This window comes from Sinohyriopsis cumingii, chromosome 17 (genome assembly GCF_028554795.1).
Source record: "Sinohyriopsis cumingii isolate HCF-2022 chromosome 17, ASM2855479v2, whole genome shotgun sequence".
Taxonomy (NCBI): domain Eukaryota; kingdom Metazoa; phylum Mollusca; class Bivalvia; order Unionida; family Unionidae; genus Sinohyriopsis; species Sinohyriopsis cumingii.
Window position 1 is genome coordinate 86,038,734 of NC_142977.1, and position 72,089 is coordinate 86,110,822.

Below are 72,089 nucleotides of genomic sequence, written 5' to 3' on the forward strand. Positions count from 1 at the left end.
CTAGCAAAACAGCAAAACACTATAACAGCACGAAGAAGAAAGAAAGAGGGTATCACAGAATGAAGAAGGAGTAAAGAAGAAAACGAACATCGACTTTCAAATTGCCAATTTATATGAGGTTCTTCCTTCGGCTATTGAAGACCTCTTTCGATAAAAGCTCTATACCTACAACCCTAACTCGATCCTTTGTATACCACCAACAAAATGAAAACCGAAAGTAAACACAGCGTGACCCAAACATGTGTAGGGTGCCTGACACCCAGCTGACTGTCAACATTTCGGAAAATCAAAAGTACACCATGTACACCAAATTCCAACTTTAATTAAAAATAGTAATGAAATTACACAACTCAAAGGATTAGGAAAATTACACGAGTGGCTTACACACCATTGGAATAGATTTCTGTCCACTAGTACAACTGGACTTGATTTGATTTTATGCGCTTTGTCGTTTCTGGGCATACAGCTTTCATGTGGCGTTACGCGTCCCGTGGGCCCCTTGTCTCCTTTCCTTGGCCGGACATATTCATGAATTAAAAAGTGCGACATTCGCACATAAAAGTGGGACTCTAGTGGCTCCATTCCTACTGTCCCGATCAATTGAAAATCTCGACCTTCGAGACTTAACCAGTCGCGAAAGCACTAGTTGCGTAGGCGACTTAAATACTTTAATTGATTGATTGATTGATTGTCGGAAAATATGTCTCGCTAACTGACGGCTTAATTATCAGCACTCCTTGAGTGCATATACGCCTGGGTGATGTGGTTCCAATTCCTTTCCCCAGGAACAATTAGCATCCTGCTGTGCAGGAATAAACCAGAGGCACATGCACTCCGTGCGAACGCCTCTATAATCCAAGTAATCAATCAATTCGCGTCATTCTACGGAATAACCAAAGAAGAATATGGAAAGCAACTATATGAATAAAATGTTGAAACTACAGGAACTGGTGCATACGATTGGCATGGTGGAAATATTGCTAGTGAGAACTGAAAATGGGGTCTATAGTCCGCACATTTTAAAAATGGAATTAAACAATTTAAAAAAGGCTAAGGAGCAACTGAGACAGATGATTAAAGAAGAAAAGGAGGATTAAGAGGACATAAAGAGGATGAAAAAGTGGAATAACAAAATAGAAAAGAGGTAAAATTAAAGGAAAAAAGAGGAAGAAGAGAAGGAAAAACAGGAGGAGGAAAAATGAGAAGAAGAGGAAGACAATAAGTGTAGGACATATAAAGAGAAGCTGATGGATGAATTGAGGAAATTAGAAGAAGAAAACGAAAGGCCCTTTTCAGGTCCACTCATATGCCTCGAAAAGATTTGATTTCTTGCCTAAAAAATTTTAAGTTTTTTTAGTCGGTTGTATAGTTGTTTCTGTCACAGATTGATGTTTATCCATCTATGTCTGTATGCTGTGCGTTTTGTGTTATGTATATGTCCCGCCAGTCCCGCTCCGTCAAGTGTTCTATGTTTTTTTCCCCGCTGTTTGGTCAAATTGAGGTCAGCCCCTTACTACATTGTTACGAATTTTTAGTACCGTGACCTCACCTCACCTGTTCCATTCCTATTGTCCCTTCCGTATACAGTCCCAATATTCCCCATGTTAAATTCCCATTGTCCGTAAACGTTCCGATGGGGGGGGGGGGGGCAGGTCTGAAAAATCCCACATTACTACTGACAGGGAATTCCTCCTTGCTTTCTGTTAATGTCTATTTGCCTTGTGATCTTGCGTAAAACTTTGGGATATCTGTAGATTTTTGGGGGCAAGATTAATTATATTGTTGAAAACGTTAATACTCTAAATGTTTATGTAATAGGAGCTTGGAATTCTAATACGCTCAAATCCACTCCATTTGGAGATGAACTTCGCCTATTTTGTGATGAATATGGTTATATCATACCGGACTTAAAGTTAATTGTAGACCACGGAACAAATTTTAATAACTCGCACAATCCATTCTCTTTGTTGGATCATTGTATCTCTACACAATCTGCTCATCCCATTATCCGTGATACGAGCATAATGCAAACCCATGTAGGGTCCGCCCATCAACCTACTTTAATGACTATCAACGCTGATCTACTTCCTAAGTTTGATTCTTGCCCCAGTGAATTTTTCATTTTGACATACATCAATTGGTCAGACCTTACTTCTGACGAAAAACTGAATTATGCTCAGACAACTATATTCTTATTAAACAAAATAAATATCCCACATTGTGTTGTGGTTTGTAATGTCAGTGGCTGTACTAATCAGGTATATATGAAACAGATTAATGGGTTATCCACAGACAAAGTATAAAAAGATTGAACAACATTTGGAAAAATCATTTTGAAGACTTACTCAATAGAGTTAAAAACAAATCGAATAACAAGTGTGTTCCTTCAGCACTGAGTACCACTTCTGCTCGTATTGAAGCAATTATAATCTCTAAGATCCAATGTGCAATAGCAAGACAAATGTCCAGGAAAAGATTTTTTATATGTGGAACAGTTTCCATTTTCAGAAACTTGACTTCGTGTCCTTATGATGATTTTATTTAATTTGAGTGTTTGTACATAACAGTGTTCCAGATGATTTTACGAAAGTTACAATTAGACCGCTACAGAAAAGCAAAATTGGTAACCTGGCGGACAAAAATACCCATAGACATGTGGCTTTTACGACAATTATTTTAAAAAAAAATATTTGAATGCAAATATGTGAAGTCACACTCTCTGGTAATTGGTTTTGTTTCAGAAAGCAACATTTAACAGATTTATGCCTCTATGCCTTCAAGGACACTGTCAACTATTGCATAGAACATGGCAACCCAGTGTTTGCATGTTTTTCAGACCTTAGTAATGCACTTGTTTCTTTAATGGTATTATAGTTTTCTTCGAAACAGCAACGAGGTCACTGGTAATTTTATACAACAGACTCAATCAACTATCCATTTTTTTGGGGGGGGGGGTCAAGCGGCGTTTACTTGTGTGATCGTAGCATATTTGTAACACGGGGTGTCTGGTCTTATGGAATACGGCCCGACAGTGTTAGTCTCCGCTACAAGTAATGGTCAGGGGAAAAAAGTTGAGACCTACTTGTTGGTCTAACACAAACACGCGTGCGCGCGACATAAGGCGAAGACTCGACAATGCAATTTCTCGAAAAAGAGCGCAGCAATTTGGAATTCCAACTTCTTGTACAAAATATTCTGAGAAAAGTCTTATTCCAAATTGTCTCCCGACACAGAATATTGATGTCGTTTTTCTTTAATTTTCCTGATCCAGACGAGTCTGACAAAGTTTCTTCGGGTAGTTTACCAAGCTGTAAAAACGTTACCCCAGAGGCAATTTTCTTTTGATAGAAAATCAAATTTCCCATGCTATCAAACACCAACCCCTTCCCCATAATCTTGCATTTTAGTTCTTCAGTGTGTGTTTAGCTTGATTGATTACTGCAGATTGCTCTTGTGTCGTACGGAACACCGTTTTACTATTTTTATTTATGCTGATAGTATCACGCTGTCATCGTCCACCCCATGATCCTTTTCACTGGCCACATTGTAGATACATGGGCACGAAGTGTTATTTTCAGGCAAAATCATGCCTTGTATAAATGGTGTTCCCATGATTTTCAGGACAAGCTGACACATGCACCAATGTGACAATGAAAATATCTTACTTACTGATGTAAACCCCTCACTAAATTAATTTTTTGGGAGCAATATCGATTCTAGTTAGCACAGTTTTAAGAGATTACCCAAATTGATGGTAGAGAATTACCTGAAAAGTTAAGGTGCATGCTTGGAGTCATCTTAAAATGGCTCATTTTAGATAAAGTGAAGGGGCTGCATTTTATGACAAACCAAACGGGCTGTATGAGTACACACAGGATTGAAAATGTTGCTTTCAGTTGCACCTCATTTTCAACCAAGGTTCAAAGCTATAAAAAAGAAACAAAATTTAAAATACTTTTTTACCATAGTGAATTTTTTATTACAGGTTTTAAACAGAAAAATAACATCATCTGATCAGTGTTACGAGACCAATCTGTTATTTTTGTAGTCACATGGGCGCATTCATATGTAACTTTCTAGACTGTTATTGGAGCTTGTTATGTAAGCATCAGTGTATCTCATTCCAAAAATGTGATTTTTAAAATAATACCTGATTGATATGTTTGACATTGGCATGTGTTCAGATTTTTCAGCAGTTCTTGTAAGTATGTGTCAGATCGAGGTTAAAATTTTGCTTCATTTGGAAAAACACTCCTTTTAGTTTTAAAGGCCTTGATTAAACTGGCAACATCCTCATAAGTCAAACTTTTGTTATAATTTAGGCAATTGATTACAAACTGCAACATAATTATTCTGGTCATTTTTTCAGCTGTTAAGAGACGTAATGTTGACGTAAACATGACCCATCATAGTCAATGATCTGCTACTGGTACATGCACTGTATTATAATCCTCATTAAATTCTAAGCAACCTATGAAATATCAAAGCTTTGGCTAATCAGATAATAAAGGCAGAAATTTAATTATTACATGGCCATAACATTTAGGCACTATCTAGGTATACCAAGACAGACTGAATTAACTCACATTTTCTTCTCATACTGGTGCAATTGGCAAGTTAAGTGTGAAATATGAAAATTGAGTTTTTGGGCTGTTGTATCATTTTGTGAGTGCTAAAGTTTACAGCAATAATCAGCAAGTCATTAGCATGTCTTGTCAAAGTACAAAATTTAACAACATGGACAATCTGATATTTAATATCAAGCTTGACTTTGCGTTGATTTCTTTACTATGAGATGAACTGTTAAACACTATAACTTAATAATGTGGACAGCCGTGTACCTACTAAAATATAGTGGTCTGGGGCACATCACATCCATTATATTGTCAAGGGGAAGTAGGCTGTCTTGTTTTTGATTGACCATTTTATCCATAAATATGGAAGTATTTTACTGATATTATCTTCATTTAGGTAAAATCTATTAATTTGTCAACTCTGATGAAATGCTGTGCTATTATTTGTTGTTGGACGACTGATGATAGACATTTGTATCACATATCTAGACTTTTCCCTAAAGCTTGTATGGTTGGCCCTAAATAGATTTTTGTTCAGTCAGGTGAGCCTGATTGTTTATGAAACTTACATTGTCCAAAAATATAAGCAGTAACATACACAATCTATAAGCTTTAACATACACAATCTATAAACTGTAACATACACAATCTGTAAGCTTTAACATACACAGTCTATAAGCTGTAACATACACAATCTATAAGCTTTAACATACACAATCTATAAGCTGTAACATACACAATCTAGAAGCTGTAACATACACAATCTAAAAGCTTTAACATACACAATTTATAAGCTTTAACATACACAATCTATAAACTGTAACATACACAATCTATAACTGTAACATACACAGTCTATAAGCTTTAACATACACAGTCTATAAGCTGTAACATACACAGTCTATAAGCTTTAACATACACAATCTATAAGCTGTAACATACAGTCTATAAGCTTTAACATACACAATCTATAAACTAACATACACAATCTATAAGCTTTAACATACACAATCTATAAGCTGTACAGTTTATAAGCTGTAACATACACAGTCTATAAGATTTAACATACACAATCTATAATCTGTAACATACACAGTCTATAAGCTTTAACATACACAATCGATATGCTTTAACAAACACAATCTATAAGCTTTGACATACAAATCTATAAACTGTAACATACACAATCTGTAAGCTGTAACATACACAATCTATAGGCTGTAATATACACAATCTATAAGCTTTAACATACACAGTCTATAAGGTGTAACATACACAGTCTATAAGCTTTAACATACACAATATATAAGCTGTAACATACCCAATATATAAGCTGTAACATACACAATCTATAAGCTTTAACATAATCTATAAGCTTTAACATACACAATCTATAAGCTGTAACATACACAGTCTATAAGCTGTAACATACACAATCAATATGCTTTAACAAACACAATCTATAAGCTTTAACATACAAATCTATAAACTGTAACATACACAATCTATAAACTTTAACATACACAATCTATAAGCTGTACAGTTTATAAGCTGTAAACATACACAGTCTATAAGCTTTAACATACACAATCTATAATCTGTAACATACACAGTCTATAAGCTTTAACATACACAATCGATATGCTTTAACAAACACAATCTATAAGCTTTGACATACAAATCTATAAACTGTAACATACACAATCTATAAGCTTTAACATACACAATCTATAAACTGTAACATACACAATCTATAAGCTTTAACATACACAATCGATATGCTTTAACATACACAATCTATAAGCTTTAACATACACAATCTATAAGCTTTAACATACACAGTCTATAAGCTTTAACATACACAGTCTACAAGCTGTAACATACACAATCTATAAGCTTTAACATACACAATCTATAAGCTGTAGCATACACAGTCTATAAGCTTTAACATACACAACCTATAAGCTTTAACATACACAATCTATAAGCTGTACAGTTTATAAGCTGTAACATACACAGTCTATAAGATTTAACATACACAATCTATAATCTGTAACATACACAGTGTATAAGCTTTAACATACGCAATCGATATGCTTTAACAAACACAATCTATAAGCTTTGACATACAGATCTATAAACTGTAACATACTCAATCTGTAAGCTGTAACATACACAATCTATAAGCTGTAACATACACAATCTATAAGCTTTAACATACACAATCTGTAAGCTGTAACATACACAATCTATAAGCTTTAACATACACAATATATAAGCTGTAACATACCCAATATATAAGCTGTAACATACACAATCTATAAGCTTTAACATAATCTATAAGCTTTAACATACACAATCTATAAGCTGTAACATACAGTCTATAAGCTGTAACATACACAATCAATATGCTTTAACAAACACAATCTATAAGCTTTAACATACAAATCTATAAACTGTAACATACACAATCTGTAAGCTTTAACATACACAATCTATAAGCTGTACAGTTTATAAGCTGTAAACATACACAGTCTATAAGCTTTAACATACACAATCTATAATCTGTAACGTACACAGTCTATAAGCTTTAACATACACAATATATAAGGTGTAACATACACAATATATAAGCTGTAACATACACAATCTATAAGCTTTAACATAATCTATAATCTTTAACATACATAATCTATAAGCTGTAACATACACAGTCTATAAGCTGTAACATACACAATCGATATGCTTTAACAAACACAATCTATAAGCTTTAACATACAAATCTATAAACTGTAACATACACAATCTATAAGCTTTAACATACACAATCTATAAGCTGTACAGTTTATAAGCTGTAATCTTTAATCTGTAACATACACAGTCTATAAGCTTTAACATACACAGTCAATATGCTTTAACAAACACAATCTATAAGCTTTGACATACAAATCTATAAACTGTAACATGCACAATTTATAAGCTTTAACATACACAGTCTATAAGCTGTAACATACACAATCTATAAGCTTTAACATACACAATCGATATGCTTTAACATGCACAATCTATAAGCTTTAACATACACAATCTATAAGCTTTAACATACACAGTCTATAAGCTTTAACATACACAGGCTATAAGCTGTAAGATACACAATCTATAAGGTTTAACATACACAATCTATAAGCTTTAACATACACAGTCTATAAGCTTTAACATACACAATCTATAAACTGTAACATACACAATCTATAAGCTTTAACATACACAATCTATAAGCTGTACAGTTTATAAGCTGTAACATACACAGTCTATTAGATTTAACATACACAATCTATAATCTGTAACATACACAGTCTATAAGCTTTAACATACACAATCGATATGCTTTAACAAACACAATCTATAAGCTTTGACATACAAATCTATAAACTGTAACATACACAATCTATAAGCTTTAACATACACAATCTATAAGCTGTAACATGCACAATTTATAAGCTTTAACTTACACAGTCTATAAGCTGTAACATACACAATCTATAAGCTTTAACATACACAATCTATAAGCTTTAACGTACACAATCTATAATCTGTAACATACACAATCTATAAGTTTTAACATACACAATCGATATGCTTTAACATACACGATCTATAAGCTTTAACATACAAAATCTATAAGCTGTAACATACACAATCTATAAACTGTAACATATGCAATCTATAAGCTTTAACATACACAGTCTATAAGCTGTAACATACACAATCTATAAGCTTTAACATGCACAATCTATAAGCTGTAACATACACAGTCTGTAAGCTTTAACATACACAATCTATAAGCTGTACAGTTTATAAGCTGTAACATACACAGTCTATAAGATTTAACATACACAATCTATAATCTGTAACATATACAGTCTATTAGCTTTAACATACACAATCGATATGCTTTAACAAACACAATATATAAGCTTTGACATACAAATCTATAAACTGTAACATACACAATCTATAAGCTTTAACATACACAATCTATAAGCTGTAACATGCACAATTTATAAGCTTTAACTTACACAGTCTATAAGCTGTAACATACACAATCTATAAGCTTTAACATACACAATCTATAAGCTTTAACATACACAATCTATAATCTGTAACATACACAATCTATAAGCTTTAACATACACAATCGATATGCTTTAACATACACAATCTATAAGCTTTAACATACACAATCTATAAGCTGTAACATACACAATCTATAAACTGTAACATATGCAATCTATAAGCTTTAACATACACTGTCTATAAGCTGTAACATACACAATCTATAAGCTTTAACATACACAATCTATAAGCTGTAACATACACAGTCTATAAGCTTTAACATACACAATCTATAAGCTTTAACACAATAGCGATTACTTTTGGTGCTACATCATTATGAGATTAATTCACTGTGCATCATCTATAAAAGTAAGGAAAAATTTGACCCTACCAATTTTTAAAATGCATTGGTTTGGTTTTTTGAAGATTCAGCAGTTGTGATTAATAGTTGGAAGAAAGAATATAAATGCTGTACAACTATTCTATCATTGGTATATTCATAATGATTTCTTCTTTTTTATTTCCTCAAGTTAAATCTGTGCATTTTATGCATGATTATGAGCATGAATAGCCGAAAGTTGAAAAAATTGAAGTTAATCTAGCACATGCCTGACTCTGACTTAGTGGCGGTAGGGAGGAAACCCCAACCATGACTTATTATTAAATATATCCCACTCAGTATTGTGTCAGATGCTAAAAGCTATTCTTTTGGAAGGAAAAATAATTAGTTTGAAATAAACCTTTTGTTTATTTTACAGCATTTTTTGTGTGCAAAGATGTATCTAAAGACATTGCATGTTTTACATTCATTCCAACCTTCTAAACACTAATGTCATAATACAGTGTTTTTGAGGAGATGCAGTCTATGACCTCACTGTATGACAATGGCTGGCGAAATAAAGCAGTAATCTTAGCATAGTCAGCTTCATTTGAAATTGTGATAGGGTCATTCACTTCACGTAGGTTGATTTCTATCCATCTCTAATTGATAGGGCCAGTGAAGTAGGTTGATTTCTATCCAACTCTAATTAATAGGGTGAGTAAAGTAGGTTGATTTTTATCCAACTCTAATTGATAGGGTGAGTGAAGTATGTTGATTTCTATCCAACTGTAATTGATAGAGTCAGTGAAGTAGGTTGATTTCTATCCAACTCTAATTAATAGGGTGAGTGAAGTAGGTTGATTTCTATCCAACTCTAATTAATAGGGTGGGTCATGTAGGTTGATTTCTATCCAACTCTAATTGATAGGGTGAGAGAAGTTAGATTGATTTTTATCCAACTCTAATTAATAGGGTCAGTGAAGTATGTTGATTTCTATCCAACTCTAATTGATAGGGTGAGTGAAGTATGTTGATTTCTATCCAACTCTAATTAATAGGGTGAGTGAAGTATGTTGATTTCTGTCCAACTCTAATTGATAGTGTCAGTGAAGTATGTTGATTTCTATCCAACTCTAATTAATAGGGTGAGTTAAGTATATTGATTTCTATCCAACTCTAATTGATAGTTCAATGAAGTAGATTGATTTCTATCCAACTCTAATTAATAGGGTGAGTAAAATAGGTTGATTTCTATCCAACTCGAATTGATAGGATAATTGAAGTATGTTGATTTCTATCCAACTCTAATTGATAGAGTCAGTGAAGTAGGTTGATTTCTATCCAACTCTAATTAATAGGGTGAGTGAAGTAGGTTGATTTCTATCCAACATACACAATTCTATCCAACTCTAATTGATAGGGTGAGTGAAGTAGGTTGATTTCTATCCAACTCTAATTAATAGGGTGAGTGAAGTATGTTGATTTCTATCCAACTCTAATTAATAGGGTGGGTCAAGTAGGTTGATTTTTATCCAACTCTAATTAATAGGGTGAGTGAAGTAGATTGATTTCTATCCAACTCTAATTGATAGGGTGAGTGAAGTAGGTTGATTTCTATCCAACTCTAATTGATAGGGTGAGTGAAGTAGGTTGATTTCTATCCAACTCTAATTAATAGGGTGAATGAAGTAGGTTGATCTCTATCCAACTCTAATTAATAGGGTGGGTCAAGTAGGTTGATTTTTATCCAACTCTAATTAATAGGGTGAGTGAAGTATGTTGATTTCTATCCAACTCTAATTAATAGGGTGAGTGAAGTAGGTTGATTTTTATCCAACTCTAATTAATAGGGTGAGTGAAGTAGATTGATTTTTATCCAACTCTAATTAATAGGGTCAGTGAAGTATGTTGATTTCTATCCAACTCTAATTGATAGGGTGAGTGAAGTATGTCGATTTCTATCCAACTCTAATTAATAGGGTGAGTGAAGTATGTTGATTTCTGTCCAACTCTAACTGATAGTGTCAATGAAGTATATTGATTTCTGTCCAACTCTAATTAATAGGGTGAGTTAAGTATGTTGATTTCTATCCAACTCTGATTGATAGTTCAGTGAAGTAGATTGATTTCTATCCAACTCTAATTAATAGGGTGAGTGAAGTAGATTGATTTTTATCCAACTCTAATTAGTAGGGTCAGTGAAGTAGGTTGATTTCTATCAACTTCAATTGATAGGGTGAGTGAAGTAGATTGATTTCTATCCAACTCTAATTAATAGGGTGAGTGAAATATGTTGATTTCTATCCAACTCTAATTGATAGGGTCAATGAAGTAGGTTGATTTCTATCCAACTCTAATTAATAGGGTGGGTGAAGTAGGTTGATTTCTATCCAGCTCTAATTAATAGGGTGAGTGAAGTTTGTTGATTTCTATCCAGCTCTAATTGATAGGATCAGTGAAGTAGGTTAATTTCTATCCACCTCTAATTGATGGGGTGAGTGAAGTAGGTTGATTTTTGTCCAACACTAATTTATAGGGTGAGTGAAGTAGGTTCATTTCTGTCCAACTCTAATTTATAGGGTCATTGAAGTAGGTTAATTTCTATCCAACTCTAATTGATGGGGTCATTGAAGTAGGTTCATTTCTATCCAATTCTAATTGATAACGTGAGTTAAGTTAAACTGCTTTCTGTCCAACTCTGATTGATAGGGTCATTGAAGTAGTTTGATTTCTATCAAACTCCAATCGATAGGGTGAGTGAAGTAGGTTCATTTCTATCCAGCTCTGATAGGATGAGTGAAGTAGGTTCATTTCTATCTAACACTGATTGATAGGGTGAATACACAAGGTTCATTTCTATTGATAGGGTGAATACACAAGGTTCATTTCTATTGATAGGGTGAATATGCTAGGTTCATTTCTATTGATAGAATGAATACTCACGGTTCTTTCCTATCAAACTCTAAGACAGTTTACCCATTAATAGTTGCATAATTACCAGATGTACTCACGTCGAATCGAATTACAAACAGCAAAGATCCTGACCTGCCGTATCATAATGAGCTGCAGTTTAGGGTCTATGTTGTTTGTTCCTAACAAACTGCACAGACCCAGAGCTGCCAGTGCATTATGCAACAGTAGATCTGGGTCTGTATTGTTTGCAATTGGTCTCTTATAAGTGAGCATATACAGTAGCAACATTTACTGCTATTGCAAAGGTTGTAATAATTTAAGGTTTTATCATTCAATAAAACATGATCATAAACATGCATTTATTTCTTGCAGAAAAGTTTGAGACAGAAAAATCAAGTTTAGCAAGCGAAGATGTGACAGTTGCTAAATGCAGAGAGATATTTCCATCATTGAAAGAAAAGGTTTTCACCATACTTATCCTTATCCTTACCAGAGATTTTCAAACTCTCATTGACTTACTCTTAAATTTCACTGTTAAACATTACCTATCTATGCAGTTCAGAAGTGTAAAAATGATGCCATCAGATGCGGTCATCATTAAAAAGAAAGTAAAATCTATAAATGATGTTGTTCATTCTTCAAAACCAATCAACAGAATTTAAAAAGATTTCATGCAAAAACGTCCTGGCGTGTAGACCTTGCAGGTTTCCACATTTAATAATGATACTTCATCAGATACAGCAACCAATACTAAAAATCTTAAAAACAAATTTTCTATACCCACCCCTGAACAGAATGTGACAAATTTTCATTGGCCTTATGCATTCTGAATTGACAAACATTTAAATATGTCTAAATGATGCTGAACTGCTATCAGGTATTTCCACCATTACTGAAGTAAAAGAATATTGAAATTTTCCAGAACTACTAAACAGAATTGAACCAAATGAAAGAAGTGTTCTGTCTTTGAAGACCTTACATCTGTACAAAAGAATGCCATTCTGTCAGTGGAAATGGCTTCTGTTACTGAAAATAGATAAACCTTTAAAATAACAACTTTTTTTAAACCTCTGAAACAGAATTTGACAAAATTTAAGAGCAATTGTCTTGGCATATAGTCTATAGATCTTGTGCAAGTGATGTTGAGCCACCATACAATATGCCCACTGTTACCAAAAATAGACAATTTTTACTGTAAGCATTCTTGCATAAAGGCCTTTAAAATCTAAATAGGTCTTGCAAAACTGCAATCAAATATAGCCACTGTTACCACAATAGGTATTGAAAAAAAAACCTTTGAAATGAATTCTCAAGAAACACTTCCAAATTTTTTTTGCAGAAAGAAATGTCATAAAGGGCTTTTCATTTGGTGCATATTGATTTGCCATCAACTCTAATCCACTTTACTATAAATACATAATCCATTATAGACTTCTCAAAAACTTCTGAACAGATTTGACCAAATTTGATAGAAATCATTTGATCATGAAGGCATTTTAAAATTTGAACAAATGATGCAAATCCATCATCAGAAAATTCTACAGTTACTAAAAGCAGAGCAACCTCTAAATATTTGATTATATTTGACAGAAAGCAATAAGGCATGAAGGCCTATTACAAATATTTGCAGATCCACTGTCAGATACGATTGTCATTGCTAAAATAAAAACCTTTTAATAAACTTCTCATAAGGTGACAGAATTTGACACAAACCATTTTAGCATGAAAATCTTTACTAATTTGTACAAATAATACCAATTCTGCTATCAAATATGTCCTCAGTTTATAAAAATAGAAAAACCTTTTAACAACTTTTTTTCCTTCTAAAACTGCTGAATAGAATCTGACCACCTCTGAGAAAAAATACCCTCCCAAGAAGGCCTCATAAGTCCTTGTAAATGATTCAAATCAGCCTTCAAATTTGGTTGCATCACCAAATATGTGAATTAAACAGAGAAGAGAATTTGACCAAAATTGAAAAAGAAACATCCTGACATCAAGGCATGTCTTTTTTTTTGCACAATGATGATAATCCACTTTTTAGTATGGTGACTGCTGCTGAAACGAGAGTTTTTTAAAAAGTGACTTCTAAAACAACAGTCAACAGAATTTGACTAAATTTCATCATCCTCATCATCACTTGTTTTCTTTTTAATTGTAATGATAGAGGATCTCAGATGAGTAATGATTTAATTTTAATGATTTAATTTAAAAATGTATGAAATGAGTTTTATAATGTGCAGCTTTTGCGAGTCTTGGCAAGCAAAATCTGGACATAATTCAAGTTTCGTAAATGTAATACTAAATCATTACCCATTTGAGAGTATGTTTATCACATAGCTTTTATTTCAGTGGAAATTATTTAGATAGAAGGATGAATAATTTTGTTCATTCTGACAGATATTGCACCTTTTATTTGTTGTGCGTAAAAAATAGCCCCAAAGTTGTACTAATACTAACGTTTAAAAGTAGATTATACTTTCTTTACAAACTATAAATCAAAGAACAAGTGTCTTTCTGAACAAGCAGAACATTTTACACAGACAGAACAATTTTTCAGCACAGAATGTCCAGTGTGTGTGATGTCACATCGTTTGGTGCGATTCCTGTTACAGTGCATGATCCATATTTACATAACCTAAAGCATCACTTTCACAACTAAACACTACATTGTTGTGATATTCATGCGAAAGAAGGATTACTGGATGCAGAAATTCCCATATTTACTGTAATGTATTTGTGATTGGATATTTGCAATATCTGATTTGGAACAGTACACTACAGAAGATGTAAACAAATTTCATTTTGAGTCGGAATTGCATCACATATTTACCATGTAAATATGCTATAGTTGGTTATGCTCTAGTTGGGTAAACTCTATCATTTCGGAGACCAGTTTGTCTACATTTGTCTGTGGACAGAGTGAGTTATTTACTTCTGTAAGTTAACAGTTAATCCACCTTTCTGTATAGGGTGGATTCCATGCTATACATCCCCCCTCCACCTCCAGCCACACACCCACTATCAACTTAGTTTTACTTGTTGTTCTTATTCTTGTCTTGGGGGTTTTAACCATTTTTCATGCTATGATAAGTTATAACAAGCCCCTGTCAGGGAAAATTGGCTGTATTAAGAAAGAGGATACCATCTTCTCCCCAATTCCTTTCATGATTCAAGTAAAAAAATAACTGCGAAAATGTTCATTGAAAACAAATTCCAGAAGATTGGGTTTAAAAAGTTTTCCGGTGATTACAGCCAATCAGTAAAGAGAGTACTGCGCAATAATTTCATGGACTTATTTGCACCAATGAAAATCACATTAAGTGATATGTTATCATGTTGTAATATCAAAAATATTAAACTGCACACATTATAGGCAAAGTGTACCAACTATATAATTAACATTATTAACTTGTATTTTTCAGGATTATAATAATGTTGCAGTACTTTCCTACAGACTGTCTGAGGGCTGTATCCATTATTATGACAGTCAGACTGTGCAGAAGACAGCTTCATATTCATTATCAGCTGCCTCTAGTGTTTCACAAGCCATGCAGTCTCACTCAGATCTAATTCCTAATGTTTATGAGGGTTTGTATATTTTAACTATTTTTGAACTTTTTTATCCATTTAGTTTTGGTCAATTATATTACAAGGTCGAATAACACAAACTCTACAGTTGATTCAGATGCTGACATGGAGGAGACTGGAAAACATGGAGGAAACTGCTGACCTAGCCTGTGGGGACTATTAACACACAGGCCCCTTAATGGTTAATAAACCCAATATTATCCACTTGGTTTTAGTTCTGTGGGTCATTACCAGAAGAGCTTATGGGATGGCTTCAGGTCCATCATTTGTCCATTGTTTTCATCACCAGCCCGTTTAATAGCACAAGTTTGTTATAGCTAATCTTCATAAACTACTTGGAAAGATTACCATGAAATTTTACACACATGTTCATACCATTGTCTAGCTGGTCAAAAGTGAAAATGGTACTGCTTGGGTATTCAATATGGCCAATTCAGTGGCTATCTTGATAACTTTGTTATTGCTACTTCACTTAAACAGATGGTAGTTTCAACATGGGGTTATTGTGTGTAGTTCTGAATAAAGACATGCAAGTCTTACTTCCAATATGGCCACCATGGCAGCCATCTTTGGTCCAAATTTAATATGATGACACTTTCACTATAGCCATCATATGAAAATCTTGTTATTACTACTGAATGATTGTCATATTAGTATGAGGTTTTAACCAAACGACTTCATATGATGTCAAGTTAGTCCTGAGTGAAACTGGTGCTCATCTGACATCCAATATAGCTGCCACTATAGACATCTCGAAAATATTGAAAATCTTGGTATCTCTACTGTACATGAATGGATGGTCATAGCACAATTTCTTCTGATGTCATATTTTTTTTAAATGAAAACCAAGCCAGTCTTAGTGTCCATCTTGAAAATCTTGTTATTGCTGAAGAATTTAAATGATGTTTCAACACTCAGCAGTTCAGAAAGAAGAAATTTTATTATGTTGGACACCTGGTAATTCTTTTCAAGAAGTAGAACTTCAGTCCTTTGGAAATTCTTGTTTTCCAGGTGTCAGCAAGTAAGAGCATTTTCAAACTCACACAGTCAGAATGTGTAATGATTTCAAACTGTTTGAACTGTGTTTCAGTTGAACATTACTGAAATTCCATTAACATGTCTGAATTTGTCTGTATCAGATTTAATGCCTAAATGAAAGGCACCACACAAACCATCAGGCCCACCTTCTTTGACCTTCATTGTAAATATGCCTAACAGAGAAGGCAGCATAGTTACGATCAGGTCCAAGGCCATTGTAAATATGCCTAACAGAGAAGGCAGCATAGTTACAATCAGGTCCAAGGCTATTGTAAATATGCCTAACAGGGAAGACAGCATAGTTACAATCAGGTCCAAGGCCATTGTAAATATGCCTAACAGAGAAGGCAGCATAGTTACAATCAGGTCCAAGGTTATTGTAAATATGCCTAACAGGGAAGGCAGCATAGTTACAATCAGGTCAAAGGTTATTGTAAATATGCCTAACAGGGAAAGCAGCAAGAGAGAAAAAAAACGATCTCTCATTAAGTTTGTCCCGGGACAGAAATTTCCACAACTGGCCACTGCGCAGTCATATGTTTTGAACTTCCAGATGTAGCCTCAGTTTAAATTTGAATCATTTTGTAGGCTTTGAAATGGCTGGCTATCAATTCCAACTTAAGTGGCTAGACAAGGAAACATGTAAAGTTTGAATTATGAGATCTTTTGCAGACAGCTTTGCAAAATACAAATTATGCCAGATGGCGATTGATTTGCTTGCAGTGGGAGGAAGTGCTATACAATCACATGCAGCTGAAGAAGAAAAAACAATCTAGCTCTCATAAATTATGTAATTGTGGCTAATACAGCAAAATAAGAAGAAGCCTTAAGCATGTAATTTTTTGTGATGAAAGAGGTATGTCTGCAAACACGGAGCTTCAAGTTTTAAAATAGAAACTGTATGTAGTCTTAATTAAGAAATTTGTTCGATCCGGATCATGGGTTTTGTAGGGATTGAGTGGAAATAGGACAGACAATAATAGCAATGAGCAAGATAACTCTAAAAATATAGAATACAGCTTAGCTGAGAGAAATATTGATTTATCTAATATGAAACAGTTTAAAATATCGATATGCTGTTTTTAAATAAGTGATAATGTAAAAAAAACAAATATTTTTATTACCTTTTTTTGTTTTATGGGGATGGGTTTGGGTATAAATAACAAACCTTAGCACAGAAGCCCACATTAATTTATAATTTTTTCCCATGAAATTAATATTCATAGGTGGGTTTCAGACGGGTTTACAACAGGGTTTCACTTTAAAAAGTATATTGTTATTCAGATCTCATTTTCATAGTAGGAATTATTGAATTGGGGTCCTGTAAAGTCTTTCCATGACAGACTACCATTGAAAGATTTTTTTCTATCAATAAAGAGTGAGAAGATGTAAAATATGAAGGAAAGGACTGGTTGTAATGCAAGTGATTATTGACATTGTAAGAAATGCTGGTGGAATTCGCCAAATTGGTATAACACCAAAAATGCTTATAAATGCAGGCAATGCTTACAGTAGGTACAACATGTACTTGGATGAACAGAGGAAGAAACCTTGAGCAAGAGAAAAGAGGACAAAAAAGAAAGCACTGGATGAGGAAATAGCAGAGTTAGAGAAGAAAGGCAGGCACTGAAAAAGACATTGAGACAATGGCAGCTGCTGCTGATAACTATGCATTGCAAGCAGAGACCCATGGGAAAATTTAAATTATCACAACATCATATAGTTTGAGGAAAAGTGTTAAGGACAAAATCATTGAACTTTGAGCTCTTGAAACACATTTTGATGACAAGCTACAAGAACTGAAAAATTCACTCTAAAATATTTGGACTTGGTAAATAGTGTAGTGTTAATAGAGTCAAATGAACATTGTTCAGTGACTGTACATTAATCTAATGCCCAGATGTAGGATGTTTAGTATTAATGGGAATGACATCAGTGACTGTACATTATTCTAATGCCCAGATGTAGGATGTTTAGTATTAATGGGAATGACATCAGTGACTGTACATTATTCTAATGCCCAGATGTAGGATGTTTAGTATTAATGGGAATGACATCAGTGACTGTACATTATTCTAATGCCCAGAGGTAGGATGTTTAGTATTAATGGGAATGACATCAGTGACTGTACATTATTCTAATGCCCAGATGTAGGATGTTTAGTATTAATGGGAATGACATCAGTGACTGTACATTATTCTAATGCCCAGAGGTAGGATGTTTAGTATTAATGGGAATGACATCAGTGACTGTACATTATTCTAATGCCCAGATGTAGGATGTTTAGTATTAATGGGAATGACATCAGTGACTGTACATTATTCTAATGCCCAGGTGTAGGATGTTTAGTTTTAATGGGAATGACATCAGTGACTGTACATTAATCTAATGCCCAGATGTAGGATGTTTAGTGTTAATGGGAATGACATCAGTAACTGTACATTAATCTAATGCCCAGATGTAGGATGTTTAGTATTAATGGGAATGACATCAGTGACTGTACATTAATCTAATGCCCAGATGTAGGATGTTTAGTATTAATGGGAATGACATCAGTGACTGTACATTATTCTAATGCCCAGAGGTAGGATGTTTAGTATTAATGGGAATGACATCAGTAACTATACATTAATCTAATGCCCAGATGTAGGATGTTTAGTATTAATGGGAATGACATCAGTGACTGTACATTATTCTAATGCCCAGATGTAGGATGTTTAGTATTAATGGGAATGACATCAGTGACTGTACATTATTCTAATGCCCAGAGGTAGGATGTTTAGTATTAATGGGAATGACATCAATGATAATACTCTTGACTTCATCTTTTTGTTTTTAAATTGTAAGAAATGTTCCTCGTATGAAGAGTAATAGTAAGTAGTAACTTATGTTTTATTTATGGATCCTTTAAAACTAAATGTAATAATGCACCTTGAAAAACATGATTTTGAACCTTGAAAAACCTTGAAAAAACCTGGACAGTTTTTCAAGAAATATGCTACTAACCCTGATTTCTTGTTCAACTTGCCATAACTTTGACTTTTAGGTGGATGTCAAAAGCAGAGTGATCATAGGCCCACTTGTACCTCTTGTTTTTCAGTAATTGTATTTATATGAAATAAGTCACATAATTAAGCTGGAATACATATTTTGGGATAAATTGATTCATAAATTTCATCTTAATTTACAGGTGGATTGAAAGTATGGGAGTGTGCAATAGATCTGCTGGAGTTTCTACAAAATACAGAGATCTCATTTGTAGGGAAATCAGTGCTGGAGGTAAATTCTGCTGTTATCTGTAAGAAAATATGATGCTAATCCATGAATCTCTCACACTGAGACATGATGGCTTTGTGGTTATACTCCATCTATTTTCTCTCTGAATTTCATTGCACCATCTTCACTGGTATGACAAGTAATAGGTTACCATTTTTATTTGTTATATGAGAAGCAACACAGCACCATCTTAACTCATTGTATGATCAGTAACACAGCACCATCTTAGCTCACTGTATGATCAGTAACACAGCACCATCTTAGCTCATTGTATGATCAGTAACACAACGCCATCTTAACTCGTATGATGAGCAACACAGCTCCCATTTTGGACCAGACCAGGATAAACCCTTATAGCACATACAGTTCACTACGGGACCTTGGACCTAACATTAGCTGTCCTTGTACTTCTGATACTCCAGTTTTGGCATTGTCTTGACATACACACAGTTTACCTAGATTTGGGTATGGTGATTTGCCTTTCTGACATACCCACTCCCATACTAATGGCAGTTTCACTTCATCCTTAACATTGCCATGGATGATCAGGCTTCCCACAATATCTAGTGCTAGACAGGTGAAGGCAACGCACCAGTAGCATCACAAACGATACAAAGTACCTGACTAGTTATGATGTGTTCCCATGAACCAACCTCAACTTTTAATGATTCTCAAAGTATGTGTTTGAGATTACTGTTTTCCATGGTGGATAGACTCCATCTTTATTTACAATCCTCACCAATCTTCTTCTCTCACTTTGTCTTCTAGCAAAGTCTCAACCTTCTACTCCTCTTCTACTGACCCCCCTGAGTTCAGTCTTCCTCTTCCTACTCCATTGTAATTCCTGCAGCCATTGACATTTTGGCTAATAAAGATCACCCTTCCTTCAAACAGTTACACCATTGAGTCACTGACATAAATGACTGTTTAGAGAGATAACTTCAAGACTGTAGTGTCAATGCCCAGTAATATTTTTCACAGCACCAACTTCACTCCAGCCTTCTACAAAAGTCACATATACTGAATTTACATATTATATAATCATGTTCTGTTGAACACTACTATTTCCAACTTCATTTTATTTATTCAAACTAATCACCACAGAACCCTGTAACAAGTTTGGTATTTTTTTTAAATTATAGATTTTTATTTTTTAAAAATTGGCAGAATTTGTGTTTCATTTCAGGGGTATGCTCTATAGTTAAATATTTTGCATAGGGTTAGATTTTAAAGAAAACAAGATTTCCCAGATTTTCCTCACTGGGTATCCTGGCCATTTAAAAAAGATCTTGCATATCTTAGGCATTGTTAAAAGAACTTTTAATTCCATTCAGTTTGGTGTATGATTAATTGGTGTAATATGGGTTATAGAGTATACAGCTTGGCCTTACTTAAGATATGCACATATTTAAAAAAAATGCTAACTCACCTTTTATTTTTTTAATACTTTTTATATATCCAGACCTGCCAACTCTTACGATTTTACCGTAAGTCTTATGAAAATTACCTTTAAAATACAGACCAAGCAAAAACTATGGAAAAATGATAGTTGCCGAAAAATCTGGATAATCGGTTCATCCATGTTTGGTATGGATCCGGGTTTCATATTAGAATTAGTAAAATCAGTCAGGGAACCAGACTAACATTACAGCAGCAAACCCAGATGCTTCAAGATGCACCTATTTCTTTGTTGAAAGCATCTGCATGATCAAACTGTTGATTATAAAAATAAAAAAAATAAAATGGCATCCAGAAAGCAATGCATATTGAAGATGAAAGGGGAAAAAAAGCTTCTAAAAAAGTGTTAATAATTAACATGGAAGAAAAAAAAGGAGTATTCATATTCTTTTGAATAAAAGCTGGAAAGGGCGCAATTACGTTTATTGGACATTATGTGCCAATTTGAGTTTGTCTTGTAGTGGAGATATGATTGCCTTCGTCATGTGAAATGGAAAAAGAAATTCCAAGAATTATGTCAAGTTGAGAGATAGCAACACGCCATTGAGTTGAATAGGGTTTAGAACTAAAGTTTGTGCAACTGTACTAGTGGTAAATAAAGTATACGTGTACTTTACCAACATTTCAGTTGAAAATAATGTTTAACGTCGCTGATTTGAACTTTTAATTGCGTTTTCCAGCTTTACAATAGCAGTTATTGATATTTTGTTACACCTTGCTGAAAACTGGTCAATCTTACAGAATATAATCAGCTGCCTTACTGAGACAGACTCATCAGGGTTGGCAAGTCTGTATATCTGGTAATTCGTTCAGTACACTTTCAGAAGCTGGTATTTTCTAGTTTGGCAACACTTGTTTTCCTTATTTTTTTAATTGCTAAAGTTAGTGTAGTTGAGATAAATTCAGGCTGATTTTTCTAGCACATGTGATCAGCAGTTTTGATTAGCTGTGTGCTTACTGCAGTTACATCCCTGGAGATCAGTTTTCTTCCAATTTAATAGGATACTCACCAATTTAATAGACACTTCTTCCCAAGCAATCTCAGCATCTGCACCCCATATGATCATTTGTTTTGTCTGACTTAATATGGTCACTCCCTCCCAGGCCATCCCTGCAATAGCATCCCTGGAGATCACTTTTGTCTGGACTAGTGGTTAGAGCATCCGCCTCGGATGTGGGTGGTCATGGGTTCTATCCACGGCCGAGTCATACCAAAGACTTACAAAAATGGTACTAACAGTTGCCTCATTTTGGCGCTCAGCATTAAGAGGTTAGTGTTAGGACTGGTATGCCTGGTGTCAGGATAATGTGACTGGGTGGGACATCATGCTACATGTCTGGAGCATGATGCCCCAGTGCTAGACATCATTATAAACTGCCACACTGCAGACATCATAGCAATATGACTGAAAAATTGTTAAAGCTACATTAAAAATCCAAATCACACATACACACACACACACTTTTGTCTGACTTATATGGGCACTCCCTCCCAAAATGGGACCCCGAGTGGCAGAGTGGTCTAAAGCGCTCTCTGTTACAGACCACTGCCATCTCACCTCTATCTGAGTCGGTTCGATTCTCGAATTCAGCCAGCATGGGCATGTGAGTAAGCTTGCCAGTAGCTTCTTGTGGGTTGGTGGTTCTTTCTGTGGTTTTCCCGGGTTCTTCCTCCACCATTAATACTGGCTGCCATGTATAGCGTATTGTGTGCTGAAAAATGGCGTTAAACCCCACAACAACAACAACAACAACCCTCCCAAACCATGCCTGCAATAGTATCCCTGGAGATCACTTTTAACTTTCGTCCGACTTAATATGGGTGCTCCCTTCCAAGCCATCTATGCAGTTGCATCTCTAAAGACCTCTTTCATCTGACTTTGCTTCTGTAAGCAGATTGCATTTTAGCACTTTTAATGCTAAAGCAAGCCAAACAGCATGGAAAACAACATCTTTTTCACAAGTTATTTAATAAATTTATTTTACTTCATTAATCAGGTTTTTATGATTTTTATGATGATTTTTAAAAATATTTCAGCTGGGTTGTGGAGCAGGGTTACCAGGAATCCTTGCAGCCAAACAGGGAGCTGCTCATGTCCACTTTCAGGATTATGTAAGACATATTAAACGTTTTCTTTCATGGTTGTTGACACCATTATATGGACAGATTGTCTATACACATAATTCAGACAACACCAAAGATCTACCATTTTTCTTACTAAGAAGCAATATGACTCACTGGCAATAATTGCTTCTTCATGTAGGTTAAAATAAAAGTACAGAAATGTAGGGGTCACTGTAATCTTTATTAAAGTGTTTATTTTTAGCAACAATGTATGCCGGTGAGCAATGATTGAAATTTTCTTGCAAATGTTGAGGTTGTTACATTTAATTAATAGAAAGAATCATGTTATGTTGTTGTCTGTCTGTCTGTCCATCTGAATGTTATCAATTTTGTTTCTGTATAATAACTCAAGTTGTCCACAATCGATAGTTTCCAAACTTTATAGATTGTTTGCACGCTTTGTAAGAATAAATGTCATAGATTTGGGGCTGAAAAGTTCTTATATCAAGGCCACTGTGACTAAAAGAATAAAATTGGTATTTTTGCATGATATTATTAGTTCTTTGTCATATACTTGGACAAAACTTGAATGAATGGCTTGCACTTATATCAAGGAAGAAGACTATTGATTTGTGGTAGAAAATGTCAAAAGTCATGGTCACTATAACTGAAAGGATTTTCACATAATAACATTAGTTCTTTCTCACAGACCATGCCAAAACTTTGTAGATGGTTTACATTTGGTGGAAAGAGAGAGGCCTTTCACTTTGGTGTCAACAATAAAATCAAAACTCAAGGTCACTGAATGAAAAGAAGAAAAGGGTTTTCTGCACAAATATTGCAGGTATCCATATATATAATTATGAAACATGGGGTAAGCATACACTTTGCTGTTCATGCTTGGTTAAAATTACATCTGCAATTTTACAGCTCTATATTGTAATTGGTTGTGTCCTTCTGTGTGTCTGTCAGTCCTTCTGTGCTTGTATCTGTCCATCAGTCAGTTCTTATTGCAACCCAAGCTCCATCTACACTTGTCAAAAGATAGGAGGATTGAGGCTTCATTGTTTGCAAATATAAACAGCTGGGTTAAGTTTAATGCCTTTACATATTTGCTTACTGTCAATAAACAGGTGTGTTGCTCTTAGTGATGTAGGAACTACCCATTCCTTTTAAATTCTATATTTCCACATCTCTGCCTCAGAGGACTGTTTAGAAAGATTCTTTTGGAAATTCTTTTCTTATGATTTTCACATCAAATGTGGCATTACTAGGGAAAAGCCATAGTGTTTGTACCACACATTACATATCGGCTTGTATTATTGATAAAGTTGACAAAAAGTTCTTAAAACTACATTATTTACCTTTGAAAAATATGTTTATAAATGGAACCGTTTATAATAAGCATTTTATTTTTAAGACTGTAAGCTCCTGCACAGTTTCTTAGTCATTATAGATCCTACAAAAGCATTGTGATTATGTTGGAACAATGTCTGGTTGCATTATCAATTTTGTCATAACATATATGGATGCATGATTATTTTGTCATTACATACATATATGGTTGCAGCATCAATTTTGTCATCAGACATAGATGTGACAGTATGAAACTATTGCTGCAATCCTAAAATATTCAGACATGCTCAGCAAAGTCATGTTTTTAAAAAGTCATGTCTTTAAAACTGAATCTTGTCAGTGTAAGTGGTAAAAGTCATACAGCAAATGAAACAAACTCAAACTGATCAAGGTATGGCATGGACATTGTTGATAGCCTACATACAAAATTAGCGGGAAACCGTAAGCATAAAATTCAGATTGGGGAAAGTTTTGAATCGATCTTGTTAAACAGCATTGTTCAGCTATTCTATACTGTGTATACTTATACAAATTTTGGTATATGTTGCAACCTTAAGGATGATTATGTTTTATGGTTTTTCACTGTGATAAAAAATTACAACAGATTTGTCATACTCTGGACCCTGCTCAAGACAGTTGGTAGTCAAATGTTAACAGAAAAGTAGATATTTTGCAATGGCTTTAATCTCTAACAACAACCATTTTGTCCAGTGTCAGCATTCCGCTGTTGAGTCCAAAACCTTGTGAATTTAAAAAATGCATTATCAGTGCCATTTATCTTCAGTTTCTTAGCTATTACGATTGCATTCATATTATGGGCTATGCAGATGAGCTAACTACATACATCAACTTTTTTTTATTTTATTATACTTTTTTAGTTTTACAGTTCTGTTTTTCAGAATTCAGAAGTTTTGGAATTCTACACAATAGCAAATGTGCAACTCAGCCAGATTGAGGAAAGTAGTAAATGTACATGCAGATATTTCTCTGGGGATTGGGCATCATTTCAGCAAGAAAGTCATAGCATTTTAGGAGAGACCTTTAGGTAAATTTCACAGTAGACACTCCCAATTAAATCCACTACACAGGGAAAAGATCCAGTCAGGGATGTACTTTAGTTTCAAATTAAATCCACTACACAGGGATAAGATCCCAGCTGGGAGGTGCTTTAGTTTCAAATTAAATCCACAACACAGGTAAAAGATCCGAGCTGGGAGGTACTTTAGTTTCAAATTAAATCCACTACACAGGGAAAAGATCTGAGCTGGAAGGTGCTTTAGTTTCAAATTAAATCCACTACACAGGGAAAAGATCTGAGCTGGAAGGTGCTTTAGTTTCACATTAAATCCACTACACAGGGAAAAGATCCAAGCTGGGAGGTGCTTTAATTTCAAATTAAATCCACTACACAGGGAAAAGATCGAACCTGGGAGGTGCTTTAGTTTCAAATTAAATCCACTAAATGGGGTAAATATCTCAGTTGGTGGTGCTTTAGCTTCAAACTATATCCACTAGATGGGGTAAATATCTGAGATGGTGGTACTTTATCTTCAAATTAAATCCACTAAATGGGGTAAATATCTGAATTGGTATTGCTTGAGTTTCAAATTAAATCCACTACTTTAACTTAAATTAAGTCCACTAAATGGAGAAAAGATTTGAGTTGGGAGGTGAACTTCAAATGATTAATGAGCTCTATATTAGAATTTAATTAATTTCAAATTTAACTTCCTTGCTTAAAAACTTATTGTCTTATTTTGAAATAATGATGGGGTATTTTGTGAACACTGCAAAACACAAACTTGTGTTATTCTAATGAGTCTTAACTGTCAAGACATTAATCATGTCTTTTAATCAGTGATATTTTCTTGTCGGTTTCATTCACTAAAAGTATTTTGATGAAATCTTGTCTGAATATTTATGTCTACAAGACTTTCCATTTTGGAGTAATGGTATACCTGCCTTGACAGTTTTGTGTACGTATAACATAGAATATTATTATTATTGTCACTCTTCATTTAGTCGTCTTATCATTGTTTACATCATGAGTCGATTGTATGTGGAGTTGCTGTTTTTTGCATGGTTTCCAGAATAGGGCATGCAGTGCTTGGTTTATTTTATTTTGTGTTTGTTATGTTTAGCATATTTTCTTAATGTTTTTTAAAAGTCTTCTTTCATATTGAGGAATTATTGTTTTTTTACTTCATTTTTCATCATAAATGAACTTTTCATGCATGAAGAATTATAATGTGTTAATAACATTAAATATGTACCCTGCAAATATGGATGATTCCAGCATGCTGGTATTAATACCACTATAATAGAAGTATTTTTAAGAAACTAAACGTGTTGTTTTTTGTTTCAGGTATGATATCATTTTAACAGCTGAGACAATTTATAAAACTGAGAACTACAGCAAACTTGTTTCAGTATTTGAAAGCTGTTTAGCAGAAGATGGTATTGTGTATCCTTAACTGCTTTAATTTTTAGAAAAATATCAGCTGTATTTATATCTGTGCTATTTTTTTTCCTCACCATTGAAGCAGGCACAAAGCATAGACATATCTTTGTGACAAATACCGAGGTGAGAAATATCAGACCCACTTTAGGCCTATTGTTATGTTTTACTTATATGTGTTATTTTTGTCTCATCATTGAAGCCAACACAGGGAACAGGCATATCATCTTTATGTAAACTACACAGATGAGCACTGTCAAGCCACTTAGGGTCTCTTCTTGGTACATCTATGTTACTTTTGCTACACCACTGGGACAAACACAAAACATTGGCATATTTCTTTTTGACAACTACCCAGATGAGTGATAATGACCCACATTTGGCCTCTTGTTATGTTATCAGTGTTAATTTTGTTGAACCATTGAAGCTAACACAATGCATAGGCATATTATCTTTATGACAACTAGCCAAGTGAGCAGCATCAGGCCCACTTTAGGCCTCTTGTTAGTGATCTTATTTTTGTCTCATCATTGAAACTAACACAATGGATTGGCATATGTTCTTTATGACAACTAGCCAGATGAATGGCATCAGGCACACTTTGGGCCTCTTGTTATGTGTATTGTCTTTTTACTTTTGGTCTTTCAACAGATCAGGTCAGGACAGATCAGCAGATTTCCAAAATTTGATAGGAGTTTTAACCTTAAAGGAGGGATAATTGTCATCAGCCCAAATTTTAGCATGCAAATGTACAAACATTACAACTATTAAACAATTTATTTTATTTTTTAATGTTAAAATATGTGTACCATCTCATCAGGTCAGTTCTTTCACAGTAACTTGTTGCCATTCATGTTCTTATATGTAATACAACTATTTTTAGTAGATGATTGCTGGATTATGTAAGTGGCAGTCCTCACCTTTTATTGATCTTAACACTTAGGACATGATGTACTTTTACTGGATCATCCAGGTTTCCAGTAGATTTTGCTTGAATTTTCTCAGAATGGAAAATGTCTTTTTCAATGTCTGTATTAGAACGTGGCAATGTCAGTACAACTCTCCTAAGTCCACCAAGAAGTTTAAATTGTTTCCTACCCATGATTGCTAACAGCCTGACAGAACTGCTCAAGACTGTTGCTCTCTGGATCTAATGTTGTTTTAATGTCAGTAAGAGGTTTCACAAATTTAAACATTATATTATCACAGATGTTTTGACTTTAAGCCTAATATGCAGACACCTTTGTTTTTATCATCATCGTCTCTGTCACCACTATTTAATAATGACATTCAAATCCAGAAAACCATTATCACTTAATACTATTAGACTGGTTCATATTCATGTTTACAAAGGATTAAATCAAGTTCTGTGGTGCATATATCAGTTGTTTTTATTTAGTTGTTCTTAGTGGTGTCAAGTGCATATTTTGCCTAAAAATCATCACTGATTGTTTTTGCAGATGGTCACCTATGATACTGATTTTATATAATAAATTATTATTATTATTATTATTATTATTATTGTTCAACTGTGATTTCTTATCAGCAGTAAAATAGTAGCTATGTGAGTAGTTTTTGCCCATTTGCATGAGAACTTTTGTGCAATTTAGGAGTCAGGGAACATTATATTTTGATTAAATCCATAAAATGATCTTCTCCCAAAAATGGGAGATTATGTTGTCTATAAAGTTTGCATATAGTGTCTTGGCCATTGTAACTTTATCCACATTTGCAAATTCCACAAACTTGGATTTCAACATATTTTTATGTCATGGTTTATTTGTTGTTGTTGTTGTTGTTGTAGGGTTTAACGCCATTTTTCAGCACACGATAGGCTATACCTGGCGGCCAGTATTAATGGTGGAGGAAGAACCCGGGAAAACCACGGAAAGAACCACCGACCCTCGAGAAGCTACTGGCAAGCTTTCTCACATACCCACATTGGCCGAATCCGAGACTCGAACCTACGCAGACAGAGGTGAGATGGCAGTGATCCGTAACGGAGAGCGCTTTAGACCACTCTGCCACTCGGGGCCCCCATGGTTTATTTGCTTTTATGAGATGTCATTCTCACCAAACTTTAAAATCAGCTTTACAGAAAGAACAGAATATTTTAGTTGCTTGGAGTTTAGCATTTTCGCATTGGCAATATCTCATCATATTTTAAACTCCAAAGTCCAACCGACCCAGTTTTATGCCACTTGAGTGCTTGAGTAATCCAGCCATAATCAATTAACATCTTTGATCCTGTCCAAATTTTGCTTTTGATCATACATGGTATGGATTAATCAAACAGTGAAACAGAAGACACCATGTGGAGAGAATCAGTAATGTTTATTGTTTTATTCTGATCGAGCTCATTAATAAACCAAACATAATCAGTTAATGTCTTTAGTCCTTTCAAAATTTCTTGACCGCTCCAGTGGCCTAGAGCATCAGCCTCAGTTGCGGGAGGTCTTGGGTTTGAACCCTGGCCTAGTCATACCAAAGACTTTTACAAATGGTACTAACAGCTGCTTCACTATGTGCTCAGCATTAAGAGGTTAGTGTTAGGACTGGTCAGCCTGGTGTCAGGATAATGTTACTGGGTGGGACATCATGCTACACATCTGTGGCATGATGCCCCAGTGCTTAACATAAACTGTCACACTGCAGACTTCATAGTGATATGACTGAAAAATTGTTAAAGCTGTGTTAAAAATCTAAAACTCAAAATTACTTCTGCTCATAGTATAATCCAACTGGACAACCTTCAAACAATGAAGCCAACTGCTCATACTGACATGATCAAAATGTGAAATTAGCAACCACATTATCTTGCCTTGCCTAAGTCATTATCTTGCCTTGCCTAAGTCAGTCCAATCATGTGATCACAGGCAGTATTACGATAAATATACTACACTGGAACCAAAATATGCAAATAAATGGAAAAATTAAATTTTTCAGTAACAATTTTGTATATAAGGGAGTGATAGGATGGAAGGGAGTCATCCTTTAACTTGATCTGGTTAGAAGCAGAAAGAAAAAATTATTATTGGAAGAAATGTTTTGAAATTTTTTTATTAACAAAAAACCACTTGATATTATAACCAGTGAAATACCTTCTCTTTTGTTTTAAAAATTGAAGAAAATCATTTTGTATATGTAGCTTTAAACTATTGCTTTTATTCATGACATCGATTTTTCATGTAGGTTGTTCTGATGTAAAGGCTTGAACACAGTTCAAAATGATTTTGATCTGATGTTGTCTCCCATCTTTTTTGGTGGAAAAGGAAGTAGCTGTTCTGATTGCAACAAAATCCCAAGCTTGTACTTACTGCACGTAAATTTTTTAAACTTGTTGAATGCAATAAAATGCTAATTGATGTGAGTGGCTTGTGGTATGTGGCATTACTCAACTTATATGAGAATCATTGTTGCTTTAACAACTGACAGCTATGTGGCAGCCAAATCCAACTATTTTGGAGTGGGAGGAGGTACAAGGGATTTTGAGCAGTTTGTCAAGGAACACAGTCAGTTTGCTTCAGAAGTCTGCCATTCAATAGAAGCAGGTTTGTATCTAAAACTGACAATCTTTAGCTCATGTGGTCAAAGATCGTTTGAACTTGTGGAATAACCTTGCACTGTATTGCAGCTTATTTTGTTTGTTGTCCATCATTTGTGTGTCAACATCTACAGTACCACAGCCAGTTTTAATCAAACGTAGTATGCATGTTCCTTAGGACATATTCTACCAAAGTAATACTTCTGGTGGCTTCCCTAGTGCCCATTTTGGTTTCCATAGCAGCCATTTGGTTTCCATATATTAGCGAAACCCACTTTTAAACCTTACCATTGGACCAGTGTTTTTGTTTATTAAAAAACAAACAAATGAATATTGCATAGGAAATATTAAAGCAGTGTAGCAATAACAAGCTTGTGCTACAGGACAGATGTCAGATGATGGATGACAGACATACAGACAGACAATGGATAACAGATCATTGAACCATAGAGCTAAAAGCTAGACAAACATAACTTTGCTGAATGAAGCAAGACTGTATTTAGTTTTCATGGTGAAGAACAAATCAGCTTTCACTTCAAATCTTATGGCACATCAACACACTGAAGATACATTGTACTAAGTCATGTGGAGTAAAGTGCCTTAACCAAGGGACACACCATGGTTGACAGTCTTAACTGATGGTGATTGTAGGAATCAAACCCATAACCTCTTGGTCACTAACTCACCCTGTCTCCCGCTTTGCATATACAATATAGTATTCACTCCATGTTCCTAAGGTCCTCACTTAAAAACCCAAGTTAATTTATTGTGTTTACAAATTGAGTTTTTTGGACAGGCTTTGTCACAACCTCAGAAATCACTTAATGGCAACATCTGTATAACACCACTTTCTTTCCTTATCTTCAAAGACAAGCAAATGGTTTACAAAAATCAGACATTAAAAAACAAGAAGCCCAAGTGGGCTTATGACTACTCATTTGGCTCACATTAGTCTACAATAGTGCCACAAGTGGCAATATAACTTTCTGCTTTAGAACACATGTACAGTCCTTGTTTTGAAATGAAATACAGGGACTAAATCTGATCTCAGTGACTTTGACCCTTCTGTTTTGGAGGCATAGGAATAAAAAAAGGATCTTCAAGAAAGCTGCCATAGTGTCCCTACAGTGACATTTTCATTTAGGACCAATCAGACATAACACAAAATCTTTTTGTGAAAAACTCAGGAGGAATAGCAAGATGTTTAAGATAGCCATTGTGGCAGTCACACTGAATGTCTGAGAGGCACTGTTTTCATTTGAGATCAACTAGACATAATAAGAATTCTTCATTGTGGCAGTCGTACTGAATGTCTGAGAGGCGCTGTTTTCATTTGAGATCAGCTAGACATAATAAGAATTCTTCATTGTGGCAGTCGTACTGAATGTCTGAGAGGCGCTGTTTTCATTTGAGATCAGCTAGACATAATAAGAAGTCTTCATTGTGGCAGTTGTACTGAATGTCTGAGAGGCGCTGTTTTCATTTGAGATCAGCTAGACATAATAAGAAGTCTTCATTGTGGCAGTCGTACTGAATGCCTGAGAGGCGCTGTTTTCATTTGAGATCAGCTAGACATAATAAGAAGTCTTCATTGTGGCAGTTGTACTGAATGTCTGAGAGGCACTGTTTTCATTTGAGATTAACTAGACATAGTAAGAAGTCTTCTCGTGAAGAGCCCATGCTGATTTGACCATCTATGCAGGAGGAAAATCGGTACCATGATTTTCAAGATGGCCAATGTGTTGGCCATATTATATGTAAGGGTGGTTCCATTTTGATTTAGGACCAACCAGACCATGGGACAGTGTTTCCCTTTATGCACATTTGTGCATCAGGGATGCATGCTGGAGAAAATTTATGCACACGTTTCTTTTTTATGCAAAGGATTCGCATAATGTGAACAGGATTTATTTAATATCCAATGCATTGGACAAGGGCAGCATCGTGTATACTTCCAGCATAGGCATTGACTGGTTCACCACTTTGTTTACTGCCTGCATTGTGCTCCTCTATTCGTAAAGCATAGTGCAACGCAGGGCACATACGAAATAAGGAACCAGACTAGCACAGGCAATGTTATGATGGAGTAGTTTCCCCATCTCTCACGAGCTCTCCAGTGATTTCCATCAAGCTCAGCAGAATGTCATCCTTATGTTTAACTGCAGTGCTTGTTGCACTAGAAAGTGACCGCCAGATTAAAACATCGTACACTAAGAATCATTAGCAAAGAAGTGAAAGAAGCAGAACACAAAAGAGTAACTGTGAATCTAACTTTAATGAAGAATGGAGAAAATAATTCCCTTGACTGGAATATGGCACATCCATTAGGATTACTGGTGTGACTTATGATTGCATCATTGCGAGGACTGCAAAAGTGAATAATCCTTTCGCGACAGGATTTAAGAATTTTTAAAAACCTGCCTTCATTTGCCACAAGATATCTGGAGAACACATTATAACCCAAGACATTCTTTCACGACAAAGAAATCAGTAAACTTGCCGAGAAAAATGAGCTTATTTGGTTTACAAAGTCAGTAGGTCAGTGCAGATTTTGTTGGTTTTTAACTTTGCTGCAATAAAATAGAGATCTTAAAGTTCAAATGTAACTTATTAGAAACAAGATGAATCATTAGCCTCCTTGATTTTTGGATAAATTTGTTCTAAGATGAAGTACAATGAAACCGATGATAGTACACATTTTATGACAGGCAGTAAATCAACTGCCATCTGGTTACAAAAGATTTATTAGGCTTTTTGTATTGGCTTGTATGTAATGTGTTGGTCTGTAATATTGCTTCAAAAATATTATAAAGAGACTGTTAAAAGTATGACTTAAAAAAAAAAAATGAACTAATAAAATGATTCTTTGAATGGACAATGCATATGTTTGTTAATTGTGCATGTTGGTTAGTTGTATGTTTAGAGAGTGAGAGAGAGTATGCTGTGCAAGTTGCATTATCCTATTTCAAGCTTTAAAAAATAAGAGTCAGAGAAACATTTGTCAGTACATTTATGACCCGCACATTTTTTATTTGACCCCCATTTGTGACACCAATGTTTTTTTTAACCCTCAGTTTTACCCCCCACGCCCCAGGGGATGAATAGGAGTTTAAAGTTTCATCTTCCAAATAGTTAAGGTGGAGTAGTAATAACAAACTGATGCTAACAGAGGGACATGCAACAGGCAGTTGTTCATTGTTTTTGTCTTTTTACTCATTTAGCTAAAATAGATGGTAAAAAAACAAGGTTTCAGTATATAAAAAATGAAAAGTCATTAATAGAATTGTTAGATATCATGTAATTTAGTTACTATATCATTTTTCATTTTGAGTTACATAGCAAGACACAACGTTCTAAAAGCAGATATCCCTAAGTTTCATTTAGAAATTAAATGGATAAAAGCAGACTCTATTTATAGTAATAATGATGTTGACATTAAACCTACTGATCCCAAAATAATGGTATTCTTTCTTTAGTCAGTGGAAATGAATGTACTAAATTTTGATGAAACTAATTCACTAAATCTCAGGTTGTCATCCAGAAATGAACTGCAACAGTGACCTTGACCCTGAATCTATTAATACCAAAATTATTAGAATTCCTTCTTGGAGCAAAGGAACTGCATGTATCTAGTTACACTGAAATCTTTTTATTAGAACTTAAATTATCATCCAGAAATAAATGCTGAGGTACAATCTGTTTTTAGCAAATGTAAATGTGACCTTGTAGGTACTAACACCAAAATCAACAATATATCTTATCTTAACTGGTGTATGGGAAATACACATATAAAGATGCAATGCATTAAGTTCACTACAACTTAAGTTCTTCACAACCATAAAAGCCTGTCTGCCCAACCTTCTACTGAAAAAAAATGGCTGTAAACTGTCCTGTCCTACAATTTTTGTTGTTGTTCGGTATAATGCCATTTTTCAGCACAGTATAGGATATACATGGCAGCCAGTATAAATGGTGGAGGAAGAACCCGAGAAAACCCCAGAAAGAACCACCAACCCTATAATTTTTGTTGGCAGGGTACAAAAAGCTTAAGGAAACACTGAATGGCCAGGTAATTAAGGTTAAAAGACACAATATCAAAGCCAAGCTGCTGCAGAAGAAGCGACCCAAAAATCACTCTTATTAGAGCTTAATTGGAATTTGAAATATTTCTACCATACTTCATTTAATATGATCAAGAAGTGCTGGAAAAGTCAACCAGAAATTTGCCAGCTTGATGCTGTAGAAGCAATAAATGGTTGATAAGGATGCCACCAAATGATAACCTTTTAGTAGAATATATCCCATGGATCATATTTGGCACAGTCGTCTTTGGAGGCCTTAAAAATTGCTATGCAAGTCCAACAGATGCCAGGAAGCCACCATACAGCAAAATTCCAAAAATTGATATAATTTATTGAAATACGTTTAAAAGTAAACCTATTTCTCAACATCCAGGTCTGATGTTTTGAGTGCAAACGTGTTTGATTAGTAAAGATTGTGTGTCTGCCTGTCTGTTGTTAAGTTCAACACTGCTTCAGCCATGTCTATTTCTTTGGTAGAAAATTTTCACATTTTCTTATTGTTCAATGAATTAAAGCAACAAATGAATAATAAAACTTGTAAAATTTTGTTTATTGCTTCAGACTGATTTTCTAGCAGTGTTTCTATAATCCAGCATGATTGTGGAAGGGAACTGTAGTGCTAAAAGATGCTTCCTTTTAACTTCCTGGTTAAATTTTGTGTTTGATTACCTTTTCTCATGTGTTGACAGTTGTAGCTATGAACTTTGAATATAAATATGTATTATTGAATATACCATCATCTCACAAAAATTAGTTACCTATAAATCACATAGTTCTGTTTTGCATGTAGATTTTTTCATGTGGACATAAACCACATATAGTTCTGTTTTACATGTAGATTTATTTTATGGATGTTGTTGGCTGCAGATATGTGCAATTGTATGCGTGGATTTCAGCTTCCTGATTTAAGCACAATCTGTTTAAAAATGGTTTCCTGCAACTTATATTTCACATGTTGGTGACCTTATTTACATTTTATGTCGAGGTCATTTTCTCAGTCGTTGTTGACTGCTGAGTTTGTCAACTTAGTGTGGTTGCAGCGCTGGGAGTTCAACACCATTTTTCCAAAACTAGGATACTGTGACCTGTATTTCATGCCTTATAATAGACTTAATTTTTTAAAGTCTGTTTTTCAAGCATTGTGGGCTGCATATTTATGCAACTTAGTGTGCATTGATGCATGCTGGTTAATATAAAATTGTCAAATTCCAACTGTCAATTAAACAGATTCTCATGTAGTAAACTCCATACTAGCATAAGGTATTTGTGATTTATCAAGTTGGAATAAATATTATTTTAAAATAATTGATTTTAGATTTTGCATCATGTACTTAATTGTTTCTTTCAAGCTAATCTTTCTATAGATGTATCAATTTTTAAATGAGCCTGCAGTGTAAATACACTAATTGCTTTTTCCTGATCTTTGTTTTGCATTGAAATACATTTCATCATAGGTACATCATTCCAGTTTTGTATTTAAAAAAACACCAAACTGACCCCCAGTATGTCCACCACAGCAACTTGTTTGAAAACCTTTTTATCACGGAAGAATATTGGAGATTGATTCAACACACAGCAATTGAAAGGAAGAAATGGTTTTATCTTGAATACCTGGAAGTTCTTTTTGGTTAGTAGAACATCTGTCCTTCTGATGAACTTATTGCTGAAATGTACTTTATTGTCGCATGTTTATACATAAATTCTAAAGATATGAGTCTTCCTCAACCTTTTACTTAACAGGCCAGTCTCTAAATGTGTTCTGTATAGTGAATATTCATCCATTTCAGGTGTACCAAGGGAGATAATCCAACTGAAACATCGATAATAAGGGAGATAATCTGCTTCAGCCATCCAATGCAGCATTACTTGTGAATTAAATATTTCTATAAAGCAATGCAGGTCTATTCAAGGATGCAAGATTGTCATTCTGACATTTTCATTGTGCTTCATATATGTAATCAAGCAGAGGACAGTACATTTAAATTAACAGCAGCCAATTAACAGATGAACTGACACTGTTAGGCAAATATATAGGATAAACTGGAAAACAGTTTTGCACAAATGATGAGAAAAAGCACCTCTGAAATAATACACAGACAGCCATTTCATACTTTTCTAGTTACAAGCATGCATGTTTTCACTCAGTTTCTAATTTACATCATTCCAGAACGAGACATGTTGAATCTTACAAATAAGTAAAGTTGTACAGTTTTAGAATACCTTGGATGTTATTATATAAATAACATAAACACATGCCCTGATATTCTTGCAGATATTTCAATACCATGTCTGTTGGAAGTGGATTAACCCTATATCATCAAGTTGCCATGTCACATGTAAAAACCATGCAGAGCAATGGACAACTATATAATAAACCAAGTTGTTCAACATTTGTTTATTGCCACAGTTTTAAATAATATCTAGTAAGAAAGTCTCAGTGCTGCATGTGGGTTTGAACAATATCTAATGAGAGAGTCTCAGTTCTCCACATGGGTTTGAATGATATTTAATGAGAGTCTCAGTGATCCATGTTGGTTGGAATGATGTCTAATAACATAGTCTCTGTGATCCACGTGGGTTTGAATGATATCTAATGAGAGTCTCATTTCTCCATATGGGTTTGAATGATATCTAATGAGAGAGTCTCAGTGCTCCACATTGGTTTGAATGATATCTAATGAGAGTCTCAGTGATCCACATGAGTTTTAATGATATCTAATGAGAGAGTCTCTGTGATCCATATGGGTTTGAATGATATTTAATGAGAGTCTCAGTGATCCAGGTGGGTTGGAATGATATCTAATGAGAGAGTCTCTGTGATCCACATGGGCTTGAATGATATCTAATGAGAGTCTCAGTGATCCACATAGGTTTGAATGATATTTAATGAGATAGTCTCAGTGATCCACGTGGGTTTGAATGATATCTAATGAGAGAATATCAGTGTTCCTTGTGGGTTTGAATGATATCTAATAGGTTGTTTGTGTTAAACATGGATTTGGCTGTGAAATGTGCTGCATAACAGCCACTTAAGAAGTAAAACAGATAAAGTGATGTGGAATCCTGGGATCAATTAGGAATTGATAGAAAACTGCGATTTGTAATCGATATTAACTTGGGATCTGTAAGAAATTGTTAGAAACCTGGGGTCTTTTAGCAGTTGATACTAACCTGGGATCAATTAGCAATTGATAGAAACCTGGGATTTGCAATCAATATTAACCTGTGGTCTTTTAGCAATTGATAGGAACCTGGGATCAATTAGCAATTGATAGGAACCTGGGATAAATTAGTAATTGACAAAAACCGGGGATTTGCAATCAATATTAACCTGGGATCTATTAGAAATTGTTAGAAACCTGGGGTCTTTTAGCAATTGATAGGAACCTGGGATCAATTAGCAATTGATAGAAACCTGGGATTTGAAATCAGTATTAACCTGGGATCTGTTAGAAATTGTTAGAAACCTGGGGTCTTTTAGCAATTAATAGGAACCTGGGATCAATTAGCAGTTGATAGGAACCTGGGATAAATTAGTAATTGACAGAAACCTGGGATCTATTAGCAATTGATAGGAACCCTGGGATCAATTAGCAATTGATAGGAACCTGGGATCAATTAGTAATTGATAGGAAAATGGGATCAGTTAGAAATTGATAGGAAGTATGGTAAGAAAGTATGAGTCAAAAGCATGGTTCACAGAGTCATCTCCAAATCATCAGGCAAAGTGGACATTGCCTATATGTGCTTTGAAATGGAATTTCCTTGCTCAAGAAAGCAACTCCCATAACATTTCTGACCTCCATTTTAAACAGTACACTTTGAGTTTGGCATACTTTAGCATTTTTATGTTTTTTTCAGCAGTTTATCCTCCTGTTGTATTATTCAATAAACATATTTCTTGGGTGAAGTTTTAGTAGAAAAGCCTCAAGGTTTTCAGAATGGTTTCGGAATTCCACAGAGGCATAGTAGACATCATCACAAACATGTTCTTCCCTTAATTTGGACTACAAATGTTACATGATTGTGAGTTTGGATTTCATTGGATTAGTCAGTTGTATTCTTCTTTTTGAAATGCTGTAATTTTGCATCTTGTACAGTGCAGTTTTGTCAACCATATATTGTTTTGGTGTAATAAGCAAAAGAGTTATTTTAAAATAGAAACCAAAGACTATTTCATTTTTGGGGGATATTTTTAAAAAAATTGAACTCTTAAAAAAATGAATTCTGCATTCCCCTATATTTACAGTTTTTGTTTTTACTTATTAAGTAAAGAATAGATGTCCTTAATAACATTTAATTCTGCAGTTCTTTTAAATTTCACCTTATTTTAACATACTATATGTACCGTATATGTTAGGACACCATAAATCTGGACACTAATGCACATAAGCTTGGGGGCATCTCATTTCAGAAGTTCAAGTTGAAAGTTTGGGACACATTTTTAAAATGATAGTTGATAAAATACTGCTGCATTTTTTGACTGGACATTTCTTCATAGCTGAAACTTTTGAAGAAGGAAGATTTTGGTTAAATATTAATCATATGCATGCATCGAAAATTATGTGCAATATTTCATCTACTAAATGTTGTAAAACGCTTAAAAACATTTTGGTAAAAATATACACCATAAAAGACAGAATAAACATCAAAATATTTAACTTGTTCTTCAACTTTTGTTTAGATTCATGTTTGACTTAGTGTCTCACTGATAAAGTGACAAGTACTTGTTATGTATGTGTGGAGACAGGGAAGGAGAGTTAAGGATGAAAACTATAGTGGTAGATTGTGAAGATACAAAGTGTTAGATGAACAAAGAACATATTGTCCCCAGTGAAAATGTAAACATTATATTTCATTATAAAAGTCATTAACGAAATACACTATGCAGAATGATTCAGTAAAAGCAGATAATACCTTGATTCCCTACAAAGTGATTGAGAGAATAAAGCACATTCAGGACACACAGTACTAATGGTATGGAAAAATGGGAACCAGCCTGGAAACGGGTGAACCTAAAATAGAGATTATATGGGTTAGGCTGACCAGGATTGGTTAATAATGTAAGTTATGTTGTAGGAAAAAGAATCTTTTGAGAGCTTATCCTAGCTGTAAAAAAATAGAGACATTGTTTTATTGATGGAATTTCAGTCTTTTACCAGTCTTGAGTTTGGAACACTCATTACTAAAATTAGCACCTGACTCTTTGGGGCAGAATTGAAAGCACATGTTTCAAACACATGTAGGTGCAGAAAATGCCAGGGCTCATATCCTTTCTCAACACAGAAGCTGACATCCAGGTTTCATCTTTACTGATAAATATAGGTTTGATCATGAGCCCTCAAAAATTTTAAGTTATTGAATTTTTAATATCATGGTGTTTGCATAGGTTTACTATGGGAACTGAATTAGTACTGTGAGTCCTTCATGTAGTGTCACATTATCTCCCCTTACGTATTGTATGTACATGCCCAGTAGCACCAGTTTATCTCCCCTTGATTTATCAACCCAGATTTCACAAGTGAAGTGTACTCATTGTAAATATTGACCCTGTTCAATAACAGGTTACTAGCACTCAATCATTTCATTGCATGACACTTATAGCACAGTGACGATAAAAACTGAGCATTTACTGTAACAAAGTTGGTCACCAATACAAAACAATATTACAGGAGTTGATCACCCATACAGCATTATATAATGTGAGTTAATCACCCATACAGCACAACATCCAGGCCCCACCCTCGGATGTACGGTGCCCAAAGCAAAAAAATGCATTGTGGAGTTGATTTCCTGAAACCAAGGAGCCCAAGGCGGTTGCCTCATTCGCCTTTCCCTAGGGCTGGGTCTGACTACATCATACAAGTCAATCACCCATACAGCATTATATCACATGAGTAAATCACCCACACAGCAGTACATTATATTGGTAAATCACCCATAAAGCATTATGGGTCAATCACCCATACAGCAGTACACCAAACACGTCAATCACCTGTACAACACTTTATTACACAACCAGTTAATCTAACATGGCTGATCTGGTTTTCAATACAGATGTTCATTCTGTGATTCCCCATCACCCACCCAGCCTGGAACTACTTTTACAACTTGAAGTATTCACTAACAGTCAACTTATAAAATGTTGTGAATGATTTATTGCTGTACATTTTTTATTATTAATATGTGTCAACACATGAACATGATCACTTTTGCCACTGGAGATAATGGCAGAGTACATTAACTAGTGATGAGAATTAATGGGTGTTTCACAAGAAATTAGAGTTATTCATATTTGACAATGTTTTTTAATTTTTCAACCACATACACAATATAGAAAAAGCTAACATGAAACATTCATCAGCAGACTATTTTAATCTCTACTGACTGTTACCATCACTCAGTGGAATGGTGATTGATGTTAACAGATATGCAGCAGGTTGTAATTGTCCCCATCCACGTTCAGTGTTGGTTTGTGTGCACAGTTAGTGTGAGGACTAAAGCTTCAGGCTTTCACAATATCATTTGTGTATGTGGTTGAAAAGTTAAAAACATTGATATAAATATTACTACACAGTTAAGTTTTCACCAAAGTAAATTAGAGTTTATCGAAGTTGACAGCAATTTTCGACAGAATGTTTGATATTGAGCTCTAAAATGAAGCTTGTATGCAAAGTGACACCAAACAGGAGAAAAAGAATATTATGCAGCCAAAGTTTAGTCTTTGAACATGTATACGAATCCAAAGTAAGAAAGACTGCACAGGTCATGGCAAGATTAAAGGCATGGTTAGAAATGCCCCCATATTCAGAAAAAACTTTAGCTCCAGTTTAATAAGAAACTTAAGTTGGTGCATACCTGGTTACTTGAATGAAACTGAATGTTTTTTGCCATGCACCAGATACTCTTTATAGGTTACTGCATTTGTATGGGAAAATATGAATGAGTTTTGGGATGGAATACTGCACGACCTTCGGAGTGCAGTATATCCTTCTGACAAAACGAGTTCATATTTTCCCATACAAATGCAATAACCTTTTTATTATATGCTCATTTTTTTATTCTACCTAAGGTTTAATTATATACACAAAATACACTACAAGAAACAACGTAAATGAATGAATGCCTTATTCCAACCTAAATACACAAACGCAGATTTGTCATTACACAATAACATCATTATTAATGCGCACATAACTCCGCCCAAATAAATTTGAACTTAGTCGCGCGCTCGAAATAACTTTCAAAAGAAAATGGCGTGTCTAGTTAAAACTGAAATTTGCAGTCATATTGTGAATGAATGTGCATTGCAACAACTTTTCCATTTGATCTGGAATGAATATATTTTGGTATTTTGTTTCGATTCAACGAACATTTATGATTTTCAGCTGGATTCATCTGTGCAAATTATACATGAAATACATCGGATTGAAGCAGCGCAGGAGAAGCGTGTTTACATCTGTAAATGTTTTTCTGTTTCTGTCATTGAATGTTTGAAATCATAATGTGGGAAAAATATGAAGTCTTTCAACTGCAATTATCAAAAGGACACTATGGAATGTAATGCTTATTTCATTTTGAGTGCAGTAAGGAGGATGCATTTGCACTTATCATCGAAATTACAGCACAATTTCGAAATGTGTAATCTAGATTGAAAACCTATGATCTGGCTCGTGTAATTCGGATTTGCAGAATTAAGAAAATACATTTTGAGGAAATTCAGGATGTAAAACTGCAAGTATTTTATTTTGCCATTCTTATCACCAGCTAAAGAAGAGAGTCTATGACTTGTCACTTGTATGTTATTTGTAAGGACCTTATCTTCTGTCTGTTATATACTGTAGCTAGCCTAAATCCATAACATTGTATCAACGCGGAATGTGCCAAAACAGCTGGTATGTGGCAGTCAATGAAACATCTGTTTTAGTTCATTCAGAAACAAATTTAAACGACCACAACATAAAGAGCCTCTTACACGAGTGTACATGATTTGTGTACAAATCAAAAGCGCTGGCATCTGCGTCCATTGTTTGTTTACAGTAGAAAGTAGTTCCTTTATGCACGTGAATGCTATATGTGTATTGTCGCGTGAGTTCAGTATTGGGTAATACTAAACGATTCTGACAATGTAAAGTTAATGGGGGGGAAGAATGAGCATATAATAATAATAGTTACAACACAGCCATAAGTAGATAATTAAGGGACAGTAGTTACAGCATTTGAAGTTCAAATGAGTTTGCTAATTTCCTCAAATTCTGGTTAAATGACATTAAGCTAAGAGGTCTATGAAAATAAAGAATTACAATTTCTGTACCATACACCTATTGATATCATTCCAAGCTGCAACACTGATAACATAGAATAGATATTCACAATGTAAATCATCGAAAATACCAAACTTACCCAAAATCCATTTCAGTTTCTGAGTTTTAAAAATATGGACTGCAGAATGTTTTTAAATGTTTTTTTTATGGAGCAAGTTTAAGTAGAGGAACTATCAGTTTTTCTATTAATATTACAGAGTAATCAAATGTGTTTAGTTAATGAGCCCCAAAATTGCTTTGGAGGTATAGCATGTGTATTCAATGAGATGGGCAGTGCTGTCCAGCCCATGGGCTGATTTTAAATTGCCCATCAGAGCTCGAGCAGCTATATAGTCATTGATTTCAGTTTTCTGCTGCAGCCCTCGGCTTCAAGAAAAACATTTTTCAGTGAGCCAAGGTGTCAAAAAGGTTGGACAGCACTGGAGTAGGGTGTACATTAAATGGTCACTTACTGGTCCAAAACCTATGTTCCATTTGAGAACAAAAGAGAAAAAAAACACTTGCCTGTGAATGCAGTTTAGATCCATTCAGATGTCCCATACAACATTTTTTTAAAATTTAAAGCTAAAGAGTAAATCACCATATCTTCAATGCAGACAGACTGATGATACAACTGCACAGCATGTAGTTAGGACTAGCCACAGGTATTACATGGAGTTTTTTCAGCGGGTTTTAAAATATCTTTCATAAAATGCCAAGTGTAGAATTCATTTGTTTAAAAGTATAAATGAATTATTTTTTTAAAAAAATATGAATAGAAAGGGGATATCCATTTGTTTATATGTATTTTCGCTGCCTGAACTATGTCCATGATTAAGGATAAAGTTTTAGTGCATACCTGCTCTTTGTCTTGATAGTAAGGTATCAATAGGTTAGCCTTGATTGTGATCCTAGGAGATTCCAGAAATGCATTTTATTTACAGTTTGGGGTAATTTTCCATTAAGATGATTGTTTCAGAAAAGGTTGTCATGACATAGGTCAAGTGAGAATGTACATAAAAGTTCAATAAAATTATTCGTTGATATCTTAACATTAGTCTTTGTTGATTCAGTTTTAATTGTATTAAGATATAATGTGAAAGGAATTTTTTATCAGAGTTATTCACTGGAATTACAAAGTGGTCAGTGATATTTTGGACTAAAACAATAATTTAGGATTATTGTGAATTCATTCAAGGACATTATGGGTTAGTTAACTAATCTTGGGAATTTAGAAATACACCACTCCCTCGATAACTCGCGCACATCGGGGTCCAGAAACATCGACCGCACTATAAGCGAGGGGCGAGTTATCGAGGGACCTATAAAATAAGCCCAAAACCAATAAAGTGATTGACGACATAACGGAAAAATAAGGGGGGGGGGAGTAGGCAGATTATACTGTTGAATACTCACTTTATAATCGTTCTGAGATTAACTGTTAATAAATATCTCTTCATAACGGTGTACTTTATTATTTTCTCATAGGACAACATTAAAAATTTCAGAATAAATTACAGTATATTGAGGCGATCATCGAAAACATTATTCCACGTGGTTTCCGTTCGCTGAACATGTGTACCACTTCACACATTGTGTACTACGTCACTAAGTTTTATGTTGAATTGTATACATTCTAGTTTTATTGTTTGAGCCAAATTAGAAGTTTTTATACACAAAAGATCGACTCTTTTCGAGAAACAGTGTCGATCGAACGATAGATAGATAGATAGATTTGAATGCGATAGAAGTAAAATGGAAAACAAAAAAAAAACAAGAGTTAATCAGTACTGACATTTAATTGGTCTACAAATTTAAAACAACGTAAATTAGAACAAGTTAATACTTCCCGTTTGTGCCACGCTTGACAAATATCAATTCACTTTTTGAAAAAATCAGTTAATTCTTTTTGTGTGTGTTACTCCTTGGTTTCTCTGCCGCCGAGCAAAATCCCTCAGATTTCTCAACTGTATGAGCTTTACGTAGTCAACATTTTGGGTCTCCAGCCACCTTATGGCAATATCAAAATATTTGCTTCCTGTGCAGAGGGGTGGAGGTGCAACATCTGTGTCTGCATCACTTTCAACACTTGTGTTACTCCAGTTAGAATCGTCTTCTGCTGCAAATTTGTTCGCTATAGAAATAATTATAGTTTCATCTGACATGTATTCGGCTGTAGGGCAATCATTGTCAGCACAAATCCACTCCTCCATCAAGAGAAACGCCCATCTCAGGACCATGAGTCTGTACTAATTTCTCCCAAACAGCCTCGGCATTAATGACATCAGTTTCACTGAAACATTCGAAGTCACTATCGTCGTCGTTGTCTCTGTTACTGTTTTGCTTTACTAAAAGGCAGCTCCAAGACCCTTAATCCAGCACCCGAGGTCTCTTGTAATCGATTTTTTTTTTTAATGCAACAAACACTTCCCCAAGTTGTTGATCAAAACAAAGCCGGCATGTACATGTAATTAGGTTCTCACAGAAGTACTCACGGGTTTCGATGTGACGGTCGATTGACTCTTTTCATGTTTTCAACGAACAGACTATGTTGTGATTATAATGTTTACACTGAAACGGAATTAAAGGATTAGAACGTGACTTTCACACAGGAAGTCGTTTAATTGGTGTTTATTTCATTCTCTGTTGTCATCTGTTAACATTTACCAGAAGTTTTCATTGATCGCTATTTCACCAGACTGTTTATTTACAGTATAATTACAACTATTTATCCTAAAAACTTACATAATATATGATATCTTTAAACAGAGGTCTCGCTAGGATTTTAAAACTGGGTCTTTCTGCCTCTGAATTCAATCACTAAATATCAGTATATTTTCTCACTCGGCCGCCAAGTCAAAGCCTTTGAACTAGCCGCCTAGCTGTTGCATCATGTTTTTTTTTTTAATGTACTCTTATGAAATAGCAACAGTACATCAAAGAGTCTTTCAGTCACTGAATTCTGTCATTGTAAATATCAGCACAGTAAACTGATCAACACATTTTCCCACAAAGCAGGTGGCTGAAACAGGACCGGCAAATCTTTGAATTTTCCCGCGCACCTATTACATGCGTACGGAGGACTCCAACCTCAGTGATTTTCTGCGTCCCAGATCAAAAGATCAAAAATTGGCGTCAAAATACGCGTAATTAAGCGTTTTCGAGATCTCTGAAATTAATTCTTCTCTAGAGCTTGCAAATTGCAAAATATGGATTATATTTTTACGGGCGTTAATCACCATTTTCGATGATAAAACGAGCAATGTATCAAGGTTTAATTTATCAATTCTTATCGTAATTTTTTTCATGTTCAGCATATTTTAAAGATATTTTAAATACATTTTATGTGGAAAAAATCGGGAGCCAAGACGGACACCGCGTTATAAGCGGGATCGCGAGTTATCCGGGCGCGAGTTATCGAGGGAGCGGTGTATTGAATAATCTTGACCTGACCATGCATAGCCTATCTAGTGCTGAAAAATGGCATTAAACCCTAGAACAACAACAACAGTCCTCACCCTCCTTGATTTGTCTGCAGCATTTGACATAATAGACCTTGACATATTACTTCACCGTCTCCAGCATGTATTTGGCATTCATGATACAGCCATACTGTGGTTCAAGTCCTACTTGGTCAACAGGACACAAATTGCAAATGGAATACACTCCAGCCCAGTTGATCTATGTTGTGGTGTTCCACAGGGGTCTGTTCTTGGACCTGTTCTCTTCATTCTGTACACTCACTCACTCTCAAGTGTCATAGATCATCATCCAGTGTCTCACCAATTGTATGCTGATGACACCCAAATATACAAATCTAGCCACCCAACTGAAGTTGATGCTACCATCCAAGGTGTAGAGAGGTGCATTTCTGATGTGAAATCATGGATGACATGTATCAAGCTGCAGATGAATGATGATAAAACTGAGGCCATTCTGATCACAACACAAAGACTTTCTCATTCACATCCTTTACCTCAAACAATAAATATCAGTAATACCAACATTAAATTCACACAATCAGTATGAAACCTAGGTGTTACTCTGGACAGTACTCTCACATTGCACCAACATGTCATGAACATATGCAAGGCTGCATATCTTGAGCTGAGACGCATCAGCTCAATTCGCAAATATCTTTCAGTTGATGCCACTAAAACACTTGTGTGTTCATTAGTACTTTCAAGACCGGACCATTGTAACTCAATTCTGTCTGGTTCATCTCAATATCTGCTCCAGAAACTTCAAAATGTTCAAAACACAGCTGCTCGGATCATACTTAGAGTACCATGATCAGAGCACACCTCCCCGCTGCTCTGTACCCTACACTGGCTATCCATTCGATCCAGAACCAAACACAAAATTTGTTCACTGTGCTATGTTTCACTGTCGGACTCTAGTCCAACATACTTATCTGACCTCACCGATGTTTACACACCAGCAAGATACTTATGCTCCTCTTCTGACAATCGTATACTCATTATTCCCACTATGAAAACAAAGTCATATGGACAGCATTCTTTTGCATACAGGGCCCAGCAACATGGAATGAATTGCCCACTGAACTTAGACACAAAGACACAGTGATCACATTCAAGAGAGCTCTCAAAACTCACTTATTTTGACTGCTAGAACAAACTTAAAGACCTAATAATGTTTCCTACCTTAAATATTCTCAGCATTCTAATTTCATGGTGTTTGTTTTTGTAATCATATCATTATGTTTTGTATCTTATAGGTGTTGTCTAATGTTGTAAAGCACTTAGAGCTTTTAAAGATTATGCACTATACAAAGTCCTCATTATTATTATTATTATTATTATTATTTTGTGAATAAGACCATTTGTTTCCATAAGATACAACAGGTACAAATAAAATATACCATGACTTTGTGATTGTAGATTCTACATCTGTCAAACTGCATTCTTACAGAATGAATCCTCTCAAGTAAAAATGTTTGAAATATTAGCTGGAGAATTGTCTCAAAAAACCAAGTAAAACTAACTGGAATTCGCCATTAAACAAGATAATACGTTCTGTATCTGTACTGACTACATAAAAGTGAACAGTATCACCAAAACATATTCATTTCCAATGTTAAGAATCGATCAATGCATTGACAAACTTGGAAATGCAGAATATGTCACCAAGTTTGACCTTTTGAAAGTATTCTGGAAAATTCCACTCACGGAAAGTGCAAAAGAAATTTTCTCATTTGCAACTCCATATGGACTTTATCAATATAAAATGATGACATTTGGTATGAAAAATTCTCCATCAACATTCTAGTGTTTCTTTAACATGATAAAATCTGGTTTAGATAACCTGTGTTGCATACACTGATGATGTCATTGTCTACAGCAACACCTGGAGAGATCACTTGGAAACCATTCAGAAATTATTTGATCAAGTCAGTGATACAAATTTGACCCCAAAAATTAGGTAAAAGTGAATTTGGCTTGTTTGTCTTATATTTATGGAACATATTGTGGGACACGGTGAAGTTAATATGTAGAAGTTGGGACACAGTGAAGTTAATATGTAGAAGTTAAGGCCAGGGCTATCTCTGAAGTTCCAGTGCCAATCAATAGAAAGCAACTCGTGCGATATTTTGGTATGGTTGGATATTATCAGAAATGTTGCTCTATTTTTCCATAATTGCTGAACCCCAGACCAATTTTTTGATAAAGAAATCCAAGTTTCATTGGTCTTATAAGTGTCAACAGGCTTCTGATAGATTAAAGGCCATATTTAAAGGTGCAAAAGTTCTTTCAGCTCCAAACTTTGGTCAGTTACTTTAAATGTCTGTTGATGCAAATGATGTAGGGTTGGTGGTGTATTGATTCAAGAAGACATGAATGGAGTGAATCATCCAGTGTAATAGTGTTCTAAAACATTCATCAAGCACCAGAGACATTATTCCAGTCAAGTAGGAATGTTTGGCTTTGCAATGCTTTGAAATGTATATTAATTCAGCCTGTATGGAGTATTGTATTCCGTGATCACAACCCCTTTCTTTCAGTAACAAAATGAAAAACAAATATCAGGTTTTTGAGGTCGAGTTGTAGGGTTAGATGTTGCAGAAATACAATGTTGACATTAGGTACATCAAGGTTAAAACTAATTTGATTACAGATGCACTTTCTTATGTATATAAGTACTATATTGCTTTATGTATATGTTGTGTCATTCACAAGACATCTACTTGTGCAATTTTTATTATTAATTTATCATATGTATTTTTGAATAATATGTGCAAGAAAGTCCTATTATTTAAATATTAAATGTTTATGAGGGGATTTGTTATGTATATTGAATTTATTTTGTGTGCCTGACATTTGTCCATGATTGATGATAGTGGTTTTTTGAGCAGCAGGGAAGTTTAACAGACCTTTTTTCCCAGACCAAATTAACCTTCCTACGAGAACTTTCTCTGTAGAAGCCTCAGAAATCAAAAATAAAGCCTTCTACGAGGATCAATTTTCGTACATTTCAGACCCAACACATCAGGGTACCCCAATTGTGTATCACAAAAATATAACAATCCAGGCAGGAAAATAAAATTTTCTCTCGGAGGTGATTTCGATCTAGGTCATTCGGGTGATTCTCGCTAAGGTGGGGATATTTTTTTGGTTATTGTTTTTTGTTGTTACTCGAGGCTGCTTTGGTCCATTTTACGTCACATTAAATAATATATTTTAAAAATAATATGAGTTCGAGTACTAGTACAGTTGGAGAGCCGCATTCTGCTAGATTAGCGCGAGAACAATTAGCAGCAATAAGGAAATTTATTCCCACGAAAGAATTATTTAAGAAAAATGTACGTGAATACGAGGACGCAGAGCAGGGATTTACCGAATTATCGTCGAAGTTTTGTTGAAGCCAGTCACGGAAGTAACCGAGCGAGTCTTACTTGGTGACGTGAAAGATCCGGATATCAAAAAACGCGGAATTCTTCCTGTGTTGAGAGACATTGAGGAACATACTCGAATATTACCAGATCGGCTAGTACAAGCGCCGCAAGAACCACCGCGGGCAGAGGAATTGGAAGAAGGAGAGGAAGGAGAAGAAGAAAGTCAAGAAAAAGAACCTCAGGATGAAATAAGGGAAAAATTTACTATTGGTGGTTGGAAATCGATGATAAAACAATTTGAAGAATTTGGTGGTGATATTGAATTATTTGGTATATATGCGGAAGATTCTTTCGACAATAGGATGAAATTTTTAACAAAGGACGGATTGAAAAAAATTGGAACACGAAGTACTTGGTATAATACGCTATACCGAGCTAGATTTAATTTATCCCAGGCGAAGAAAACGGATCCTATTTATCTTCGTTTTTTAGAAGCCGCACATGCGAGGAAGGAATATAACAAGGGAATATTATCGATAGAGAAACCACAAAAAGAAATTCAACCACAAAAAGAAATACAACCGCAGGAGTTAGGAGCAAAACCAAAAATAAAATCCACCGATACATCTCCGGTATTTTCTCCCGCAAAAAAAAGGTCGATATTAAAAAATTTACATCCTACTCGCATTTTATTCCGGAGGCTATCGAGTATTTTAAAAACGAGGATAATTTAGTTAACGTCGCCAAATTTGGTCTCAAGGAAAAGGAAAAATATTTATTTCCAAGATACGTTGATGATAGATATAACGAAAATAATTGGATTCCCTCGGTATATTTTGCTTCAAAGAGAAAACCCGTCGATCTTGATGATCCGGGTTACAAAAATTTTCTGGAAAAAATAACAAAACCGGAAGGGGAAGAGGAAGATATATTATCATTATTGCTCAGTGAATCATCACCAGAACCCAAAACAGGAAGCGGATATACCATTTGTCCTGACAGTGTTGTCAACGACGTATCTCGCCTCGAGATATTAATCGGGGGGAAACGAGCCGGAAATAATTCCCCCGAAATAATCAACGAAGCCTCCGATATTTGTCAGCGATTATTTCGCGGCGGAATTATTAATTCCTACATTTACAAAGAGCTCGTTGACGAACTCATCGATTAAAACAATACACTTAGGATAACATGATCGTTCACAAGCATCAACGCAGGCCCAAACAGGTCCGCGTGGCTAATTCTCGATTGCCAGTATACAAATACATCCACGGCAATGGATTTGGTGACATCGTTGGAAGTCTCGTTACAAGAGGAGTCCCTAAAATCGGACCTACAGCTAAGCAAATTGCATCAAAGGCAATAGGAAAGATCGGCGAGACTGTCATCTCTGGTGTTGGTAATTTGGCCAGTAAAGGCTTCGATGTCGTCAAAAGCAAAATATCAAACTTAATGCGTAAAAAAAAGCAGCCTGTCAAATTACCTAGCACCAGCGAAATGCCCACCAGCGTTAGTAAAGTTATAAACGACGCTGCAAATAAAAAAATAAATGATCTAGCAAGGGAAGTTGCGAACACAAGTTTCATATCGGGTAGCGGTCTTCGTTTTAGACGATAATTTTAATAATAAATGTTCGCACAAGTGTCAAACGAAGTATTCGACATGGACGAACCTGTAGGCAGGGACACATCCGTGCGTGATTTCCAGTATTTCTCGTATGACACAGTGACGCCAAATGCGCCTAATCGTATTGAAATTCAAGTTCACGATACAACAAGATATTTTCTTCCGTCTGAGGCATATATAGAATTTGCTGGCGAACTTTTGAAACATGATAATACCGCCTATGCAGCAAATTCTAAAGTCGGATTTGTCAACAACGGAATCATGGCATTATTCAAGAGCGCCACTTACATGATCGATGGAAGAGAAATTGAATCAATTACAGGTAACGTTGATATAGCAACGACGATAATAGGCCTGGCTAGATACTCGGATGATTTTACCAGATCAGCTGGTCCTAGCATGATGTTCGCCAAAGATAATTCTGATCACGCCGATCATATCCAGTATATCGTCAGGAGACCGACTGATCGTGCTGCTCCCGTTGCTCCTGCTGCCATCGAAGATATGATAATTAACACCAATGACAATTACAACCTTGGATTTGCCACGCGGAGAGCCATGTTGACTGGCAATGAACTAAGATTCTCCTGTGCGATTCCGTTATCTCACATTTTTGGATTTTGCAGACATTTCAGGAAGGTTATTTACGGAGCAAAACACACAATTTCCTTTGTTCGAGATGACACAGGTAACAACAGAGATATCTGGCGAGACGCTGTTATTGTTGATCAAGGTAAGGTGTTGCTAACTAAATTTACTTTGTGGATGCCAGCGATAGTTCCATCGATACTTGAGGAAGAAAAATTATTGTCATTCATGAACCAAGGTGGTAAATCTGTCATGTCTTGGTTAACAACGACCACTGACTCTATCGACGTTAATATCAACGGAATATTTACCTGGCGAATTGCATCACAGCAAGGCGTCTCGGCACCCAGACACATCTTTGTGGCTCTTCAAGCTGCAAACAGATATGATCAAACTCACAGTCACATGATATTCGACAAATTCGATGCAACAAATGTATCACTGAGGATAAACGGGCAACAAGAACCATCCGAGGAAATATCGATTAATTTTGCCAATAATTTTACCGCCCGCGCATATCATCGCTTGTTGTGTTTTATGGGTCGCGATCAAAATATCGATACCGGATTGCAAATATCACAGCTGGATTTTAACACTCATTATCCTATCTATTACTTTTCCCTGGAGCATCTTGATTTGGTAAAACAATCCGTCGTTGATATCCATTTCAAAGCCAGAATTAACAGAGGTGGACAACCAGCCAGAGCAATCGCGGTGATTCTCAGCGATAGAACGATGATCCTGGAAGGCATCAGTGGCAGAATGAGAGTCATCGACGCACCTGTCGAAAAAATGTAACACCAAAGATTATCATCGAGATTTCCAAATTTAGATTAAAACGATATTAATATGCCATACGAACACATCAGCGTAACTCTAACCCCGGGTCAGATAAAAAAGCTCCAGTCAGCGACAACAAAACGATGCGGCGTGAAATTAACTCTGAAAAATGATCAAATTCAAGGCGGGCCTAACAAACTATCGCTAACTAAGAATCAACATGGACGCTTTATCAAAGCCAAATCAGCAAATTCCGGTGTTCATGTAAATCTTAGTCCAGGTGCCATCAGAGATATGGTCAAAACAGGCGGATTTTTCCCTCTGCTAGCTGCTATTCCTGGATTATTAGCCGCGGCTGCTCCGGCGATAGCAACTGGTCTAGCATCAGACGCGGCTGGATTTGTAGGTAAAAAATTAATGCAAAAAGCAACGGGAGGGCGATACGGTAAAAAAAAGGAAGCGGCCTTTATCTAAGACGCCCCCCGTACGGATCCGGCCTAAGATTAGCACGCCCTATTCAAATTTAGATTTATCCAACGAAGCAAAAAATAAAAAAATAAAATTTTTCAGAGGCGTATTTATGCGGGATCAACTACCAGAAAAGCCAAATTCCACCGAGACAGGAATAATAAACCTCGATTCAAGTACCGGTCCTGGCACACACTGGGTCGCCTACGCGATTAATCCTCGTGAAATTGTTTATTTTGACTCGTACGGACTAGCGCCGCCAGACGAATTTATCAATTACGTGTCAAAATTAAATATTCCAATTTGGTATTCGACACTTCCAACGCAGACGCTAGTGGATCCACCAATATGCGGTCCTGAATCAATTAACGTTCTTGATGCGATTTCAAAATCATCCGGTCCGTATCATAGAATCGTATTTGAATACGCCGTAGATAAGTATCATGGTTGATATTTACGGAAGATTCCTGTACAGGAAGAAGGAAGTAACCGACGTCGATCTATCAAAGTACGCCACCAAGGAGGATATTAATAATCTTCTGTCGCTATCAGAAATAGACTCTAACGAAGTTGCTATTTTTCAGGACAGGGAAGGAAAATTACAAACAAGCAACGTGAAAATAACCGATATAATCAAACGAGACGAATATAACGATCACATTGATAATTTTACTCGCTTATCAGAATCGGTATTAAAATCCATCGCTGATACCACCGATCTTGTAGCGAAGTTACCCCTGAAGGCCGATATCGCAGATGTGGAAAAGAGAGATAGCGAACTATCAGCAACGTTGCTTCTGAAGGCCGATAAAACATTACACGATGATCTTCAAGACAGAGTGACAAAAAGATTTAACAGGCTAAATAACGACCTTAAAAAACTTGACGATGCCTTAGTTAAATTTAGTAAAAAATTTGAGGAAGATATAAAAATATCTGGCGATAATTCCTCCGCCGCACACGAGCTAACAAAGAAAAAAAGCCGATCAAGCATCGCACGATGATCTCAGCGAGAAGGTAGGAAAAATCAACAGGGACATTACTAATATTTTCGCCGATATTACCGAAATAAATACCGTAATGAGTCAGAAAAGCGATAAAACATCGTACCATTACCTTGACGAGAAAACAAGAAAAATCAACGAGGATATTATTAAAATTAACGAGGAAATTTCCGCGACGCGTGATTTGGCGCGTCAAAAGGTCGATGTATCGTTGTACGATGGAGAAATTCGAGATTTAAGCGTGAAACTTCTCGACGCAACTACAAAAATTAACGATATTAGCACAAAAATATCGTCAGCGAATTATGAAAAATTAAGTCGTATTTCAATACCAGCGGAGGTAGAAACAAAAAATCTTCCTTGCCATGTGCCATTTGTGTTAAAAACACAAAAAGGCGAATGGACACCCGAGAATAACACATTTAGCTTTACCGCGCGAATTACTGGCGTATATCGAGTGTATTTTAGCTCCGGGATAAGATTCAAGATAATAACCGAATTTTATGATACCTACGACGAATTTTTAAGTACTTTGATAAGTGCAAATACCACGGAAACATTTACGCTAGAACCACCAGATAGATCTATGACAAAACCGATCAGTTATTATGCAATTTTCGAATATTTATCCGGAATACATCCAATTGGTTAGATAAGCTAATTAATAAATGACCGCGTCGGATTACCGATACAATCAGGCGCGTTCATGGCAGGATTCGTTAAAAAAGCTCCTCGACGAGTATCAAGCGAAGATAAAAAAAATATCAGCGTAGATTAGTTACCATCGATGTTGCTGTGTACGCAGCAAGTGCAATCATCGCCGGCGCAGGGATAATCCTATCCGTGGTGACAACAATCGCACCAATCGCAGCAACGATAATAATCTCATCAACAACAACAATCGCGGGTGTTCTTAATATTATCGCAAAAAAAATATCCTCGTGCACGAGTGAAAAATTATCCCTGTACACGAGTAAATTATCCCAAGTCAACGAAGCGTATTCGAAATTATCATCGCTGCTTTCTGAGAGTCTCAACGACGGAGTTATATCTGATCTCGAATTTTCCATGATGATAAAAATCTACTCCGAGATTGAACAAATGAATATCAATAATGTCGGAACTAGCTCAGATCGTAACAAACACAACACCACCGATAACAACGCTGATATCGGTAAGCTCAACCAAACCCGAATTTAGCATCGATTTTCCAATACCAATTAGCGTTAAAGAAATTGCGCTGTCACAGTTACGCGTCTATAACAGCTGGCCCAATATTAGATCGAAATCATTTGGTAGATTATTATCGAATAATTCGCTTGTTTTCGCCAATAAAAACCGTCCCGATGGAACTCCCGATTGGATCGTCGTTGGTATACCAACAGGCAGTTACGAAATTGAGCAAATTAACAAGGAACTCACCGGTAGAATATCGAATATAACCGGCGATGCTGAACCAGGGATAAAAATATCCGCGCACGAGCCAACACTGGCATCAATTATCGAAGTAAAATCGCCGTATATCGTCGATATTTACCAGTCATCGATTAGGACAGTGCTAGGTTGGCCCGAAACCGCACCTCTGGCAAAACCAGAAAAATCTGATTTTATTATTCCAGGTTGGTCCGAAGAAGCTCCTCCAGAGCCACCGGAGCCAAAAAAATCCGATTTTATTACCGATGAAGGATGGTACGGAACTATCACACACAAACCTCTAATCCACAATGCCATCAATCTCATAAACAACTACAAATTTAACCTGGTACTGCTTGCTTTTACTTTTAAAAATGAAAAAATTCTCTCGTGGTTGCCTCTTCCTAAAATCCCCCCAGGTGTCGAAATCTTCGACGCTTCCAAAATTAACAGGATAATAGCCCCTATAGAAGGTATCTTGATAAAAAGAACCATCGACGAATTTAATCAAGAACACAAATTACAATTAAATTTACTACGAAAATCCTTTCAGGAATGTATCTTAAATGAATCAGGCTCATGCAACGAAAGTATCGAACGCGTGAAGATTTTAAATCAACTCGCGTATGATATTGAATCTTATCACGATATGTTCATTCGGGCGATAATTGATGATATATCAATTGCCGATTATGTTCTTCCTATTAGCAGCTTCAAGTTGATTAAAAATTCAGGAGAAAAACAAAAATTTATGACAATATTCGGATTAACCGAGGAAACGCTACCAAATTTCAAATTTCCTGATTATAACGTTGATGAAATGAGAAAATCCGTCGTTGATACCATCGATGAGTTATTTCCGAAATTACATGCCGCATGGACTAAAACTATTACAATCAGAATCGATTCTCAAACATAATAATGATCCAACCGGAGGGGGGCGGCATATCTCGCCGGGTATCGTTAATATAACGGAGGTTATCGCGATTAATCTTCACGCGGATGTCGTCGAAGGTAGCTACAACGCAGATTCGTCCGTGTCAGAACAGGCACAGCAGGGATTTATCTTATATTTGTTTTCACCTAGCGCCTCTCCGGGTTTTTTGATAATAAAAGAGCCAGTAAATCCGTTTTATCTGCGATGTCACAATCGATTATTGTCGAAGATAAATTTCAAACTGACGGATCAGAACGGAAATTTGCTTGATATACGCGAAGAAACGCTTAGTATCAATTTACTGGTGAGATCGTGATCTGTCTACCAGAAAAAAATGGCAAAAAAAATAAATAAAAATCGGGGAAATTTTCAAAAATTAGTAAATTTTATGTTTTTGATGGGGTAAATGGTAGTCAAAATTAAGGAATTTGTACAATTTTATGTTTTTGATGGGGTAAATGGTGGGGTAAATGGTAGTCAAAATTAAGAAATTTGTGCAATTTTGTAAATTTGATGGGGTAAATGGTAGTCAAAATTAAGAAATTTGTGCAATTTTGTAAATAAATAAATTAATTCAGTAATAAAATAAAAATCAGTAAATTTCAAAAATTAGTAAATTTTTTAATTTTTGTTTTTTTTTTTTGCGGTGGAAATTTGAAAATGAAAATCGAAGATTTTTAAGATTTTTAATTTTTACTTTCTTCGACTAGTTTTTTTAGTTGCCTAACACGCGAGCTAGTAATTTTTCTTGATTCATACTCGTCAGATAAACTCGATCTCACCTTTTCTACCAGCATCGATAATTTAACAAAATCCTCGATTTGATCGTCACTGACAGACGCGAGTGATTGATACATCGCAGTTTGAATTTTCTTTATGAATTTATATTCGGATGGTAGCGTATATCTGTATTCGAGTTTTCCTTGGACAATCGTTTCAAATTCGGACCGGATTTTATCTGCGTCCAAATCCGAGGATAAATTTATATTTTTATTTTTCAAATCCTCGATGGCTTCGATGATATTATTTATATTCTCCTCGTTCATTTATATTATATTTTGTAATCTTCAAATAATTTTCCGAATTTGAAATTATCGGAATATAATAAAATTCGATCCACTCGCCAAATTTATGAGAAAATGCTGCGTTATATCTTTTTTCTGCAGCAAGTTGCACGGAATTCGGATGAATACCAAAATACCTTGCAGCGGCGCTCATCGACGTGAATACAATTTCCTCGCTTGTCTCTTTATTTATCGATTTGACTGCCTTGGCTGGTCGATATCCACCGCCGTTAAATTTAGAATTTTCTTTCTGAGTTACCGCTCGGAGATTGGATAATTTATTGTTAAGTTTATTTCCATCGATATGGTCAATAACAAGACCGACTTTGATAGGTCCGTGAAAACATTCATAAATGAACCTGTGAAGAAAATAATTTATTCCACTAAAATTATGTGCTAGATAACCCGAATTACCAACGCTACCAACATATTTCTTCGTTCTGATATGTCTGACAACACCATCGGACGATGATTCGTATCCGCTAATTGTTGGATGAGATTTAAACTCGTATGTCATTGTTGATTCTGGAATCGCTGATTTTGAATTCATATATAATGTCCTATTTGTCTAAATCGTTATTAGCTCGAAATCGATTAATATAATCTTCTTCGCAGGTTATGACGGACGAAGATTTTTTCTCGTAATATCGCCTTAATTCCCGATAATTTTTTCCTCCACACTTCAGACATAATCGAGTTTTCCCTCGCGTGCCAACTTGACAAAGTAGACATCGCTGTGGTCCTTTACTGCCATTTCGAATCGCATATATGTGAGCGCCGCAGTAATCATTTCTGCAGGATTTATCACAGAAATTTACTGAACCGATTAATAGCCATTTGCATTGATTCATATTATTTAGATATTTGTCTAAAATATAATCATGGATGCATTTGATCTTGACGAGGCAGAATACATAATTCCTGAGGTTGATCGAGCTAAGAAAGAGTTCTTCGACGATGGAGCGGTTCATACCTGGTCAACCTGGAAAACAAATTTCATCGATGCTACGATGAACTTGGAGCGAGCTAAGAAAATAATCGAGCACATAAAGACCGAACACCCCGAAGAGCGATTTATTTTTGGAATAAAATTTATCGCACAAATGCCCGACGATACTTGGATTATTCGCGATAAACGAGATCCTGTGCGTGGCGGTAAGAAAAATGTTATTCTCGATAAAAATTCTCGACCCGGATTGTTATTGGGAATCGATGGCCCTTATTATGCTAGGGCGTATCCGGCCAGCGCTGTTGCTTACGGAATTTATCGGCTAAATAACAATCCGGATATAAAAAACTTACCTGCGATGAAAAAATCATCGGTGATAAACTGCGTGGCTGAGCGCGTAATCGAGCACATGAAAAACGCTCGACGTGGATCTGGTTTGACACAATCGAGGCTGGATAAAATTAATGCGTGGGCGAAGACCATCGCTGATGGTGCATCGGTAGATGACGTGGCTGTGTTGAGCAAAAAATTAAAATTTCCAATTACGGTAAAAACACTATCGGGAGAAATATTATACTCGTCGCCGTACAGATCCCGAGGAGCGCCAATCGAGATTATCGACCATAATTCTCACGCGTGGTCGCATTCGGTAATGATATTTCCGCGAGATCGTGTGGTCAAATTTTATCATGTAGATACCATGGAGAATAATTCCGATGATATGTTCAGATTTATTAAAAAATTAAGCGCATCGGATCCGATATCGATATGGTTATTTTCGAGCGAGGAAAGATATGATCAATTTATCCTGCCATGTGGCGATATTTACAGGAACGAAATATTACACGAATCGATGAGAAAACTCGCGGTGAGATATTCGTCAAATCCCGATCAGTTACTAACGAATTGCTTTACAATTTCATCCGTTGCTGCTCATGCCGCTAGAGAGAGAAACTCGTGGAGACCGACAAGGAACGAATTTCTCGCCGATATTCAACGTAGCTGTATCGAATACGGCCATGGCGGACTGTGGAATACCAGGTACGAGTACGAGGACATGATTTCCGTTGACATGAGCGCATGTTATCCTGGAAGTTTTCTCGGATATGGCGATTGTGCCGAATATTTTACTAAATTCGGCCATCCTACTAACGAGATGGCAAGAGTGGCAATTAACGGACCGTTACCTGATTTTGTCATAACAGGATTCGCTTGTGTCACGTCGTTTGAATTTGCTGAAAATTTGCATAAAATCTGCTACATTTGGTTCGGCAGACATTTCTCTCAGCGTCGTTGGGTTCCTACGGTGTTGTTGAGATATATGCTGGATTCGTCGATGTTAGTGTCGTTGACAGTGAGTGAGGCGATTATATCGTATAGGAAACAAACAGATGTGTGGCTGCCCACGGATTGTGATAACGCGAAAGATATCGGAAGAAAAATAATCGGTAAATTTACTCAGGGCGGATCTGTTGACCACAAGCATCGGCACGCTAGATTATTCATAAATGACGCTGAAATGGATTTTATAATCGCCGATACAGCGTCACGAGGAATATTTTGTAACAGGGAGAATATTATCGTTGATGGAGCAAAGTTAGGTACCGTGATTAGCTATCTTGATGGAGAATCGGCGCAATATACGCATTTACGATCATCGATGCTCGCTTACGTGAGTATAAATTTGCTCTCGATGATAAACAAATTTTCTGATATCGCAGTAAGAGTCGCGACGGATTCGTTCTATATCGATAAAAAATACCAGGATATGTTGGAAAATTTAATTACCGACGGTAGCTCATGGGGAACTTGGAGAATAAAAAACGAGGATATTCTAGGATATTGTGAAGACGCTGACGTTGAAGATTGCGATGAATTTCACCGAGGTAGATTTGAAGAATCTTCGACAGCCGCATCTGCGTTCGATCCAATTTCGCGCAGTAAATTCGTTTACCTGAATGGACCTGGCGGTAGCGGTAAAACAACGCGAGTAATAAATTTATTTGCAAACTCCGACATGATTGTATTAACGCCGACACACAGATTAACGCGAGAAATAAGGCAGCGCGGCGTTAATTCTTGCACGTACCATAGCTATTTCAAGTACAGCGGTGGATCATGGGACTCGGTGCGCATGGGAGATAAATATATCAATAAGGTTATAATCTTCGACGAGATTTGCACGGTGAATTTAGATATATTAAAATCGTTCCTGGCTTGGCTAGGAGAAAAAAATACAGCCGTGATAATGTGCGGCGATCACGGCCAACCTAATCCAATCGATGCCGAATCGCCTCACGAGTGGCTCAGAAGCTTTGTTGATTATTATGAGGAAATTGACGCTGATCATAGATCGACAGATATTTTGTTGACCGAATTCAAAAAATTAATTCGATTACAACCGAACAAGATTCAGTGTGACGTCATGAGAAGAATAATCGATGAGACTCCGATGAGCGATTTTCTAAATTTGTGGCGTCCTGATCATTTGATCGTCGCTAGCAGGAAAATTATTCGTGATATCATCGAGGAAATGTTATTCAAGCTACATTGTGAAAAATTTCCAACATTGCAGGTACCGTTGTGTTATAGGCCCGCTAATACTCGGCGACAAAATATCAGTGTTACTTTGCCGTGCGGAGAGGAAAAAAACTTGGTTTTGAACGATATTATCTTTGTTGATATTAATCTTGTCAGTGACGCGCTAAATGCAGAAAAATCACCATGGAAATTAGGCTACGCAACAACGATACATTCATCGCAGGGATTGACCGTAGATGGTCAAGTTTGGATCGTCGATGATAGAATTTCTTGGTCAAATTTAGTGTATTTGGCCGTGTCGAAAGTAAGAAAATTATCCCAATTAGGACGAATTCGAGTAAATTACCTTAGTGACGCTGGCGGTAGTTGAGTATCTTCGGGGACTATTTGTAATTCCTCTTTGGTAAATCCGCGTTGTGGCGCTAATGAATCTAAAACATAAATTGCCGGTCTTCCTGACGATCTTGTTACGGCGGATATTTTGTGTGTTGTGACGCTCCAAATTGGGTCGGTTGCTCTTTTTCTTCCTCCTTCAGCTTCGCCCTCTTTGTACAAATATCTGACTGTGACGCTACCTAGTACAGGCTGAATTGTGGAATCTCGCTTTAGGGGTATATTCGATTTTGTGATAGCAATTGCAGGTTTCATTGATATTGTTCGAGTCGTCTCGTTATTTAACGCGTTAATTACATGAGGCAATCTTGATACCCAATCGTGGGATCGATTATCCTGAATAAATTCACGCGCGTATTGGTATCCGAATAGTCGTTCTGCGAGCGTTTTGTTGAATCTTTCGACGATAGCTTGATTGCGATGAACACCTACAAGACCGCGACGGATTTTCACATTATTCTTTTTCATCAATGAGGTAACCTCACCGAGGAATTCTCGACCTGGATCAATCTGGAGAAGATTCGGCCATGTTAATGAGGATCGGGAATAAACTTCGTTAAATGCTTTAGCGATCTCCGTCGATGTTTTATTCGATAATGGCTCTGCTTCCTTGTACCTGCTAGCGATATCAACGATGGTCAGAACGTACTTGTATGTGACGCCGTCGACGGTATCGTGAGGAAGAAACATCAAGTCCGCTTGATGGACCTCATTGGGGACACTGACGGTGAAACTCGCGTACGGTATTTTTTTAGGCGGAGGAAGATATATTTGCCAAATTGCCTGTTTTGATAGCCACGATTCAGCGACGGATTTTTTTACCGATGCGGCTTTGGCAAGTTTGGCAATTGCCGATTTTCCTCGCCAGAATCCTCGCGGAGAATAATATATCTCTTCCATATCTATTTACCAGCACCGAATACTAATTTGCCTTTCATCGCGCCTTTGATCAGCCAGGATGCTAATTGCTCTTTGAGATTTTTGTTGGGAATCGCGTTTAATGCGTGAATTAGCTTGATATCAGCAAGATGCCTTTGTAGCAGATTTCCGCTGTAATATGCGAGGTCGTGGTCGTAACAAGCTCCATCGATGGCGTTTATCGGATTTTCACCTTGCTTTGGTCGTTTATTCTTGTCGAGTCTGATATCGAGTCTCGTTCCAAGTCCGCAGTAATTGTATCCAGGTAGATGTTTCTCTCCGGGATATTTTGCCCAGGGTAATCCAGGTAGATTTTTTAAGGAGGCTGCGATGTCTCCTCCGGTTCTATTTTTTTTTTGTAAATCTAAATTTGCGTGTCTTACAAACTTCGCATTCTCCTGCAATTGCGTTCCTGTTATTGCGTGTGACGATTTCGGTCGGATTTATCGTAGCTGTGTGCGTGCGACACTTAACACAATATAGATCCATGTATTTTAGTAACATGAATGTAATTGATTTTTCAGCCACGAAACGACGCGAGCAAGTGAAACATCATGCGGCATTACCAAATTCGATAAGAATGATAATCATCGGCCCGTCAGGATCAGGTAAGACGCAGTTGCTGCTGAATCTGATCATGAGATGGCTAAAATGGGACAAGTTGTATTTGGTTGCACCATCCGTGGATGATCAGCGTTGTTATCAAGTGCTAAAGGAATTTAGTGACAATACCGATGAAGGCACGATAGAATTCATCACGGATATCAACGAAGCTCCTTCCGTGGAAAACTTGGACGGCGATACTAATAATCTTGTTGTTTACGACGATGTTATGCTAGATAAACAAACTAACCCGGCTAGAATATTCTCGCGTGGCAGACACAAGAACACCGATGTGATTTACGTGACACAGAGATATACGCAAATTCCGAAGGTGATCAGGGATAATTGTAATATTTTATCTGTGTTCAACGGCGTGGACACACACACGCTGAGAAATATCCATCAGACCTGGTGCAACGGTGACATGGATATAAATAAATTTAGAAATTTGTTCAGCCACGCTCAGATGACGCCGCATGGTTTCATCACGATAAATCTGCATGATCCACGTGGTCGGTATCGCATCGGTCTTGATCAAATTTATTCGTGAAAAAGCAGCCTCGAGTAACAACAAAAACAATAACCAAGAAAAATATCCCCACCTCGGCGAGAATCACCAGAATGACCTAGATTGAAATCGCCGAGAGAGAAAATTTTATTTTTCTGCCTGGATTGTTATATTTTTGTGATACACAATTGGGGTACCCTGATGCATTGGGTCTGAAATGTAACGAAAATTGATCATCGTGGAAGGCTTTATTTTTGATTTCTGAGGCTTCTACGAGAAAAGTTCTCGTAGGAAGGTTAATTTGGTCTGGGAAAAAAGGTCTGTTAAACTTCCCTGCTGCTTTTTTTGTCATAACTTTTCTTTGTCTTATTAATTTGGGTTCCAGACCCAACCTTGATTATGACCATGGAAGATTCTAGAAATGAATATTTTTTCAAGTGGGGATGTGTATCAAGGATGAGATCAACAAGGTTATTGATCCCCATCTTAACATAAGACTTTGTGGAATCAATTTTATTCATGTTCAGTTATAATTTGAAAAGAATTGTTTATCAAAACTATTCATTGGAATTACAAAGTTCTCATTGTCATTTTGGACTTAACACTACATCAAGACTATTTGTACATCAAACTATTAAAGGTTGTTGATAAATTAGCACATTCAGGAACATAAAAATTCATTTTGTTTTTGTGATAGAACTTTTAGGATTATTTGGGATTTAATTCTCAATTTTGTAAACTACAAAAAATTTATTTTATAAGTTAGAGAATTAAATTATTTGTTGACTTTTACCAAACTTGTTGGTTTTGCTTTTTCTGATACTTAGTTTAAGACCATAGAGTCGTAACAATAATAAATATAAAACCAGATATGTACTTTGTTCTGAGAGGGCAGAAAGAATGAGTTTTATATGGCATAGGAATATGTTGAGGTATGTTCTTACGCTGTAATAATCAATGTCACACAAATTGATCATCCATAGCACTGTATCACACAAGTCAGTTACCTGTACACTATTGCATGAGTCAATATATTGCATGACAATCACTCATTTAGCACTGAAGCACATGAGTCAGTCACCCATACATGGAGGAGATCAAATGGAAAATGATTTACTGTTGAATTTATAAAAAGAGCTGAACAATTTCTAGCCTTGCCTTGGCAAGCAAAAGCTGGATATTATTTCAACAAGTTTCATACCAATTACATTAGATCTCTGTAATTGCATCAGAAAATGGCCAAACTTTATTTTCTTTATTTTATAAGATGCTTTATTTAGTTTATATAGACATACAGTGCCTTTGTCTTTACAAATTTGTTGCATTTTTTGTATTTATCTTGGGTGTTTACATCATCGGCAGCTGCGATAGCATTGTAGAATGCGTAAAATATGAAAAATACAGCTGACTGCAATGCTATATAAATAAAATTATCCCTGCAGTCACGTGACACTTTCAAGAACTTTTCCTTGCTAGGTAAGTTGAAAACTAGGAAAATTTTGTGTGGTTTCACTAATGCAGGCTACGTCAATTTTAAAGAAAAAATATTATAATGGTGACATACCTGATAAATGTTCATTGATGCAATGTTTAATATTCTATATATAAAATCAGTATTTGTAATTGTCTATTTCCTGTCATTTACAACTTCTAGAAGAAACAACATTTATTTAAAAAAATAATCTTGAAATGAATATAGAACCGAATTTGCATCGATATAAGTTATTTTTATACCAAATCGGCTGCATATTTTCAAGAAAACATTACCCATGTATTGTCTGTTCAAAATGAACTAAGTGCAAAGAACATTGGATACAGTTTGAGATTATACTAGAAAAAAATGTCTTAGATTGATATCTCAACAGAACAGTCTATTGGTATTTCAGTTACATGGGAAAATGGCAAGGGTCATTTTCTCATTGGTATATCAATCTAAGATATTTTATTTAGTACTATTCTTAAATCATATCAGATGTAACAAAATGGGATATATTAGGGTAGATTTCAATCTGCCAAACCTACATTTTCTTCCTGTCAGCCACTTTTAGCCATATTTATATTCTGTCTGCTTCCCGACAGTTCACATCAGTGACTTGGCATATCTCTCTACCATGTGTGTGTGTTTGTGTGTGTGTGTGTGTGTGTGTGTGTGAGGGAGGAACGGTGACATGCTCAACTTTGTGATAAGTTCATTTCCATTTAATTTTTTCTGTATCCCAACTGGCCGTAGGATGCCACTGATGACTTTGCGACAGTCTCACTCCATATTGCCCTATTCTCCACTGCTCTTTGAGACTTTGCAATGTACATGCCTGTCCACTCTTTGATGTTAACTAACTTCTCATCTCTTCTGTCTACCTCGTTTCTCCTTCCTCTCACTGTGCCCTGTAGGATTGTCTTTGAGAGGCCAGATGAACGTGAGACATGACCATACCATCTTAGTTAGCATTTCTTTACATTGATGAGCAAATCTTCATATGGCCCAATTGCACCTTGGATTCTAACGTGCATCTCCTCATTATTGACTCAGTTTAAGTATGAGATTTTCTGGATCCATCTCATCTCTAATGCCTGGATTCTTCTCTCTAGTTCTGATGTCAGGGTCCATGTCTCACATGCATAAAGGCATATAGACATGACAAGGGAGTGTATAAGCTTGATCTTGGACCCAAGCGTAATGTTGCTGTCTTTCCAAATAGGCTTCAGCCTAGCCAGTGAAATAGTTGTCTGCATGATCATGGAAAGAACCTCAGGTTTTGAACCTTCATGAGAGGTTACAGGACCCAAATAGTTGAAGCTTGTTACTGTGCCCAGCTTCTGTCCATTGAATCTTATTTCTTTTTGGATGCCACTTGGGTAGTAGTTTTCAATTAGCTTGGTCTTTTCAGCACTGATATCCATCCCATACCTTAGTGATGCTTGGCTGAGATGGCTCACAAAAGTTTCCAGTTCTTGTTCATCTCCTGCTAAGTCATCGATATCATCAGTGAAGGGCAGGTTGGTTATTGTTCTGTCTTGAACACTGACACTTCCCTAAGCAGGAACCTCCAGTTTAGGGCATCGATCATGACTGGTCATGATCCTTTCCAGGTAGACGTTGAAGAGAGTGGGTGAGAGAAGGCACCCCTGTCTGACTCTGACTGGGGTTCTGAGCCAATCTCCTATGTTGCCCTATGTTAAAACTGCGCTAATTGGCTTGTGCTGATTAGTTTTATGTTCACGTTTTATATCCACATGGTGGCCCACAAGGCTGCATGCCATACCCTTTCGAAATCCTTCATGTAGTCAACAAAGACATAATAGATATCCTGCTGATGCTGCAGATACTTTTCACAGAAGATTCTACGATTGACGATCTGTTCTATAGTGCTATGTCCTGCTCTAACAACATATGGTACATACATGACATTGCAACATAACATCAGGGACAAGCTATTGAACTTTGACCGGGTATGGGCGACTGGATGGAACGGTTCTGGGATTTTTTTTTAAAATAGAGAAATCACTATGGTGCATATCTTGTTATTCATAAAAGATCAATTTTAGTTTCCTAGACATAGTGTATACCATTAAATAGAACTAATATATGGTCAAGAAAATTGTGGAAATAAAAGTATTTAATACGGCAAAAATTTCTCCAAACCAAAGTCACTTGATACTTATATTGAATTATTAACAAAATATGGTATAATGTAAGATTCCCCCACCGGCACAAACCAATTTGGTTGCTGATGTTCTGAACATTTGTTTGTTGTTTGTTTTCTTTATTATATGCTGTAGCAACATCCGGCTTTTACTAATGAAGAGAAATGTCTGCTCAGCTTTTTCGTAATCATTTAGAACCCAGGAATTAATTGGCATTTTATGGCAATTCTGTCAGAATCTTGGTACTCCTATCAGTCCTAAATACAAACACGAGTTAACATACTGAATCAAAAACAAAATAGCTGTCAGAGGTCATCAACCACAACTAAGGTACACGTCATTAAAACGATGCTATAAAACAAATAGTCCAGACTTATACATCATTGAATATTGCGCATATTGTATACAAATGTATAATCTTAGATATATCATTTTTAGTGATCCGCTTGAAACCAAGCCATAGTACCTATAGTCCATGAAAATATGTACCATAACGGATGAGAAAACCTCTGGCTGGTTAATGGTTCCTTTTCTTTATTACAAGCAGTCATGGATGAGAATTAAAAATAACTATTTAACGAAGAGAGAGGAACATGTTTTGTCTGTATGAATTTCATTTAAATCTGATTTGGGGCTAAAAACAACCTTTACCAAGCCTTGTCCTTTAATAATAATAATGATAATAATATTTTATTTTTAGGGGGTGATTCATTTATTCAAGAACTATTCTCTCTTGATGTGCTCTTAAGAAAAGAATAGCAATCTGCATCATAGGAAAAAATGAGTAATTACTCTTTATTTTATCTTTAGTATTATAGATGCGACATTGTATGCTTATCTGTTAGTAACACATACACACTCTTTATAATTCTTCTTAAATACTGTAATATTTTCTGAAGATTTTACATGCAGTGGAAGCTTGTTCCACAGGACTGTACCAGACTATTGGAAGCTTTTCTTAAATTGCTTTGTTCTTGGCTTTGGTGGATGTAGGTTTCCATGTAATGTTGATCTCAGCTGGTGATGTGTTGAACAAGGCCTGAATAAATCAATGGATCCATCTAAAATAATGCATGATGCCCTTTTCTGAAATTTATAAATCCTGTAAAGCTGAGATTTGGTGCAGTTTCTACATAAATTTGAACAATAATCCATTGTTGGAAGAATATGTGAATAGCAGTAGAGATTGAGAGTTTCTGTAAGCAAATATTTCTTGATTTTTCTGAGTAGGGCAATTTTTGATGATAGTGACTTACAAATCTTGTCTACATGTATATGGTTATCCAATTGTAAATTAATATCTACAGACACATCTACAAGTTTTTCATGTTTAAAATTTTCTAACTTACCATGATATATTTTAAGAGATAATTCTGGGTTCCCTAACTTATATACTTTTTGTGATGTCCTCAAAATCATACATTATGTGATACCTTCATTAATTTTCTTCTTATTTTGTTGTGACCAACTTTGAACCCTATTAAGATCCAAGTCTAATTTTGTTTGGACAACTTAATCATCAGAACCAGATGCATCCATGGTTGCATCATCTGCAGACAAATCTGTATTTGGGGATTCAGCAGAATTTTATGATCAGTTAGAAAAAAGTCATTCATGAAATCAATGAAAACAATCCTAGAACTAGTATCCATATATTGTAGCCAAATATATGTTATTATAATAAGTTCTATTTTGCAATAGTGATTTTTTCTAAATCCTGATTATGCTCTATGAAATTGAAATTAAGTTTTTAAAAATTATTAGACCTGTGTAGCAACATGCTTTTCAAATAAAATGTTCGATAGTGTAGGTAGTTTGGCAGTGTTATTAAAATCACATCTCCACTGTCCTTGAAAATCTGACAGTGGCTGCTTAGGGGTCATGTTTTGGTGACCTTTGAATTAGCCAATGGAAATGAAGCTTTCAGAAATTTGAAAATGAATCAAATCACTCTGCACATATTGAACACTGCTCAGTCTCCCAAACACTAAGGTATAGGACTTCGTCTGATTGACAAAATTAGCTATTATAATAAAATAGGTCATCAGAAGATGACCAAAAAGTGGTCACTGTCAGATCTTCACAAAGGAGATCAGATTTTAATCAGACTGGGTAGAAGGGTAGAATGGATACTGTTCTGTAGTTCCATGGAGCCTTCTTTTTCTCTTTGGTAAAGATAGGTGTAACCTTTACACATTTCAAGGTATCTGGAAAGTTACCACTCATTAGACTCAAGTTGATAGTATGTGTTAAGGACAATATAATTGCTGTTTTAAAAATTGTTGGATCCTGTACAGGGGATTTTTTAATACTCACCCTACTGAGTTCATCAAACACCAGATTTACTTATATGGGCTAGTGAAATATATTTATCATCAGAAATTTTAGCTCTTATAAATTATAGAAGTATCGGGCTTAGTTGGGATGTTAGTTGAGTTCTGAACAAAGTAACTAGAAATGCTAGTCTGTTATTAAAACAACTGTCCATGAATGGGTTTGGTTCTTTTTAGATGCTTCCACAATGTCTTGTTACTCTTGCTTTCATCAATAGCCTTTTTAACATAGTCTTCTTCTGCCTTATCAGCCAGATACATAGCATTATTCCTCTATTTTCTATAGTTTTTCGTGTCTTTTTTCTTGTAGAATTTATTCCTTGGGTGCCTCACCTCATGGTTTCCAGGATAAGTAAACTGGGTGTAATTTGGTGTTTAACCCTTTTTGTTTTAACTGGCACATGCTTCTCTAAGACTGCATTTATTAATTTAGATGTGTCTAAGGCAGTATTGATATTAGCTTTGTTGCTAACTGAGTGGAAGGGCTTAAGACTGCATTTATTAATTGAGATGTGTATAAGGCAGTGTTGATATCAGCTTTGTTGCTAACTGAGTGGAAGGATTTAAGACTGCATTTATTAATTGAGATGTGTATAAGGCAGTGTTGATATCAGCTTTGTTGCTAACTGAGTGGAAGGATTTAAGACTGCATTTATTAATTGAGATGTGTATAAGGCAGTGTTGATATCAGCTTTGTTGCTAACTGAGTGGAAGGATTTAAGACTGCATTTATTAATTGAGATGTGTATAAGGCAGTGTTGATATCAGCTTTGTTGCTAACTGAGTGGAAGGGTTTGCAAATTAAAATCATTTAAGAACTTTTCCTGATCAAACTGTTTAAAGTCCCTGTATCATATTTAAATCCTGATGCTCTCCACCCCATTAATCTCTAGATCAACATGTCCGTTATAACTAATGCTAGTTTTTACAGAGAGAAGAACACCCCACCCACCATGAATACCCGATCTTTAAATTCAGAGTTAAACTTTTGAATTCAGAGAGCAAAATCATCAGTATCATTGGAATATTGATTGCTTATGTTTGCTGTTGTATTAATTGAATCTCATTTAATTTAGAAAGCATATGTTGGTTATTTAAGTTGGCAAACAAACCTGTTTTAAGCAAACCAAACAAAGGACAGTTTTGGATAATAGGACTGATTTTCAGACATGGCACTGTGCAGTGTATGGTTATTAGACAAGAGAGATTGCATTTCATCACCTTCAAAAATTATTTGCATAAACATGAAAAATATGAGACTTTTTGTTGTACCTTAACTGCATGATAAAGTTGGATACATCATAATGTTCAGTATGAGACTGATTTACAAAGACATGGACATATTGACAATGGATGAGCCTCAGAGGGTGTAACATCGATGGTATTGCATCATTTACTAGCATCATACTGAGATGATACAGTGTGATAAGTATGTGTTATACTGCAAAGATAGGTTTCTTATTCCTTTCATAATTATCACTTGGATCATTTTTGTCATCGAATGATATTATTTCACATACAAGTGGAAGGAATTCAGTCTTTGTATACATCTAATAAGGGATTAAATCTATTCCTGTCGTTATTTGTAAAACTTTGAAGTTTTACAGGTACGGTATTAGTCAAGTGAACTTAACTTATTGCATTCCCCGATACCTGCCAAAATTAAGAATAATCATTTTGTTTGTGCCAAACATACTACACGAGTAGCATCGAATCCTCTTTCCAAGGCAACATACAATCAAAGATATGGCCCTGTTGCCTGCAGTTGTAACAGATTTAAATCTTGGTGGATTTCAAGATGCCAGAATAATAGTTTAGATATTGTGCCATCCTTCATGGACTCAAATGAATGCCATCTTTGTGGACTCGGATGAATGCCAACTTTGTGAAACCTTAGGTTATTGATTTAATTTCTGTTCTGTCTTAAGTATGAACCATGCTGATGAAATATTATAGATTTAAGTCCCCACATGTCAACTCCAACATGGGGTCCACAGGTTCCACATCAGAAGTCTAGATATAAATATGTTGCATTGGCATAAGAAGGAAGAAAATTCAATAAGTTTTCACTCTTCCTGAATTTTGTCTAAGTCGTGTCCTGAACTTGCATCATTTCCTGCCACTTGCACCATTATAGCAGAATAACTAAATGCATGTTTTAATTGATATTGGCCATTTGGTTGCCCTTTGGAGTGTCCTAACATTTGTTTGGTAAAATGTCCTGGGTTTAATCCCTTTAGTAGCCAATTAGTGGTTGCTATAGGTATTCTGTGTTGCTTTATGGTATCTTAGCTGGAATTTATTTAGAATCACAGTAAATGGATACACACATTGCACTTATTCCTGATGATATTGAACTGATCATGGCAA

At 35.7% G+C, this 72,089-nt stretch overlaps 2 protein-coding genes across 2 annotated transcripts; one reads left to right on the forward strand and one right to left on the reverse strand.

Annotated features, from left to right (window-relative positions):
- Nucleotides 1-3,212: 3,212 nt before the first annotated feature.
- On the forward strand, nucleotides 3,213-39,454 carry LOC149779366 (histidine protein methyltransferase 1 homolog). The gene is made up of 9 exons (XM_089939993.1): nucleotides 3,213-3,295; nucleotides 12,298-12,386; nucleotides 15,351-15,516; nucleotides 19,745-19,833; nucleotides 23,327-23,401; nucleotides 25,609-25,754; nucleotides 27,075-27,173; nucleotides 30,603-30,718; nucleotides 36,581-39,454. The coding sequence occupies exons 1-9, from the start codon at nucleotides 3,241-3,243 to the stop codon at nucleotides 36,616-36,618; spliced, it is 873 nt and encodes a 290-aa protein (XP_089796119.1). The 5' UTR covers nucleotides 3,213-3,240; the 3' UTR covers nucleotides 36,619-39,454.
- Nucleotides 39,455-66,267: 26,813 nt separating this feature from the next.
- On the reverse strand, nucleotides 66,268-66,642 carry LOC149779367 (uncharacterized). Its single transcript, XM_089938425.1, has one exon. It carries the CDS (start codon nucleotides 66,640-66,642, stop codon nucleotides 66,268-66,270), a length of 375 nt encoding a protein of 124 aa, XP_089794551.1.
- Nucleotides 66,643-72,089: the final 5,447 nt, after the last annotated feature.

Excerpts from the sequence above, each read along its gene's own strand:
- LOC149779367 (XM_089938425.1), bottom strand. The coding sequence starts at position 66,642 with ATGGATATCAGTGCTGAAAAGACCAAGCTAATTGAAAACTACTACCCA.
- LOC149779366 (XM_089939993.1), top strand. The coding sequence starts at position 3,241 with ATGTCGTTTTTCTTTAATTTTCCTGATCCAGACGAGTCTGACAAAGTT. Across the intron at positions 15,517-19,744 it reads AATTCCTAATGTTTATGAGG|GTGGATTGAAAGTATGGGAG; the intron begins GTTTGTATATTT and ends CTTAATTTACAG. Across the intron at positions 27,174-30,602 it reads TTAGCAGAAGATGGTATTGT|CTATGTGGCAGCCAAATCCA; the intron begins GTATCCTTAACT and ends AACAACTGACAG.